The sequence below is a fragment of the Triticum aestivum genome, chromosome 1B (genome assembly GCF_018294505.1).
Source record: "Triticum aestivum cultivar Chinese Spring chromosome 1B, IWGSC CS RefSeq v2.1, whole genome shotgun sequence".
In the NCBI taxonomy this organism is placed as follows: domain Eukaryota; kingdom Viridiplantae; phylum Streptophyta; class Magnoliopsida; order Poales; family Poaceae; genus Triticum; species Triticum aestivum.
The window spans coordinates 543875758-543947846 of NC_057795.1; the positions used below are offsets into that span (position 1 = coordinate 543875758).

General features: G+C 48.1%; 1 protein-coding gene across 1 annotated transcript; it reads left to right on the top strand.

Moving 5' to 3' along the window:
* Positions 1-33810: 33810 nt before the first annotated feature.
* LOC123137190 (cytochrome P450 714D1) lies at positions 33811-42411 on the top strand. Its single transcript, XM_044556820.1, has 2 exons — positions 33811-34228; positions 40946-42411. The coding sequence occupies exons 1-2, from the start codon at positions 33904-33906 to the stop codon at positions 42268-42270; spliced, it is 1650 nt and encodes a 549-aa protein (XP_044412755.1). The 5' UTR covers positions 33811-33903; the 3' UTR covers positions 42271-42411.
* The last annotated feature ends 29678 nt before the right edge of the window (positions 42412-72089 follow it).

A 72089-nucleotide genomic window follows, 5' to 3' on the forward strand; every position in this document is an offset into this window, starting at 1 on the left:
GACCCTACCTTAGGTACATAACATCATCATTAGCCCCCGAATGGATCGAGGTTTGAGTGAGGAAGGAGTTGATGCTTGATACGTCTCCAACGTATCTATAATTTTTGATTGTTCTATGCTATTATATTACCTGTTTTGGATGTATATGGGCTTTATTTTACACATTTATATCATTTTTGGGAATAACCGACTAACCGGAGGCCCAGCCCGTAATGCTGTTTTTTGCCTATTTCAGTATTTCGAAGAAAAGGAATATCAAACAGAGTCCAAACGGAATGAAACCTTCGGGAGCGTGATTTTTTGAACGAACGTGATCCAGAGGACTTGGAGTGCAAGCCAAGCAGCAGCCGAGGCGGCCACGAGGGTGGAGGGCACGCCCACCCCTACAGGGTGCGCCCCGTGTCTCGTGGGCCCCTTGGGCGGCCACCGACCTACTTCTTCCTCCTATATATACCCACGTACCCTGAAAACATCCAGGAAGCCAACAAAAAACAATTTCCACCGCCGTAACCTTCTGTATCCGCGAGATCCCATCTTGGATCCGTCGTCGGTGCTCCCCCGGAGGGGGAATTGACCACGAAGGGCTTCTACATCAACACCATAGCCCCTCCGATGAGTTGTGAGTAGTTTACCACAGACCTTTGGGTCCATAAATAATAGCTAGATGGCTTCTTCTCTCTTTTTGGATCTCAATACCACGTTCTCCCCCTCTCTTGTGGAGATCTATTTGATGTAACTCTTTTTGCGGTGTGTTTGTCGAGATCCGATGAATTGTGGGTTTATGATCAAGTTTATCTATGAGAAATATTTGAATCTCCTCTGAATTCTTTTATGTATGATTGAGTTATCTTTGCAAGTCTCTTCGAATTATCAGTTTGGTTTGGCCTACTAGATTGATCTTTCTTGCAATGGGAGAAGTGCTTAGTTTTGGGTTCAATCTTGCGGTGTCCTTACCTAGTGACAATAGGGGTTGCAAGGCACGTGTTGTATTGTTGCCATCGAGGATAAAAAGATGGGGTTTATATCATACTGCATGAGTTTATCCCTCTACATCATGTCATCTTTCTTAATGTCTTACTCTGTTCTTATGAACTTAATACTCTAGATGCATGTTGGATAGCGGTCGACGTGTGGAGTAATAGTAGTAGATGCAGGCAGGGGTCGGTCTACTTGTCACGGACGTGATGCCTATATACATGATCATGCCTAGATAATCTCCTAATTATTCGCTTTTCTATCAATTGCTCGACGGCAATTTGTTCACCCACTGTAATACTTATGCTATCTTGAGAGAAGCCACTAGTGAAACCTATGGCCCCGGGGTCTATCTCTTATCATATAAGCTTTCAATCTACTTTTATTTGCATCTTTACTTTTCCAATCTATATTTTAAAATACCAAAAATATATTTATCTTATCATACTATCTCTATCAGATCTCACTTTCACAAGTGGCGGTGAAGGGATTGACAACCCCTTTATTGCGTTGGTTCCAAGTTCTTTGTTTGTTTGTGTAGGTGTGTGGGACTTTTGAGGCGCCTCCTACTGGATTGATACCTTGCTTCTCAAAAACTGAGGCAAATACTTACGCTACTATTGCTGCATCACCCTTTCCTCTTCAAGGAAAACCAATGCAAGCTCAAGATGTAGCAGTCGCTAAGACGCTTTTCCCCATGGTGGGTGCCAACTGTCGTGGTATTAAGTCTGGCCGTAAGTATAGGGGGTACGAATGAGGAGGCAAGGTCCGAGCTACGGCAAGATTGTACGCAAGTGTTTACGAGTTCAGGCCCCTCTCAGAGGAGGTAAAAGCCCTACGTCTCGATGCCCAGAGGCGGCCGACTGGAATATATGAGTGTGTGGGGGGTGCGAACCCTTGTATCAGAGGAGGGGGTGGCTTATGTATAGTTCGCCAGGACCCCAGCCATCCCCGTTACAGAGGGTTCAGTGTACATAAAGATTGGGGCGTTACTGGTAACGCCAGCCTTAAGTGCCTTAATTGACCTTAAATACTACGGAGTGAATGCTTGCCCGTTGCTGTTCTGAGTGACTCGTGGACTTCAGTAGGTCGAGTGGTTTCTTGTATGGTCGAGTGGTTGACTGGTCATGTGACTTGATACGTCTCCAATGTAGCTATAATTTTTTATTGTTCCATGCTATTATATTACCCATTTTGGATGTTTATGGATTTACTTTAAAGTTTTATATCATTTTTGGGACTAACCTACTAACCGGAGGCCCAGCCCGAATTGCTGTTTTTTTGCCTATTTCAGTGTTTCGAAGGAAAGGAATATCAAACGGAGTCCAAACGGAATGAAACCTTCGGGAGAGATATTTTTGGAACAAACGTGATCCAAGGGACTTGGAGTGTGTCGTGGTTCTAAGTCTGACAGTAGAATAGGGGGTAGGTATGGAGAGGCAAGATCCTAGCTATGGAGTAGTTGTACACGCGAGTGTTTTACGAGTTCAGGCCCTTCTCTGAGGAAGTAATAGCCCTACGTCTCGGAGCCCGGAGGCGGTCGACTGGTTTATGTGTATATGAGTTACAGGGGTGCGAACCCTTCTACCAGTGGAGGGGGGTGGCTTATATAGAGGACGCCAGGACCCCAGCCTACCCACGTAGCAGAGGGTTAAAGTACATTAAGGCCGGGCATTACTGGTAACGCCCTACATAAAGTGCCATCATGACCATTAAGACTACTTAATTACAGACCGTTTGGATACAGATTAGATCCTGAGCTTCTGACGGTCGAGTGCGTCTTCATGGTCGAGTGTCTTCTAGCCGGTCGAGTGGAGTCTCTCTTGGTCGAGTGGAGCCTCTCTTGGTCGACTGGAAGATAGCTTCGTCTAAGGATGTCCTTGGGTATGGTATCCTAGATAGGTCCATGACCCTACCCTAGGTACATAACATCATCAGAGTGGACGTCAAGCAATAGAGGAGGAGGCCACGAGGGTGCTCGGCGCGCCCCCTAGGGGTGGGTGCGCCCCCCACCCTCGTGGGCCCCTCGAGTATCCACCGACCTACTTCTTCCTCCTATATATATCCACAGACCCCGAAAACATCCAGGAGCACCATGAAAAACTATTTCCACTGCCACAACCTTCTATATCCGCGAGATCCCATCTTGGAGCCTTCGCCGATGCTCCATCAGAGAGGGAATCAACCATGGAAGGCTGTCGGGGGAACTGATCCACGAACACCTATGGGGACCGGTGGACCGAGCCCCTTTCGGTTCGGCGGGGGGCGGAGGTCGCACGAAGAGAAGATCGAGGCAAAGCACACGAGCAGTTTACCCAGCTTCGGAGCTCTCCGGAGAGATAATACTCCTATTGCTGCTTGTCTGATTGTATTGTGTTCTTGCTCGGGAGCGCTGAATGCTACAGTACACTCTAGCTGCTAACAAGACCGAGCGTATATGATTTTCTGGGTTCCAACCCCCTCTACGTTGCGCATGGGCCTCCTTTTATATGCTAAAGGGGTCACCGACAGGTGGCAATGTAGACAAGGGTACAAATGTAAAACGAGAGGTGGTTGGTACAGCTACCTGTACAGTGTATCCTACCTAACCCTGACGGCAGGGGACAAGGGCATTAAATGCCCGTCTCTGTCGCCCAAAACAGTGCAGAAAAGGACCGTCAGGGGCGCCACCGCTTGCCATGATGGCGATCTTGTCAGCATCGCATGCCACCATGCACCGCTGGCTGCACAGCCTCCCGCCACGCGCGCCTGGAAAGGCCCCCAGGGCGACACGTTGGTGGATGTGCTGGAGCGTGGACACAGAGTGGCCGCTTGCCGCGGCAAGTGCCTTGCCACGGTCGTTGTCTTGTCGTGCCCGGAAGCTTGTCGCTTACCGGGCCTTGCCGGGACGCATGGCGCGTCGCGGCAAGTTCCCTGAGATGCCTTGGTTGGCCTTCCCGGCAAGCTCCTCTTGCTGGGGCCTTGTCTCCTTGGCTTGAATACTTTGTTCTTGAATGGCTCCAAAGGAACCACGGAGGACCTTGACGGTCACCCGGCAAGCCTTGCCGCGGGGCGCTGCAACTGCCCGTGCACAAGTTCGGGGTACTAGGGTACCCCTACTCTAGTACACCGATAGGAGCCCCCGGGCCTGAGCCACACACGGTGCCGAGCGCTGTTGGGCCAGGCCCAAAACAGGGCACGGGCACAAGCGGCCTGGGTTACGCCGAATCATGCTCCGTATCCACCGCGCCCTCCCCTAACGGCACGCGTTGAATGTGGCATCGTGGGAGAGATCGTGGGTGGTTTCTTTATTCGGAAGGGTGAAACGTCCGCCCCCTCCCTCTTTATAAGCAGGGGAAACAGGGGCAGTTCGCCCATCTCCCCGTTTGTTGCTCCAACTCCAGAAATCTCTGCCGCTCCCCCCCTTCTTCTCGAAGCAGAAAGAGAGCAGCGCTCCGCCCCACCCCCCCATTGCCACCAGCATCACCAACGCCGTCGACCTCCCTCACCACCTTCGCCATGGCTTCAAAAGCCGACAAGGGGAAGGGCGTGAAGTCGGCCGAGGCGCATCGGCTCGCGGTGCTGCGGAAGGAGCGGGCCCTCTTCCCCCCTCAGCTCAGTGCGCAGGAGCTGAGGGAGTACTACTACCTTTTCTGGTCGACGGAGACGCGAGCGCATCCGCGCACGAGGGTACTCCCGGCCACTGCTTCGAGACTGGCTCCGACCGGGTATCCCTTCTTCGCGATGTTCTTCTACTACGGGCTCTGCTCGCCTTTTTCTGATTTCTTCTGCGACATTATGAACACCTACGGGTTCCGCCTCCTTGACTTCACCCCCAACGCTGTTCTGACCATGGCAGTTTTCGCATATCTGTGCGAAAACTTTGTCGGAGTCCACCCAAACGTAGCCCTCTTCCGCCACTTCTTCATGCCCCGGGTCGAGAGAGGAGAGCCCCTTGCCGGAGGAATCGCTTGGATCTTGAGAACTAGCAAGAAGGACGCCTATCTGGAGGGAGAGCTCCGTAGCAAATGGGAAGAGTGGAGGGCAGAGTGGTGCTGGATCGTTGAGGAGAACCCGCAGCCTTTCATCGCCCTGCGCCAAGCCTCAGTAGTGCGCGGCAATGATTGGAGCAATGTAGCCCCGGAGGACGATAGGCTGAAGATTGCCGTCACCCGGATCCTTCGCCTTAGGCTTGCCGGGCTCACTGTAGGCGCAGTTGGCGCAGACTTTCTTCGCCACCGCATCGCCCCCCTGCAGGAGAGGAGGAGACCCGCCTGGGAGTTCAAGAACTCGGCGGATATCATGAGGCTGCGCCCGGGCCTCAATTTCAACTTCACGGTCTTGGAATTGGACGCGATGCTTCTGGAGCTGTTCAAGCGCGACCCTCAGCACCCTTTTATGTTGCCACGGAATGTCGTTCCACTGTGCAACAATTCTTCGCTTGACCGGATCCACGCGATGATGCCGTTGTGCGACTCGCACGGAATCGCCCCAACTTGGCAAGAACCTGCGGATGACGTCGTGCAGGCGTTCTTCGACGACTTGGTAGAAGTGCCGATCCGCGCTGATGAACAGAAGGCCTCACCCGCGACACCACTGACGCGGAGCTGCAGCGTATCGCCACTAGGATGGAAGAGGCTGCGGCAGCAGCTGCAGCGGGCGAGTTCGGGTTCACCGTGGAGGATGCGGAGGCAGCAGAGGCGGCAAGCCTTGCCGAGCGCGAGGAGCTTGCCGGCGAGGAAGAACCTGTCGGGCCTGAAGCTGAGCCGAGCGAGCCCGGCGAGGAAGAGCCCGAACCTTCAGACAGCTTGCCGCAGGCGGAGCCCCCGGCTGCACCAAGAAGGCGTCTCCATAGGGCCGGGGACGTAGCGGGGCGGCAAACGGGCCAACAGCCGCCAAGCCGCGCGACACGCTCTACCGCGGCAAGCACTGTTGTCGCGGGAGCGCCTCACGCTGCTGCGACAACTGGAGCGGGATCTTCCCAGTCCACCGCCACCGCCCCCGCCAAGCGGGCAAGGGAACCAACTCCTCCGCCTCGCCGCACCGGAGGGGAGCCGGACTTCGATCTCTCCGCGCTCAGCTCCGACGAGGAAGAAGAAGAGTAAGTTTCTTTGGTGTTCTTGTAGTTCTTCAATCTTGCTGCTTTCGTCTTGTATCTGACTTGCTTCAATCTGAACCCATTCTTTTTCAGGACGCTGGCCCAGAGAGCGGCGAAGAGAGCCAAGGCCCCGGTGATTGTCATCGAAGACGATCCCACCATGTCAGTAGGGGGTGTGTCTGAGACCACCTTGACGGACCCGGCAACTACTCCCCAAAGCAGCCCCCAGCGCAGCCCCCAGCGTAAGTTTATAGTTTACTTCCTGCTGTCAGGCGCGCATGGGTGCCCTTTTCTCTACTGATATCTTGACTGTTGATTTGTGTAGGAGCAGAACAGCCTCACCAGGAGTGCCCGGAGGCCGCTCCCGAAGTGCCATCTGCTTCGACTACGCCGCCAAGGGAGGAGTCCCCGGCAAGGGAGCGCTCTCCGGCAAGGGAGAACTCACCGGCAAGGGACAGTTCTCTGGCAAGGGACGGCACCAGTGATCCTCTGGCGGTTGAGACCGCGACCGCAGATCCTAGCACAGGTAACCTTCTTGCCTGAAATCTTCCCTTGGATTCTTCTTCTTCTGATTTTCTCTTTGAGTATTTGCTTGACTCTTCTCCCTTCTTCCATTCGTCAGATCCATCCGCCACAGAGCCGATGGAAACCGAGGCTGCCGAAGGAGAGGCCAGCGTTGATGAACCCGCCGGCGAAGAGGCCGCCAAGGCTGCCGCCGCAGAAGCCGGCGAGGGATCCGGCGATCGCACTGACGGCCCCGAGGCCGCAGGAGCGCCAGGCGCTGCACCGACCGCCGACCCCTCCGCTGTTGCTGCGGCGCCAGGCTCCGAAGAGCCCCAGCCCGGCGCCTACTTGAAGGCCGGCGACGGCATCTTCATCAAGCTTCCCTGGGCGTCAAGCTCCAGGGCGCCGGTCGAGGGAGAAATCCTGGACGGAGAGGTGCTTGCCTCCGCGGGGCTGACGCTGGTCGACGCGCCAAGCAGCAGCAGCGACGAGCCTGAAGAGGAGCGGCTGCTGCGGAAGCTGACGTCGCTCTACCGCGCCCGACAAGCCAAGCTGGCTTCCCGAGAAGCGCTTGCCGCGAGGGCGGGAGTTGATATCGAGAAGCGCGCGGAGGAGCTCCGGGGCCTCAGGCAGGAAGCTCTCCGGAGTCTGGTAGAGGAGAGGGAGCAAGTCGTCGAGGAGAGGAAAGCCTTCCTCCTCGCGAAGGCTGAGGTTGAAGAGCAGCAGCGGCTTGCTGGCGAGAGGCTATCTGCGCGGGAGGGTGATTTGGCGCAGCGTAAGGTCAACCTTGACAGCCACGAGGAAGAGCTTGCCGCGCGCGAGCAATCAATTGGCGGTGCTCTCAAGGAAGCAAGGGATGCTGCCGCAGCTGCTGAGGCCGCCAAGAAAGAGCTGGAGGCGAAGGTGGCGCAGCTGGAGGCCAATCTCAAGATGAGCGGCGAGGAGCTTGCCGTGCTCAAGCGCGAGCGCGAGAAGGATGCTGCCATCCATGGTGAGCTGCAGAGTCTTCTCGCTGAGAGGATCAAGGAGCTCAGCGCCGCCAAGGACTCCAACGCAGATCTCAAGTTGAAGCTGGCTACGCTGACTCAGACGCTGGACGGCGCCAGGGAGCGGGAGGTGACCTTGTCGGAGAAGATCAAGGCCGACGCGGCGCTGCTGGCGAGTATTGCTGTTACCCAGAACTCATTTAGGGAGACTGTGGAGCACTGGACCAAGGGTCTAGTGAATATTGCCGCAATCATCGACAGGGAGCTGGCGCAGCTGGGGATGGAGGACTTCGGTTATCCTTCCGATGAGCATATCCAACCTAGCGCCAAGCTCAGTTTGTTCTTCAAGGGCGTGGCGATGGCCCTCCAGCGGCTCCGGGAGAAGATCCCAAAGCAGCTGGCCGACGAGTCGCGCAAGATCTGCGCGGGAGTTCTTCAGAAGGTGCTGGTGAAGGTGGCCTTTCGCAACCCAGGCCTCAACCTCACCAACGTCCTCAGGTCCTTGCCACCTGACGCTGATCTGGAAGCGCTCAAGGCCCTTGTCGCACCCATTGTGGACAAGGTGAGCGAGATCAAGAGGGTTGAGGGCGATCGCGTAGACTAGGCCGCCCGTTTTCTCTTTCTCCTTGTCGCTGCTGGCCATATTATGAGATCAATCTGTTAGAGCTGCAAAAAGTTATCTTGTAATATAACTCTATTTCTGGTATCGATTGCTACATTATCTCCTTTACTAGATTCCTTCCTTTGTATGTTTTTACCCTACGCTTTTAGGGAACTTGTCGGCGCAGGCACCCGAGCCGCGAGCGCTGAGTGCGGGACGTCAGCAGCCTGCTGGCGGTGCCGCTTCCGACAAGAAACCTTGTCGCGACTAGTTGCAGCACACTTAAGTTGTTGAGCGGACTCGAAACAAAGTAAGGGCGCAACTAGCTACGAGTTGGTTCCTCCGCGCACAGGTTTTCCATACAAAGCACGGTCGTTCGAGGAAGATAACTTAAAAATTAAAACTAATTGCTCAAACTTTGGCAACTTAGCTTTTCTGTCGTTTGCTTCCCGGCAAGGCGAAACTTCCTTAAACGACGCCTGGTCCACACCATTATCTTCTCCTTCCCCCCCGGCAAACTTGTGTGCGAGGGAACCTTCCTTTCCTTTGTTGAGAAAAAGAAAGAAGAGAAAATAAAGATATGGAGCCTTTCGGCTCGTTATTGCTTACCGGGGGTAGGTGCTGCACAAAGTGTCAGATAACGCATGCAAGAAAGAATATAATGCATGAAATTGACAAGATGTGCGGAGCACATGAGCTTTACTTATGCACGGGGTCTGCGCCCGGCTTTGTACAAAGGATTACATGCAACATCGGCAAGACTTGTACAAAAGGTGGTTGTCGGAACAGGTTCCGGCAACCGCGCCCTACGGGTAAAACTTACGAAGATGCTCAATGTTCCAGGAGTTGCTCACCGGAATGCCATCTTCGGTCTCAAGGCGGACAGCGCCGGGCCTAGTGACTCGTTTCACCCGATAAGGGCCTTCCCACTTCGGCGTCAACTTGTTGGAATTCTTGGCGGACTGAACGCGCCGAAGAACAAGGTCGCCTTCCTCGAAACTTCTGGCATTAACCTTGCGGCTATGGTAGCGGCGCAAAGCTTGCTGGTATCGAGCAGCTCGTACAGCAGCCTGAAGACGGTCCCCCTCAAGGAGCAGCGCGTCATCTTGTCGCAGCTGCTCTTGCTCAAGCTCATCATAAGCGAGCACTCGAGGTGACCCGTATACGAGTTCCGTGGGGAGAACTGCCTCTGCTCCATAGACTAGAGCGAAAGGTGTCTGGCCAGTGGCTCGATTTGGCGTCGTCCTGATCGACCAAAGAACCACTAGCAGCTCCTCAATCCAGTTCCTTCCGCACTTGCGCAGCCTGTCGAAAGTTCTGGTCTTGAGCCCGCGCAGCACTTCAGCGTTTGCCCTCTCCGCTTGACCGTTGCTTCTCGGGTGAGCAACAGAAGCGAAGCAGACCTTGGCGCCAAGATCTTGGACGTACTGCATGAAGGTGCGGCTCGTGAATTGCATGCCGTTGTCGGTGATGATCCTGTTAGGGATCCCGAAACGGCAAACAATCGACCTGAAGAACTTGACTGCTGACTGTGCTGTCACCTTCCTCACTGGTTCCACTTCCGGCCACTTTGTGAACTTGTCGATTGCAACGTACAAGTACTCAAAGCCCCCGACAGCTCGGGGAAAGGGGCCGAGGATGTCGAGCCCCCAGACCGAAAATGGCCAGGATAAAGGGATCGTCTGGAGAGCTTGAGCTGGCTGGTGTATCTGCTTGGAATGGAACTGGCACGCTTCACTCTTGGTTACTTGTGCAGTTGCATCCTGGAGGGCTGTCGGCCAAAAGAAACCTTGCCGGAACGCTTTGCCGGCAAGTGCTCTTGCGCCAATGTGGTGACCACATATGCCTCCATGTATCTCTGCCAACAGCTTCTGTCCGTCTTCCCGGCAAATACACTTCAATTTCACACCGTTGAGTCTTCTTCTGTACAGTGTGTCGTCGACAAACTGGTACATACTTGACTGTCGGGCTACTTTTTCCGCTTCCTCTTGCTCTTCGGGAAGTTCTCCTGTCTGAAGGAAATGGACAATCTGTTGTGCCCATGCTGGAGCTTGTGGCTCAACAACAAGGACTAAAGGCACTTCTGCTGCTGCGGGAACATCAGCTTCTACGGCAAGAACCTATGGCTCAGCCGGAGCTTGATGTTCCCCGGCAAGCTTGCCGGGGAAAGCTTGTCGGGAGCGTCTGCTTCAATGGAACAAACACTAAGGTTTGCCGGAGCAGACTGCTCCTCAGCACTCTTGGTGTTGATCTTGGGGACCTTCTTGGCGGCGGCTTCGGGGAGCTCTACCGGAAAATAGTCGCCAGAAATCAACTTCCTCTTCTTGCCCTGTCCAGTTGATGGTGTTACAGATGGTTGAGTCAGCTTGAGCACAAAGATCCCTGGTTCCACAGGTAACTTAAGTGTGGCGCACTTTGACAGGCCATCAGCAATGTCATTTTGAGCTCTTGGAACATGTTCCATCTGTAGGCCGTCAAAGTGCTCTTCTAGCTTTCTCACTTCATCAACATAAGCTTCCATCAACGGACTCTGATAATTCTTGTTCACTTGGCGGACGACAAGCTGTGAGTCACCCCTGACAATGAGCTTCTTGATCCCAAGGTCTGCCGCGATCCTGAGACTGGCAAGCAAACCTTCATACTCTGCAGTATTGTTCGTTGCTTGCTCCTTGGGAAAGTGCATCTGGACTACGTACTTGAGGTGCTCTCCGGTGGGTGCGACAAGTAGCACGCCCGCACCGGCGCCTTGCAGCGAGAAGGCACCATCAAAGTACATTAGCCACTCTTTGCTTGCTTCCTTGACGGGGATGCTCGTTTCTGGAATTTCTTCATCTTGTGTAGGTGTCCATTCTGCTATGAACTCCGCCAATGCCCTGCTTTGGATAGTTGAAGTGCTTTCAAACTTGAGGCCAAAGCTTGGCAGTTCCAGTGCCCACTCAACAATCCTGCCTGTCACTTCTGGATTTTGCAGTATCCTCTTGAGCGGAAAACGAGTGACGACTGTGATCTCATGTGCCTGGAAGTAATGGCGCAGCTTTCTCGAGGCCATGAGAAGGCCGAAAAGCAGTTTTTGCACACCAGAGTACCTTGACCTAGCCCCCTGCAGAAGGGAACTGACAAAGTAAACCGGGCGCTGCACCATTCTTTTCTGTATCTCCTTATGCGTCTGCGCAGATCCATCTTTGTCGGGACCAGAGCTTGCCGGATCAGAGCTTGCCGGGCCAGAGCTTGCTGGACCAGAACTTGCCGGACCAGAGCTTGCCGGACCAGAGCTTGCCGGTGAAGCCCCCTGCTTGTCGCTGGATGCATCTGCCGTGGTTGCTGGCTCATCATCCGCCTCCCTCTCCGCTACTAATGCAGCACTAACCACTTGATTGGTTGCCGCTATATATAACAACAACTTCTCCTGTGGCTTAGGTGCGACAAGTATTGGAGTGGAGGACAGGTATCTCTTTAAATCCTGCAGCGCAGCCTCCGCCTCCGGAGTCCATTTCATTGGACCTGCCTTTTTCAATATTTTGAAAAATGGCAGGGCGCGCTCAGCAGATCTAGAGATAAATCTGCTGAGGGCAGCTACGCAACCGGCAAGTCTTTGTACATCCTTGACGTGCTTTGGTGCTTCAATCTGCTCAATGGCCTTGATCTTGTCGGGATTGGCTTCAATTCCCCGCTGAGACACGAAGAACCCGAGAAGCTTGCCAGAGGGGACTCCAAACACGCACGTCTCGGGGTTAAGCTTGAGGTTGATCTTGCGCAGATTTGCAAATGTTTCATCTAAATCTTGAATCAGGGTCGTCCTGTCTTTGCTCTTGACCACTATGTCATCCATGTAAGCTTCCACATTTCTGTGCATTTGTGGCTCAAAAGCGTGGTGGACTACCCTTGCAAATGTTGAACCAGCATTCTTTAAACCGAAAGGCATCCGTACGAAACAGTACGTGCCACACGGGGTGATGAATGCGGTCTTTTCCTCATCCTCTTCTGCCATGAAGATCTGATGATATCCTGAATATGCATCAAGGAATGAAAGCAAGTCACATCTGGCTGTGGAGTCAACAATCTGGTCAATGCGCGGCAAGGGAAATGGGTCTTTGGGACAAGCTTTATTGACATCGGTAAAGTCGATACAAAGCCTCCATTTCCCGTTAGCCTTGCGCACGACTACAGGATTGGCCAACCACGTAGGATGGAGCACTCCTCTGACAAGGCCTGCTGCTTCCAACTTCTTGATTTCCTCTGCAATGAATTCTTGGCACTCCACTGCTTGCTTCCTGACTTTCTGCTTGACGGGCCGCGCATGAGGACAGATGGCAAGGTGGTTCTCAATTACTTTCCTGGGAACACCAGGGATGTCAGACGGCTGCCACGCAAACACGTCGACATTCTCCCGCAGGAAAGCAACGAGCGCGCTTTCCTATTTAGGGTCGAGAGTGGCACTGATGGTGAAGGTACCACCAGTGTCGTCCTCCTTGGCGGGCACCTTCTTGGTCTCAGGTGGAGCTGCCATTGTCTTCTTACACTTGCCGGTGGAGCTCGAGGGTGCGTCCTCGACGGTAGCGCAGCACTCTGAAGAGGTGCGCTTGCCGGAGTGGGCATCAGAGCTCTTGCCGGACTTGGTCTTCTTCCCCCCGGGAGCTTCAGCGGCAAGTGAGTTGCGATCTGTTGCGGCTGCTGCTTCCCGGTAGATCTTGTCGGCGTAGATAAGAGCATCCTTCTTGTCGCCAGGGACAGAGATGACACTTATCGGGCATGGCATCTTCAGTACTTTGTATGCATAATGAGAGGCTGCCATGAACTTGGCGAGTGCTGGATGGCCAAGTATCCCATTGTAAGGCAATGGAAAGTCAGCAACGTCAAAAGTGACCCTCTCAGTCCTGAAGTTCAGCTCGCTGCCAAATGTCACTGGCAATGTGATCTTTTCCTTCGGTTTGCTCCTTCCCGGATTGATTCCTTGAAATGTGCCGGTCTCTTCGAGCTCGCTATCAGGGATCTGGAGTTTCTGGAGCACCGCGGAGGAGATCAGGTTCAAGCCGGCCCCGCCGTCAACTAGCATCTTAGTGACCTTGAGGTTGCGGATAGTTGGTGAAACCAACATCGGCAAGCACCCGACCGCAGTTATGCGATCAGGGTGGTCCTCAACATCAAAGATGATAGGCGTGTTGGACCATTTCAGAGGCTTGCGTGACTCGACGGGTGGTTCCGCCGCATTGACTTCCCGCACCCACTGCTTGAGCTGGCGGTGTGAAGTATGCAGAGAAGCACCACCGTCAACGCACAGGACCTCTGTGGCATTCTGGAACTCCTGCTCATCGGTCTCATCTTCATCCATATCTTCATCGTCGTCGTCTTCATCCTTGTCGCGGCCGCGGGGAGGTCTGTCTCCTTGCTGCTGCTTGGCCTTGCCGCGGCGTCCTCCTCGGCCGGGACGTTTCTTGCTGGCTCCTCCAGCACCTTCCTGGGCTTTCTCCTTGTCGCGCCGCTCGTATTCAGCCTTTTGCTGCTCAACAAGCTGCTCAACCTTCTTGCAGCTCTGGAGATCATGGCCCTTGGTGCGGTGGATCTTGCAATATTGCTTGTTGGTGCTGTCCTGCTTGTCGGCGACTGCCACAGCTGCGATAACCTCCTTGCCGGAGTTACCAGCTTTGGCTTCCTTGCCGGACTGCTCAACGACTAGCACCTCTTTGCCTTTCTTCTTCCTGTTGTTCCGCCGCCGGTTTTTCTTTGCCGGGACGGCATCCTCACTGTCAGATCCTCCTGCTCCTATATTCTCTCCGGGGAGTCTCCTCCCTTCCTCAGCACGTGCACACTTGTCGGCTAGGGCATATAGCTCACTGACGTCTCTGATCTTGCACATCGCCATCTCCTCCCGCATTCTGCGGTTCCGCATGTTCTGATGGAACGTGCTGATTACCGCGGCAGGGTGGACATCTGGGATGTTGTGATGTACGCTGCTGAATCTCTGAATGTACTTGCGCAAGGGCTCTCCTTCCTTCTGGGCGAGCAGATGAAGATCGCTCTCTTGGCCATGAGGCTTGTGGCCGCCTGTAAAGGCGCCGACAAACTGATGGCACAGATCAGCCCAGGAGGATATGGAGTTGTCCGGCAAGTGCATGAGCCAGGATCTGACATTGGGTTTGAGCACCAGCGGGAAGTAGTTGGCAAGGATCTTGTCGTCTCGCCCCCCAGCAGCTTGCACCGCGATGGTGTAGATGCTGAGGAACTCCGACGGATGCGTCTTGCCGTCGTACTTCTCTGGTACATCTGGCTTAAAATTCTTCGTGTTGGGCCACTAGACCTGCCGCAGCTCACGAGTGAACGCAGGGCAACCTACTGCATACGGTAAGTCGCCTGGTTCCCCTGGTGCATGCATGTCAATAGAGGGCCCAGCGCGCTTGTCGGATTGACGTCGTGCTTCTCTTCGGCGCTGGATGCGAGTACGAGCGTCTTCTTGCTGTCGTTCGTGAAGAACTTGGCGCTGATCGTGACGAGCTCGTGGATCTGACGATGCGGTGGAGTCGCTGTCGAGGTGGATCCGGCGAGTTGGCGATCTTGGCCTTCGGGGTGGAGAGTGCATGGTGGTTTCACCCCCACCGGTTTCGTCACCACCGGCTCATGCCTGGCAGTCCTGCCGCGGCCGCGATGCACTTGGCTGCCGCGGAGTGTCGCCGTTGGCAAAGCCAATGAGACTCTGAATGGTGGCTCTCCATTGGTCGATCTTGTCTTCCGTTGGAGGGTAATCCAGGAGCAGTTGAGCTCGCGCCAAAGCTTCTGCTGGAGTGGTGGGTGGCAGTGGCGAACGGTGCGAGGAGCGGGATATGCTCGGACTTCTAACTATGTTAGAAGGAGCAGTATCCCGTCCAGGCGACCGTGTCTCGCTCGTGCCAGCACGTTGGTGTGCATGTTGGTCTTGAGCACCCCGAGATCCACCAGCTCGATCTTGTCCCTGTTGGAAATATGCCCTAGAGGCAATAATAAATTGATTATTATTATATTTCCTTGTTCATGATAATCGTTTATTATCCATGCTAGAATTGTATTGATAGGAAACTCAGATACATGTGTGGATACATAGACAACACCATGTCCCTAGTAAGCCTCTAGTTGACTAGCTCGTTAATCAATAGATGGTTACGGTTTCCTGACCATGGACATTGGATGTCGTTGATAACGGGATCACATCATTAGGAGAATGATGTGATGGACAAGACCCAATCCTAAGCCTAGCACAAGATCATGTAGTTCGTATGCTAAAGCTTTTCTAATGTCAAGTATCATTTCCTTAGACCATGAGATTGTGCAACTCGCGGATACCGTAGGAGTGCTTTGGGTGTGCCAAACGTCACAACGTAACTGGGTGGCTATAAAGGTACACTACGGGTATCTCTGAAAGTGTCTGTTGGGTTGGCACGAATCGAGATTGGGATTTGTCACTCCGTGTAAACGGAGAGGTATCTCTGGGCCCACTCGGTAGGACATCATCATAATGTGCACAATGTGACCAAGGGGTTGATCACGGGATGATGTGTTACGGAACGAGTAAAGAGACTTGCCGGTAACGAGATTGAACAAGGTATCGGTATACCGACGATCGAATCTCGGGCAAGTACCATACCGCTAGACAAAGGGAATTGTATACGGGATCGATTGAGTCCTTGACATCGTGGTTCATCCGATGAGATCATCGTGGAACATGTGGGAGCCAACATGGGTATCCAGATCCCTCTGTTGGTTATTGACCAGAGAACATCTTGGTCATGTCTGCATGTCTCCCGAACCCGTAGGGTCTACACACTTAAGGTTCGATGACGCTAGGGTTATAAAGGAAGTTTGTATGTGGTTACCGAATGTTGTTCGGAGTCCCGGATGAGATCCCGAACGTCACGAGGAGTTCCGGAATGGTCCGGAGGTAAAGATTTATATATAGGAAGTCCTGTTTCGGCCATCGGGACAAGTTTCGGGGTCATCGGTATTGTACCGGGACCACCGGAAGGGTCCCGGGGGCCCACCGGGTGGGGCCACCTGCCCCGGGGGCCACATGGGCTGTAGGGGGTGCGCCTTGGCCTACATGGGCCAAGGGCACCAGCCCCTAGAGGCCCATGCGCCAAGATATAGGAAAAAGGGGAGAGTCCTAAAGGGGGAAGGCACCTCCGAGGTGCCTTGGGGAGGATGGACTCCTCCCCCTCTCTTAGCCGCACCCCTTCCTTGGAGGAAGGGGCAAGGCTGCGCCTCCCCCCTCTCCCCTGCCCCTATATATAGTGGAGGGAAGGGAGGGCATCCATACCTGAGCCCTTGGCGCCTCCCTCCCTCCCGTGACACCCCCTCCTCTCCCGTAGGTGCTTGGCGAAGCCCTGCAGGATTGCCACGCTCCTCCATCACCACCACGCCGTTGTGCTGCTGCTGGATGGAGTCTTCCTCAACCTCTCCCTCTCTCCTTGCTGGATCAAGGCGTGGGAGACATCGTCGAGCTGTACGTGTGTTGAACGCGGAGGTGCCGTCCGTTCGGCACTAGGATCATCGGTGATCTGAATCACGACGAGTACGACTCCATCAACCCCGTTCACTTGAACGCTTCCGCTTAGCGATCTACAAGGGTATGTAGATGCACTCTCCTTCCCCTCGTTGCTAGTCTCTCCATAGATAGATCTTGGTGACACGTAGGAAAATTTTGAATTTCTGCTACGTTCCCCAACAGTCCCAACGAACGTATGGTACTGCGAATACCATGACGCTGTCGGTCCTGCGCCTCCTGAGGTGGGCGCGGAACATGTGCGGACACCGAGGTCTGCGCAGCCTTATCCTTGGACCTGGCAGCGTCGTGAGCTCCCTCGTTGATGTCCGTCCTCCCGTCGACGTCTGCCCCACCACTCGTTTGCTCCGGTGGTGGTGGGATCGATGTGGACGGAACAGCCGCCTCCGAAGCCTTCTTCTTCAGCGGCATGTCGATGAAGAAGATGAAGATCTAGCTCGTGTGAACGCCGGATCAGGTTCACACAATCTCGACGCCCCCTACCTAGCGCGCCAAAGATGTCGGGGGAACTGATCCACGAACACCTATGGGGACCGGCGGACCGAGCCCCTTTCGGTTCGGCGGGGGGCGGAGGTCGCATGAAGAGCAGATCGAGGCGAAGCACACGAGCAGTTTACCCAGCTTCGGAGCTCTCCGGAGAGATAATACTCCTACTGCTGCCTGTCTGATTGTATTGTGTTCTTGCTCGGGAGCGCTGAATGCTACAGTACACTCTAGCTGCTAACAAGACCGAGCGTATATGATTTTCTGGGTTCCAACCCCCTCTACGTTGCGCATGGGCCTCCTTTTATATGCTAAAGGGGTCACCGACAGGTGGCAACGTAGACAAGGGTACAAATGTAAAAAGAGAGGTGGTTGGTACAGCTACCTGTATAGTGTATCCTACCTAACCCTGACGGCAGGGGACAAGGGCATTAAATGCCCGTCTGTGTCGCCCAAAATAGTGCAGAAAAGGACCGTCAGGGGTGCCACCGCTTGCCACGATGGTGATCTTGTCAGCATCGCATGCCACCGCGCACCGCTGGCTGCACAGCCTCCCGCCACGCGCGCCTGGAAAGGCCCCCAGGGCGACACGTTGGTGGATGTGCTGGAGCGTGGACACAAAGTGGCCGCTTGCCGCGGCAAGTGCCTTGCCACGGTCGTTGTCTTGTCGCGCCCGGAAGCTTGTCGCTCAGCGGGCCTTGCCGGGACGCGTGGCGCGTCGCGGCAAGTTCCCTGAGATGCCTTGGTTGGCCTTCCCGGCAAGCTCCTCTTGCCGGGGCCTTGTCTCCTTGGCTTGAATACTTTGTTCTTGAATGGCTCCAAAGGAACCACGGAGGACCTTGACGTTCACCCGGCAAGCCTTGCCGCGGGGCGCTGCAACTGCCCGTGCACAAGTTCGGGGTACTAGGGTACCCCTACTCTAGTACACCGACAAAGGCCTCTACATCATCTCCAAGGCCTCTCCAATGAGTTGTGAGTAGTTTACCACAGACCTTCGGGTCCATAGTTATTAGCTAGATGGCTTCTTCTCTCTCTTTGAATCTCAATACAAAGTTCTCCTCGATCTTCTTGGAGATCTATTCGATATAACTATTTTTGCAGTGTGTTTCTCGAGATCCGATGAATTCTGGGTTTATCATCAAGTTTATCTATGAGAAATATTTGAATCTCCTCTGAATTCTTTTATGTGTGATTAAGTTATCTTTGCAAGTCTCTTTGAATTATCTATTTGGTTTGGCCTACTAGATTGATCTTTCTTCCAATGGGAGAAGTTCTTAGCTTTGGGTTCAATCTTGCTGTGTCCTTTCCCAGTGACAGCAGGGGCAGCAAGGCATGTATTGTATTGTTGCCATCGAGGATAAAAAGATGGGGTTTATATCATATTGCATGAGTTTATCCCTCTACATCATGTCATCTTGCTTAATGTGTTACTCTGTTCTTATGAACTTAATACTCTAGATGTAGGCAGGAGTCGATCGATGTGTGGAGTAATAGTAGTAGATGCAGAATCGTTTTGATCTACTTGTCACGTACGTGATGCCTATATACATGATCATGCCTAGATAATCCCATAACTATGCGCTTTTCTATCAATTGCTCAGTAGTAATTTCTTCACCCACCGTAATACTTATGCTATCTTGAGAAAAGCCATTAGTGAAACCTATGGCCCCCGGGTCTATCTTTTATCATATAAGTTTTCCATCTACTTTTATTTGCATCTTTTATTTTCCAATCTATATCATAAAAATACCAAAAATATTTATCTTATCATATTATCTCTATCAGATCTAACTTTCGCAAGTGGCCGTGAAGGGATTGACAACCCCTTTATTGCGTTGGTTGCGAGGTTCTTGTTTGTTTGTGTAGGTGCGTGGGACTTTTGAGGAGCCTCCTACTGGATTGATACCTTGGTTCTCAAAAACTAAGGGTAATACTTATGCTACTTTGCTGCATCACCCTTTCCTCTTCAAGGAAAACCAACGCAAGCTCAAGACATAGCAAGAAGGATTTCTGGCGCCGTTGCCAGGGAGGTCTTCGCTCAAGTCAAGACATACCAAGTACCCATCACAAACTCATCTCCCTCGCATTACATTATTTGTCATTTTCCTCTCGTTTTCCTCCCCCCCCCCACTTCACCCTTGTCGTTTTATTCGCCATCTCTTTCCCATTCTCCTCTCTCTTTCGCTTTTTCCTTGCTTTTTCTGCTGTTATGTCTGAAATTGGGGAGATTTTCGTCGATATGGACAATAATGATAACATGGAAAATTCTGATGCTCCTGCTGAAGAACCCCCTATCTTACATACTAAAAAGTTTCGAATCGGTAGTGGTAATATTATTGGAAAAGGGGTTATTCAAGATTTCTTTACTTGTGTCGGTGCTTTACCTTCTATGGGTAGTTCTATTCTGCATAGAACCAGTAGTCTTGCGGATGCTATCGCCATGCTTATAGTTGAACTTGAAAGACAGTTTATGCACATGCACCCTTGCATACAAAGAATTTTCCTAGAATTTTCTAATATTGAGCATTCTTCTGTAAGCGCGCAGCTACTATATTTTTGGCACATGAGTTTAGATTTATAATAAAAGAAGCCAAAGAAATTTTTGCGCATTATAGGGTGGACGCTGGTCGTCCTCCCATAGAGGCGATCCTCTTCAATCAAGAGGAAATAATGCGTTTCCAATCTTTGACTATATCGCTTTTAATGAAAACCTTAGAAAAAAGGTTCCTTCCACTGTTCTAGTTGATAAAATTTCTGAACTCAATAATGATTTTGCTATTCGAAATAATGAGCTAGGATATGCTCTTGAGTGTAGACTTAAGAGGTTCTGTCAAAAAAATGTTTATAATGATGAATTGGTTGTGCAATATGAAGGGCCCAAGGAGGAATCCATACCTCCCGAGATTGATCTTGGAGACTTCTGTCCCATTAAATTTAGCCCTTTTGATTAATTTTGCTTGCCACAAAGAAAACTTGTTGTTAAACGTAGAGAGTATGAAATGAGTTTTCGTGATCTATCTTATTATTATGGCACTACTTAGATCTATCCTAGATAGGGGCGTTAAACAATAGCGCTAGTTGGGAGACAACCCAATTTTATTTTTGTTTCTTGCTTTTTGCTTCTGTTTAGTAATAAATATTTCATCTAGCTTCTATTTAGATGTGTTTTCATGTTTTAATTAGTGTTTGTGCCAAGTAGAACCTATAGCATAACCTACAGTGATAGTTAATTTGATTCTGCTAAAAAACAGAAACTTTGCACGCACGAAAATAATTTTAGTAATTCACAGAAATGTTCTTTTGCGTTGATTCTTTTTATGTAGATCAATAGACAAATTGCCTAGGACTTCCTATTTTGGTACGATTTGTAGAGTTTCAGAAGTATTCGAAGGTTACATATTGCTACAGACTGTTCTGTTTTTGACAGATTCTGTTTTTCGTGTGTTGTTTGCTTATTTTGATGCATCTATGGCTAGTATCGGGGGGTATGAACCATAGAGAAGTTGGAATAAAGTAGCTTTAACACCAATATAAATAAATAATGAGTTCATTACAGTAGCTTATGTGGTGGGTTTTTTTTCTTGCACTAACGGAGCTTATGAGATTTCCTGTTGAGTTTTGTGTTGTGAAGTTTTCAAGTTTTGGGTAAAGATTTGATGGACTATGGAATAAGGAGTGGCAAGAGCCTAAGCTTGGGGATGCCCATGGCACCCCAATATATTCAAGGATAACCAAAAGCCTAATCTTGGGGATGCCTCGGGGCATCCCTCTTTCGTCTTCGTCTATCGGTAACTTTACTTGGAGCTATATTTTTATTCGCCACATGATATATGTTTTGCTTGGAGCGTCATGTATGATATGAGTTTTTGCTTTTTAGATTTCCACAATCATCCTTGTTGTACACACCTTTGGGAGAAACCCACATGATTTAAAATTTATTAGAATACTCTATGTGCTTCACTTATATCTTTTGAGCTAGATAGTTTTGCTCTATGTGCTTCACATATATTTTTAAGAAATTGTTGATCTCTCATGCTTCACTTATATTATTTTGAGAGTCTTTTAGAACAGCATGGTATTTTCTATGGTTATAAATTTGGTCCTAGAATGATGAGCATCCAAGTTGGGTATAATAAAAACTGTCATAGAAAGTGCGTTAAACACTAGGATCAATTTGATGCTTGATAATTGTTTTGAGATATAAAGGTGGTAATGTTAGAGTCATGCTAGTTGGGTAATTATGAAATTGAGAAATACTTGTGTTGAAGTTGGCAAGTCCTGTAGCATGCACGTATAGTAAAAGTTGCGTGACAAATTTGTTGCATGGGGTGCTCTTTTAATTGTCTTCCTTATGAGTGGAGGTCGGGATTGCACGCTGGTTAAATCCTACCAACCCTTACCCTAGGAGCATGCGTAGTAGTACTTTGCTTCGAGGGCAAGTAGACTTTTGCAATAAGTATATGAGTTCTTTATGACTAATGTGAGTCCATGGACATACGCACACTCACCCTTCCACTTTGCTAGCCTTTATTATGTCGCGCAACCTTCGCCGATATCATGCACCCATTATTTACCTTCCTCAAAACAGCCACCATACCTACCTATTATGGCATTTCCATAGCCATTCTGAGATATATTGCCATGCAACTCTCCACCATTCTGTTTATTATGACACACTCCATCATTGTCATATTGCTCTTTGCATGATCATGTAGTTGACATCGTATTTGTGGCAAGGCCACCTTCATAATTTTTCATACATGTCACTCTTGATTCATTGCATATCCCGGTAAACCGCCGGAGGCATACACATAGAGTCATATTTTGTTCTAAGTATTGAGTTGTAATTCTTGAGTTGTAAATCAATAAAAGTGTGATGATCTTCATTATTAGAGCATTGTCCCAAGTGAGGAAAGGATGATGGAGACTATGATTCCCCCACAAGTCGGGATGAGACTTCGGACTTAAAAAAAGAGGCCAAAGAGCCCACCAAATAAAAAAAAGAGGCCAAAGAGCCCACCAAATAAAAAATGAGAGAAAAGAGAGAAGGGACAATGCTACTATCTCTTTCCACACTTGTGCTTCAAAATAGCACCATGATCTTCATGATAGAGAGTCTCCTATGTTGTCACTTTCATATACTAGTGGGAATTTTTCATTATAGAACTTGGCTTGTATATTCCACTGATGAGCTTCCTCAAAGTGCCCTAGGTCTTCATGAGCAAGCAAGTTGGATGCACACCCACTTAGTTTCTTTTGTTGATCTTTCATATATTTATAGCTCTAGTGCATCCGTTGCATGGCAATCCCTACTCACTCACATTGATATCTATTAATGGTCATCTCCATAGCCCGTTGATACGTCTAGTTGATGTGAGACTATCTTCTCCCTTTTTGTCTTCACAACCACCATATACCACATATAGTGCTATGTCCATGGCTTGCGCTCATGTATTGCGTAAGAGTTGAAAAAGCTGAAGCGCGTTAAAAAGAATGAACCAATTGCTTGGATAAAACCGGGGTTGTGCATGATGGGAGTATTTTGTGTAATGAAAATGAAGCATGGCCTAACTATATGATTTTGTAGGGATAAGCTTTCTTTGGCTATGCTATTTTGATAAGACATGATTATTTGTTAGTATGCTTCAAGTATTACTATTTTTATGTTTTGTAAGCTTTTATCTTGAATCATTTGGATCTGATTAATCATGCCACAATAAATAAAATTACATTGAGAAATATGCTAGGTAGCATTCCACATCAAAAATTCTGTTTTTATCACTTACCTACTCGAGGACGAGCAGGAATTAAGCTTAGGGATGCTTGATACGTCTCCAACGTATCTATAATTTTTGATTTTTCCATGCTATTATATTACCCGTTTTGGATGTTTATGGGCTTTACTTTACACCTTTATATCATTTTTGGGACTAACCTACTAACCGGAGGCCCAGCCCGAGTTGCTGTTTTTTTTTTGCCTATTTCAGTGTTTCGAAGGAAAGGAATATCAAACGGAGTCCAAACGGAATGAAACCTTTGGGAGCGATCTTTTTGGAATAAACGTGATCCAGGGGACTTGGAGTGGACGTCAAGCAACAGAGGAGGTGGCCACGAGGGTGCCCGGCGTGCCCCCACCCTCGTGGGCCCCTCGAGCGTCCACCGACCTACTTCTTCCTCCTATATATATCCACGGACCCCGAAAACATCCAGGAGCACCATGAAAAACTATTTCCACCTCCGCAACCTTCTGTATCCGTGAGATCCCATCTTGGAGCCTTCGACGGCGCTCAGCCGGAGGGGGAATCAACCATGGAGGGCCTCTACATCAGCTCCAAGGCCTCTCTGATGAGTTGTGAGTAGTTTACCACAGACCTTTGGGTCCATAGTTATTAGCTAGATGGCTTCTTCTCTCTCTTTAAATCTCAATACAAAGTTCTCCTCGATCTTCTTGGAGATCTATTCGATGTAACTCTTTTTGCGGTGTGTTTTTCGAGATCCGATGAATTGTGGGTTTATGATCAAGTTTATCTATGAGAAATATTTGAATCTCCTCTGAATTTTTTTATGTGTGATTAAGTTATCTTTGCAAGTCTCTTCGAATTATCAGTTTGGTTTGGCCTACTAGATTGATCTTTCTTGCAATGGGAGAAGTGCTTAGCTTTGGGTTCAATCTTGCTGTGTCCTTTCCCAGTGACAGCAGGGGCAGCAAGGCACGTATTGTATTGTTGCCATCGAGGATAAAAAAATGAGGTTTATATCATATTGCATGATTTTATCCCTCTACATCATGTCATCTTGCTTAATGAGTTACTCTGTTATTGTGAACTTAATACTCTAGATGCAGGCAGGAGTCGGTCGATGTGTGGAGTAATGGTAGTAGATGCAGAATTGTTTCGATCTACTTGTCGCGGATGTGCCTATATACATGATCATGCCTAGATAATCTCATAACTTTGCGCTTTTCTATCAATTGTTCAATAGTAATTTGTTCACCCACCGTAGTACTTATGCTATCTTGAGAGAAGCCATTAGTGAAACCTATGGCCCCTGGGTCTATCTTTTATCATATAAATTTTCCATCTACTTTTATTTGCATCTTTTATTTTCCAATCTATATCATAAAAATACCAAAAATATTTATCTTATCATATTATCTCTATCAGATCTCACTTTCGCAGGTGGCCGTGAAGGGATTGACAACCCCTTTATTGCGTTGGTTGCGAGGTTCTTGTTTGTTTGTGTAGGTGCGTGGGACTTTTGAGGAGCCTCCTACTGGATTGATACCTTGGTTCTCAAAAACTGAGGGAAATACTTACGCTACTTTGCTGCATCACCATTTCCTCTTGAAGGAAAACCAACGCAAGCTCAAGACGTAGCATGACTTTGGGAAGGAGGGGTACCCGAGTGGTTGATTGGTCGAATGGATCGCACTCAACGCTTTGCTGTGTACTCCCTACTGTCTCTTGAGCTTCTTTGCTTCTAAGGCAGTGACCTTGGGTAGGGCGTATAGGTCAGGCCTATGACCCTACCCTACGTCTATATCATCATCAGTATGTGCCTTGTTACCTTCCTAGTCACGGGAACGCCACAATCTGCGCTGGTCTTCGTCATGCTGCCGGGTTCTTCCTCGCCTATTTCAAGCACCATCACCGTGCTCCTAACCTAGCCACCACCGCCTCCTCAGCCCGCCGCCGCCGCTCTTCCTCCCGGTCCACGGCGACTACCTTGACACTGGCCATCCCGACTCGACATCGACCACGACGTCCCTCGCACGGCTACCTCGTCCATGACTACACCATCCTATGCTCTCGGCTACATCGACATCGGCACAAAGGGCTATCACCTCAATTGAGAAACTCGTCGGCTTCCTCTACAGTCCACATGTCCGCGATACCGTCCACGACGCTCCCGCTGCGACTGCGGGGGGGTGTCAGCCCGTCGGCTGCTACTCTCTCCAGTCTGACCATCCGCGGCGCTCCTGTTGACTGTGACGCTACCGCTCAGGGGAATGTTAGAGTATACATGCATATCTTTGTATATGATACACTATGATTTGTAATCATCTCATGGCTTGTCTCTAGAAGAGGGTTCTTGCCCGCCAAGCCTTGTACTCTATATAAACCGCCCGAGAGGCTAAATAAAATAATCAATGATTCCACCAACCCCCCCCCCCTCTATCCCTTCTAACAGTTGGCAACGACAATGCCTACGGGTGTCATCCCTTTCTTGAAGGCGCTGCCATGGGCTTCTTTTTGTGCCCCTGTTCGAGCACTGGGGAAAAACCTAGGTCCAATTCTTTGATTCGGATGGCGACAACGTCGCAACATTGTTCCCCTTCATGAATGCGTCATCTTGGTGGCTCGCGGTGTCCACGGTGTTGGATTTGGAGTTTTGGGGCTTCTCGTTGTGTTGCATCCCCCGCTACATCCCATGTTTCTCTTCTCCGCGCATCATACTCACACCATCTTGCGATTGTTTTCTATATTCTGCCCCCCCCCCCCTATATGCTCATTCTCACCTCTTTTATAAATGAACCACAAGCTTTGCATATTTGTGAAAAAGATTACTCCATCCGTCCAAAAATTATCTCCATCCGTCCAAAAATATACTCCCGCCGTCCGTGAATAAGTGTACATTTAGATTTTATCCTAAGTCAAAATTTAGAACTTTGACCAACTTTATAGGGAAATGTAGCAGCATTTATGGCATTAAATTAGTATCACTAGATCCATTTTAAAATGTACATTCATAATATACCAATTTGATGTCATATATGTTGCAAGTCTTTACTATATAGTTGGTAAAAATTTAAAACTTTCACTTATGACAAAACATAGAAGTACACTTATTCGCGGACGGAGGGAGTAGGGCACACACGTTCTCCGTGATATGTCTTATGATAAAAAATGTTTGTCTGAATAATGTGTTGATTATGTCGCATAAAGTGTATACCATGGTATTCTTATAAAAAAACGCATTCTTCATTTTGTATCAGATAATCAACATGGACACATGGTTGGACCAATCCTTGGTTAAAGTTAGTTTTCCCGAGATTTCTAAAGAAAGAGTCAAGAAATATGTGTATTTTATTTTACTTTTTTATACTCATGGGCGAAGCGTGCACGGTGAATCGAGCTGATTTTTCAGTTGATCCCTCACTGACGACTTCGACAACAATGGATAAGAAGAGGGCCGGAGCTATGCAGGTTCAGTAAGGTCAAACTGTCAGGACGACTTATTGCAAATCATTTTTTATAGATATAATTACCGAAGGCTAGTAATTGCTTGGAAACAACGCTGACAGCAACACGCTGGAGGTGAGCTCGTGCTCTCTTCTCGGATAAGCTGCGTGCGTTGCGTTAAAGAACGACTGACCCTGGGCCTGAAGATATATGGCGAGATCTGTCGCAAGAGGAAGAACGGCTCCTCTTTTTCTTCTCCCGCGCGCTTTAGTCGGTAAGAAATTCAGATACATTTTCTCCACACGGTTCGTACGTATGCAACAATGACCTCATGGCAGGATCAGGGAGACCGGAGACGGACGGATGCTATCTTGGTCGCGAGCACGGGAGGCAAATTCAAAGGCGAAGAGGCCTATCTCGCTGGCTAGCTAGGCGAGTACAACTACGACCACGCGGGGCGGCGACGAGCCGACGACGACGACGACGGGACGCCGATCCATTCTTCTCATCAAAAGAAAAAGAAAAAGACGAGACGCCGATCCAAGAACACACACACGGAGACCAAGCAGCACACTCAAACCGCAGGTGAGGTCGCGCTCGCGCGCGCATCACGCGTAGCACACACGTATGTACGAGCTCCGCGAGCAATATGAATGCGGCCGTTGCCGTGGGGGAGCCGCGCCCGGGGCGCGCGCGCGTGCCCGGTCGTGCGCGCCCGTGGCATTGCCACGTAGTGCGGCTGCATGCAGACCGATGGACCGCGCGCACGACGCCGGCGCCCGACACGTTGGAACGCGGCCACGATCGATTCGATCCCGGCATGCATGATCGTGGGGGTATAGCTAGGTGCGGCAAAGGGCTACCAGCTACGCTACGCCCTAGCTAGAATGGTCCTGCTCCTGCGTGGCCTCGATCGATCGGCATGCATGCATGCAGATGCAGGCGCACGGCACCACGCCACCCCCGGCCCAGATCCGGTTGCCTGTAGATTTCGCATAATAGAGACAGCTCGACCGGAACCCAGGGAATGCATGCATGATGATCGATCCACCTACCTTGTACCGCCGGCGGTGCTGGCCCGGCCCGGTCGATCCTCCTCCTCCATCCACCGACCCACCTATTAAGCTACAGCTAACCTAGCCGGCCGGCCGAGTAGTACGTAATAACTAGCTCATCACTGTTCCGTCCCATGCATCGATCGCCATCGCACGGAGGAACACAACTATTGGGGAAATCGTGAAAGCCGTCCGTCCGTCCGTCTGCCACGGTGTCGCCTCCGCATCGCCATAACAATTTCTCCCTCTACAGTACTCTTGCATACTGCATCAAACACCTACTACATCGGGGAACGGTCTTTTGTCCCGCTTTATAGCTAAAATAATCAGCGAGCCCATACAATAATGCAAATAATAAATTTCCGTCGGGACAACTACACAAATGTCCAAATAAAAATAAGGCCTCCAACTGGCCGGTAGATCAGATACTCTGAGACGAGGCAAGGCGGCGCTGCTACAATCATCGCGTCCATCATCCTGCCTAGATAGTGGGTGTCAATGCTGAGTCCAGAAATTCGAAAAGAGTCAGAGGTCCGTCGTAAAAGAACTCGCTCAAATAATCATCTTCTCGCGCGTCGTCCACAGGACCCCAGCCAACACCACCAACACAGATCGGAAGAGGCGTCTTGTCCTAGTTTTTTTGGCTCGGGTTTGAAGAAACCCAGCAAGCAGGGTCCAGGGCCTCCTAGTCGAGACTCATGGACAAAGCATCGAAGAAAACCGCGCCGTCGGGTATAAATAGAGTATATTATAGGGATAATTAGACTTATGCCTCTAGTTGTGTCCCACTCGTCTGTTTTACCCCTAATTACCAAAAGTCACTGATTCTGTCCAAGTCACTTTGCTCCTCTTATGCTTTTGCCATTTGACCGTTTGACCGTCAGTTTAAAAACTTCATAACTAATTCATACTAAATCAGAAAAATGCAAATAAGACACCAAAATGTTCAGAAAAACATCACCTATATGTCAGCATCATTTGCATTCATGAAAAAAGTGTTGGAAAGTGCACATTCGATTTTTAGGTCTTTTGATACCACCATGAATAGTAAACTCTAAAAAATTCCAATAAACTCAAGAAAAATATGGTGGCAAAGAACGACAAATGTTCTAAGTGTTTGCCAAGTTTCATTAGGGAATGACATTCGTGGAAGTCGTGGCAAAAAAAATAATCTATTTTGAAGTGTTGATTGTTTTTTTTTTGCCGGCACCCACGAATGTTATTCGCTGATGAAACTTGGCATGCACTTAAAATATTTGTCATTCTTTGCCACCAATTTTTTTTTGAATTTTTTTGAATTTTTTTAGATTTTACTATTCATGGTGGTAGCATAAGAGCTAAAACTCGGATGGGCACTTTCCAACACTTTTTTCATGAATACAAATGACACTGACATATAGGTGATGTTTTTCTGAACATTTTGATATCTTATTTACATTTTTTTGATTTAGTATGAATTAGTTATGAAGTTTTCAAACTGACGGTCAAACGGCAAAAGGCAAAAGCATAAGAGGAGCAAAGTGACTTGGACAGAACCGGCGATTTTTGGAAATTAGGGGTAAAACAGACGAGTGGGACACAACTAGGGGCATAAATCTAATTATCCCATTATTATATTCTCCTAGTGAGTGTATCATTTGGTGCATCACAAAAAGAGGTGTTTTTCCTTTTTGACAAACTCAACTTACTAGCAAAACCTACACAGCTACGTGCAGGAATTTGCATCAAAGACAGCATATAATCTCAGCGAAATTCTGAAAGTTCAGGGTTTCCAAACACGGCCCAAAACAGTGAGATCGAGCACATGAATCTAAGGGAGTACTTTTTGCCGGGTATTGAATGTGCCCGACTGCCCGGTACCCCTTTTCCCTGCGTCGAATAAGTGTACTGGCGTACTTGAAAACGATGACGATGGAGCGAGACACCTCTAGGGGCGCAGTAGCTGTGGCACCAGCTGCTAGCCGCTACTACTAGGTTGGGCCTGGGTACGCTTAACTCGGGCGCGCCCAGGAGTTCGTTCATGACCGGCCCCTACGCACGCACGCACGTGTAGTGCTCGGATGGGAGGCAAGGACACGCGGTGACACGGTCCATGCGTCCGTCCGAGACAGCCCACCCCACTACACCTCACCATCGACTCACCACCGACCTCTCGATCAGCCAGAATGTATGGATGTGTGCATGTATGTATGTATGCCACTTCGTTTTGCCTTTGCCTTGCCTTGCATTTCATGCGTGATACTTTGTGCCTGCACGCTTATCCTGATATGCATGCACACAGAAGAGCCAGGCATGACCAGCTGCCACGAGTCCATGACCAATTTCGCTGCAAACGTGAGAGAGGTGTGCATGCACTCTAGAATGTGGGAGCATATGTCACATGCGCAACCTCATCTCACAAAAGCAGGAATCTTATGGCGTCCAACAGGAAGGAAAACAAACGGTTTCCACCCCAAAATGCCCAACAAAAAGGATGGAAGAAGCAGCGGTGCATGTGCTGCATCATCGTCGCCCATGCATATCATATCTTCCAAATTGAGACAAGATGATCGACCATTCCTTCAACGTTGGACAACTAGCATGCCTGCATGCATGAATATGGAAGGCTCTGGGCTGGTAGGATCATGCACGTCTTACCACTTTTATATAAGCTCTAAGGGCATCCTCAAAGTGGAACCTTCAGCAACCGTCCGGACTGCGGGGCCCACACGTATTTATCCATTCAATGCGGGCCTATATTAGTCCGCATAGCTGACATATTTTCTCGAGCAAATCCGAGACAAACTGAAGGGGAGGGGGGCTTTGCGGAAGTTCGGACAGTAGCCACGTAGGACTCCGACACCCCGGCCCACCCAAAACCCCTCCTAGACCCTGTGCCTCCATCCTCCCATTTTCTGTCCTTTAGTTTTCTCTCTCTTGCCTTCGCCGCCGATCCACCACCCCAGTCGGCACATCACACCTCTATCGGAACTCGACAAGTCCGTCACCTCTAACACTACACCTAGGCTCCACGCCACTTCTCCTCCATCATCGTTTCACACCTCTCCTCCGACCGCCGCGCACGTACCATCCACTCATACGATTCTCACCATGCACGACAACTGTTTGATGAATTGCCTGAGCTAAATTTGTTTGTTCCTTCTTCTTTGAAGCAATGGATTCGAATATGGAGTACATATACGAGCACTATGTTGAGTCGTCCGACGATTCGTTTGACGAGGAGGATTACACGGATGACACGACGATGATGCATGCGGTGCTTGGAGAAGCGAAGAGTGCAGAGGAACATGTCCATAATTTCAAGGGATCGATCAAGGGTCATCGAGTGCTAAAATGCAACAGGGCGCACGGCTAATTGACACTGATGGACGACTACTTTGCCCCCGATGCCCTCTTCGCCGACAATTTTCGTTGGCGCTTTTAAATGCGCAAAAATGTCTTCGATCGTATCTACCATGGCGTCGGTTCTTTTGATGACTACTTCATCTTGAAGAAGGACGCCGTGGGAAGGATTGGGTTCTATGGTTACTAGAAGTGCACGACCGCACTGCGGATGCTTGCATATGGCACGACCGCTGATTTGTGGGACAAATACCTATGGATGTCGAAGAGTACATGCAGACATGTTGATGGAGCGAAATCCCATCAGATCCCTTAGTAGGGGTCCAAGCGCAGCTGGAAGTCATGGATCGGAGGTCACACGAGGGGTTTATCTAGGTTCAGATCTCCAGAGAGTACTACCCTAGATCCTGCTGATTTTGATGATTCATAATGGAGGGATACCTCGTACGAGGGGTTACAATGGTGTATGAGATTGCTACCGAGAGTTTTCCTATCTGTAGATAGATGATTGATTAGTACCCTAGACCTCCATTTATATAGGCAGGAGAGGTCAGGGTTTACATGGCAGATACGATCTGGGGCGTTGCCGCCCTCTAGTCTTGGGGACCATGGAGATCGTCTTCACCTCCTAGGGTTTGCTCCATGCTTTGGGCCTAGTGGGCCCCTTGAAGTAGACGAGGCCGGGCTCCTTGGCATTAGCTACCCCCGGGTACCTGACCCGTCACTAGCCTGCGATGGTGGCGGAGGTCGCAGGAAGTGATTGCGGGACCTCTGGCGGGCTCCCGCACCTTGCCCGGAATTGTCTTGAGTTCGACTTGGCTGGGAGGCCAGATGATGGCCTGCCTGAGCCCCTGGTCTGTCTGGAGAGCATCTCGGTGCAGGCAGGCGGGTTCTTGTTAAGTTTCTCACGGATCCTGGGCGGTGATACCGCCGTGACTGTCGCACTAATTTCTCAGCAAAAAAGGAAATTTTCGGAACGGAGATAAACACCCATTCCACGGTGGTGGCATGGCGTTTGTATGCATCCATGGCGTAGTGAATATTTTGTTCACTTCATCTAGATGTAAATTGGTGAATTATTTGCAAATTTGTGAGCGTATGAACTAATGTAAAATTTTCCGCTACAAAATCACGCAATTTGTGGTGAAAATTAGCCGTAACATATGCTTGTGGATTTGTGGAAATTTAGGATGAATTTTGTTAGGGCATGTACAATGGTTGATAAGATAGTCTTATCTTAAATCTTGCATGTAATTTAGAGATGACAAAAAACAATGTCTACAATGGGTCATCTCTTAGTCTTATCTTCAATCACTAGCCATTCCTAAAAATGTGATGAGACATATTGTGCTAAGAGATCATCTCTTATCTTCTCTTAAATAAGAGAAGACAAGCCTTTTTTTATGAGTTCTCTCTCCTCCACCTCATTATTTATCCTACATGACACTCCTAAGATAGCACCATTGTACACGCCCTTATCTGCGTATGATGAAGACGTACTTAACGTATCGCACATGGTTTATAGTCGAAAATCGTGTGCGATGAAAGATCATGGGTATAATCATGAAGAATACACGTAATGTCCTAAATATCAAATGATGCGAAAAAATGCCCAAAAAGTGGCATATAGCTTAATATGTTAAGGGCTAACTGAAGAAAAAGTTTCAAGGCCGCCCAACGAAGGGGCCGTTAGATCGCCTTTAAACTTGACTCGTCCCCTCTCGTAACCCTCAGTCTTCCTCCAAGATGTCCCGATTTTAAGCACGTGACATGACTGTGAATTGTTTTACTACGGCCTATCCAGGGCATTTTTTTTTGCGAGTACCTATCCAGGGCATTGCCATGATTCCATGCCAAGTTTCAGGTTCTTCAAAACAGATCTCAATTTATGTAAATTTAAAATAAATAACTATGATTTCGTGGTTAACCGCCGCCACGGCACCACCTGAATGTTATTTTTTCTATAAATTTGATCAAAATAGAGAGGGGTACTAAAGAGGACGACTGCCTTCAAACTTGCTGCTGTTCACCAGTAAAAGTGAACATAATTATCAAATGTCCGGCTCGATGGATCGATCGCTAGCTGGTCATCGATCCACATATATGACCCGAATTATCAAATGGAGCCATCGACCTTTGCAACCTAAGCACGCTACGTACACACTTGAATAGTATAATAGATAACATGTCCATAATATTCCGCATCCCCTCCCCCCTCTCGATTTTCAACGACATAGCCCAAATAAGCTGCTGACTGATTGCCTGCCAGCTGCATTATTTTGTGTACCCCTAATTTTTTATATAAACCACCACCCCTAATTAACTATATCTTCAAGCACAATAATGACATCATCTTGAGCCCTAACTTTGTTTACTTGGATGGGGAGTCAATAGAGTAGTCGCGGCCTGCCGTGCAATCATGTTAGTGACCCCCCGTAGAGCATACAGGAGGAATTAGATTTAAGGCCAGGCTCACTACCTACAGGGAAGCACTAGCTGAGTCGTTTTAACGTGGGGCCTACCTGTCTGTCCTGGAACAGCGGGGTCGAAAAGCCATCTCTTGTTTGTGGTGCTGTTAACGCGTGCATGGGAAATGGTAGCACCCCGTCCTGCAGCTCACCACAACTAAACCAGCCAGGATGGCCTGTGCCCTGTGCTGTGCTGTGTGTTGGCCACCACATGTGAACGTATGGCACTGTCCATCCATCCCTCGATCGGTAATCCACCAGCTCCAGCACAAATAAATCAGCTTCAGGGCGTACGACCTTAATTAACCCTTCTGGCTAATTAGGTTAGGGTTTGTCTAGGGCATATCTATTGCACATATGAGTAACTCAATCAAGCATAAAAATAAAAAAATAAAAAAATACTCACACGAATCTTCACGTAAAATCAATGGCATATGACTTAGATGTGCAATACTTATGATACATACAGATGTGCTTTAGCAAAATTGATTAGCGTACACCTCAGCCCAGGCTTATACACACCGATCTACAGGTGTAGCACCGCTCGCTCCCACGTAGCGCGTCTATATAACCGTCCCCCGCGGGAGACAGAGGGGGGATATACACAGGGCAACGCAACTGTCTGCGCGTCTGTGTGTGTGGGGAGAGACAGAGAAGCCAAGGAAAGAAAGGTAGGGAGAGAGGGAGGAAGGGAGGATCTGTATGGTCCAGGAGAGCATGGTGACCATGGAGAGCTTCTCGTTGTCTCTGGTGGCCGTGGGGTCGGCGGTCGCGGTGGTCTACCTGTGCGTGGCCGCGTGGGTGAGCTGGCCGCGCCGCGTCGGGGAGATCTTCCGGCGGCAGGGGATCGACGGGCCGCCGCCGTCCTCCTTCCTCATGGGAAACCTCTCGGAGATGCAGGCGCGGGTGCAGCAGCACGCCGTCGCGTCGGCTGAGGACGGCGCCGGCGACCTCCACAAGGGCGACGGCTTCGACGACTACTGCAAGCGGATCTTCCCCTACTTCGACAAGTGGAGGAAAGCCTACGGTATGTACTATGCCATCTCTTCTACTACTTGGTTTAATTAATCGCGCGGGAATTATACTATGCCAGCTCTGATTTGCATCGACATGCTTGCTTGATCGGTACTACTACAGTCGTGTTCATGTGTGTGCTGGTATGAACGTATTTTTTCTTGCTAGTTCGATCTGTTCGTGTACAAGTCGATCGAGCATGCGTGGAGGAAACTACCTCTCTCTCTCTCTCCGTCATGGAAGTCATGGATGGATGCATGAAACTGCACTGCTACAGGCGCATGCTTGCCCTAGCTAACTAGCAAGTTGACTTGTTGTACTGTAGAGTAAAAAATGCCGCTGGATGTTGATAAGTTGCATACATACATACATACTACTCCCTCCGTTCCTAAATATTTGTTTTTCTAGAAATTTAAACAAATGGCTACATACAAAACAAAATGAGCGAATCTACACTATAAAATATGTCTATATACATCTGTATGTGATAGTTCATTTGAAATCTCTAAAAAGACAAATATTTATGAACGAATGGAGTACATACAAAACTGACACAGGCACATATGTGGGAGGAAACAATACAAGAAATTAAATACAGCAGGAGAGTTTGCCTAGTCAACATCAGAAATAGGAGCGAAATTATAAAAGAGCATAAAAAAATGATGCGCGATAGAAGCGGTGCCTAGGAAATGAGAAGTATCGCAGTCAACAAAGGTAGCCCTGGATCGATCGATGGAAGCCTTGGAATAGAAATAGTCAGTGCGGCCGTAGCACAGCTAGCTCAACAGAGTACAAATAGACAACTCTTTTTTATTTTTTGCGGGTGAACAGAGTACACAACTCGGCCGGAGGTAGTGCCGATTTCCCTCTTTTCCTGTTCAAACGGCGTCGACTTCTTAACCTGCTGAATAAGCAAGCTAGCATGCACATGTGTTGGGTGAATATAGCATGCACACGCCATGCCTTTTTTGGGACCGTTTAACCCATGGTTAAGCTACCTAGCATAATGGACTGGTCCAACCCTCTCCATGTGCTACGTGCTGATTATTGACCAGTGTTTCATACTACTTACTAGTACAACTAAGCGCGAAAACTATAATGATATGGTCACCTTTTTTGCATTCTTACCCTTTAAACTTTTGGAAGGACCAAAGTATGTTAACGAGGGTAGTATGTTAACGAGGGTAGCTCGTGCCAGTCAGCGAAAACAACCAGACAAAAATTTCTTGTTCGTACATGAATGGACCGTTGATCAAAACGTGTTACATAGATGCACGATCTTTTGCCATTTGGCTTGTTTGTTTGGTTGGCTGCACCAACTAGCAGGGACCTGTTCGGTAATCCACCAGCTCCACGAAATATCCATAATCTGCGGAGCACCTATTTCCCCGCTCTGTAAATTTGAATTGCAGCCTGCTCCGCTCCGAAGCAGAGTTGTGGAGTGAAGGGACTCCGAACAGGCACTAAAGCAACCAGGCTTAGCTCATGCAAAAAGTGCATCCATAGCTATAGCTTAAAGGAGGAACGTGGGATTTCTCCGTTTCTGTTCATGCATGTTGCGTTAATGACAATATTAATTAAGTTGTGATTAATCAGCGCATATTGGGTCTCAAGATAAAACGAAATCAAGATAGGTTTAAACTCATAGCAGCATATATTTATTTTCAAACATTTCTTGCATCTATACATCTAGATGCAGCATCTCCAAAATACTCTATAAACTGTCCCATACAACAACCAAACACCGTCTCTCTTGCATGAGGTTCATACAGCTGTGTCCTAGTAAGTCCCAACTCATTCGGATCATAGACCCTTTTGTAGCCAGGCTAGAATTTCCTGTCCAACTTAATCAATTACACTCTTGGCTATGTCGCAGATGTGCATCATATAGGAGTATGTGCCATCAAAAGGTGCAGGTGATTTGGATTCGAGAATACTGGCTTATTTAGTTATAGTCAAAACTGCCAAATCAATACAAAGAAAGAATCCACATATATAATACCCTTTTTTATATAAAATTATAAGAGAACCTTTCCTGAATTATGTCAAGCAAACATGCCAGCATATTCTAGCTAAGCTGGTGGTACACATATATAGTACTACTACTTATCTGAGACCGCCCCCCAAGTCCCCAACCATGCATGCATGCACCTAGCTTAGCGAATTGTGCCTGTCATAAAATATCCCAGATTAAATTATCTCATTGTGTCTGTCATAAACTATTCCTGATTAAATTAAGTGATTGGCATTTGACCCCTGAATAGGTAGTTAAGACACTGAGGTAGTCAGCTAGGCTTTCCGGAAACGGCCATGTGCGTAGCCGTCCGGCGCACCGATCAAGCTAGCTAGAGAGCTCTCTCGATGGATGCTTATCCATTTTGTAAGGAGCTTTGCAGTTGTATTATGTCCCTATAATTCATCCCTAAACCAAGAGAGTAGGAGCCTACAAAAAACCAAGAGAGTAGGGAAAATCCTAAGCAAAAGCTAGCTAGTTTTCTTACGATATCGCTTCAGCTTGCGAGAAGTAATTATTTATTGTCTTCCTATATGTTTTGTTGAGTTCATGCATCCTGATAGAAACTTTGGAACAATATTTATGTCTACGCGAAGACTTCATTGCATCTTACATGGTAGTTGCTGCATAGGAATATTCTTGATTCCTCCTTGATGATGGAAATATTAAAAGCAATATTTTCATTTTGAGTGATCATACACAACGCAGGTAGACACCGACTAGAGCATTTTATAATGCAGGATATGGCAACACTACTTAACCATTCTTGTAAAGAAAAACACTACTTAACCCTCAGTTTCGTATTAGTGCCATTTGATTAGCTTGTGTGTCTTCCCATAATTTAAGTCAATGCTGCTTTTGACAAACATAAACTATAATCAATCTGATCTTCCACCCATTCGTATTAGACTATTTTTCCCCTGATAAGACCTGGCTAGTGGTACTATCAATTAATTATTCTACTCCCACCCTTTCCAAAATGTAAATCCCCCACGCGTTCACCGTTTACTTTCCCCCCAATACGACCAAGCAAGTACTCCCAATGCAAAAGTTGAAACGTCACACATTTTTACAAAAACGCCTTTGTTATGTATAAATATTTTGTACTTTGTACCGGTATCACTTTGCAATTGCACACATCCTGGCCTCCGGTTCCAACCTTTATCGATTTCAAAATAGATATAATTTGTTGTGTGATAAATTTCTCAGTGGCCAAACCGGCACCAAAAATGAACCAACGAGAAACAAACCATGTTAATGATTATTCGAAAAAGGTTTACTTCAAATAATGAATTCCAGTTAGGAGCTGGCCCAGTGCCCGCCGGATCGCCCCCACCCTACGTCAAAGTAGCATGTCAAGCCCACATGGCGCCTATCTCCCCATCGACTAGCTAGGTCGTTATAGTTAGGTGGAATTTCCCAACCTAGCAAAAGCTAGAGCTAGCTAGGGCTCGTGCAATGGATGGCAACAGAGGAGACAGGGTCGTGCATGCATGCATGTATGCTCCTGTACACTGTACTAGTACTAGTACTCCAACCATTAATTATTGATTTTTCTCTTGAACCTCTCATGCTAGGGTTCCACATGCACGGAGATGGATGCATGCCTCCCCTAAAATTAGCAGCTAGCGGATAGCCATGCCCAGTTCTATGCGTGATGCAGTTTCGATCTAGTGAAAAACAAATCTGTTTTGCTTCGTTTGACAAGTCGCTTGCTGCGATATGTATATGTATACATGGCTGGCTCTCGCTCGCACATGCGCTCGATGGCTGCATCCTCGATCTAGCACATGCCCAATGGGTGTAGACGTACGTTCGTGGTGGTTGCTGCCTACCTGGCCAAAAGTGGCTGCCTAGCTGTGCTAGCTGCTTCTCCATCATCGATCGGTCGGCCGTACAGGCGTCGATTCCATATGCAGCATGACCAGCTAGCGCATAGCTAGCTTGGAAGACGTACGTGTGGTGTGAACTTTCCTATAACCCTCATCGGGGGCTAATTACAAAACGTTCAAGCTAGGCCAAGGGAACAGTGGTAGTTTACGGTTAAGATGAGCGAGGTTTACGTGGACCATCCACATGCATGAACCTGCAAATCAAGTCAACTACTAGTAAGTACTAACTGGCTTGTAGGGCGTGCAGATGGATGTTGTGATCAAGAAATTAAGTAGGAGTAGCTAGTACGGCGCATCGTGGATGGAACACAACTGACCGACCGCCCGCGGTGTTGTTAGAATGGCAATGGCCGGCCTGGTCAAGATTCTAATCTACTTTGATTGAGGCTACTAGTGGTGGTTAGGAAGCTACTCTGACCGACTAATCTGCTTTGATTGAAGAATCTTCGCCTTTTGGGGAGAGTGGGGGAATCTCACTGCCATGATACTACGCACGTACGTCCGGGACACTTCACTTCGATCGGACAATTAAGTAATTGCATCGAGGACGGACCTGTAGCTTTGACCGGAATTTTTATGAGGTGAGTCAGTTAGCTGGTTGTCTGCCACTATTCTGAAGATAAGCGCACCCTCACATCACATGCACGCAATGGGCTCCTCCCTTTCGAAAACATATGCCATTTTTTTCGGGCTACTCTGTATAATATAATGGGAAACGTTTGGGGCCGGGGCACTGGCGGAACGATTCGGCTGGTCTCCCTCTTCCTCGCGCAGCGCACGTACAGGAGGGCACCAGCGCCGGCAGGCACCACGCGTCGGTCAGGCGACCAGCGCGCTCCTTCGACCGCCGCTGCCAGAGAAGAGCGCCTTGTCGTCCGCGTGCGGCCGCCCCTCACCGGATGTCGTTCGCGTGCGGCCGCCCCTCGCCGGATCTCGTTCGCCTGCGGCCGCCCCTCGCCGGATCTCGTGCGCCTGCGGCCGCCCCTCGCCGGACTACTACCCCTCTGCCTCTTCCCAGAATCCGCCCCTCTGCCTCTCCCTGGAATCCGCCCCGGCCGCCCCTCGCCAGACCTTGCAGCGCTCGAGCCTCCCCAGCCATGGCAGACTACACCCCACGGTGATTTTTTTGTTAGAACCGGTTGTAGCAAATTCAATCGCCGGTGGTAGCAAAAATCTACTACTGTTGCAGCAAGACGCTACATCTAGTAAATAAAAAAAGCTTCAAACCAGACTCGGAACACATGAAGAGTTGCAACCGTTTTAACAAAAGCTTCATCCCGCAGATGAAAAAGTTTCAACCCAGAGATTGAAAATCTTCAACCAGACACTACAAAAGTTGCAACCGTTTTAAAAAAAGCTTCATCCCGCAGATGAAAAAGCTTCATTCCGCAGATGAAAAAGCTTCTACAAGAGATCGAGAAAGCTTCAACCAAAATGTTGAAACCTGCGACGATGTCATTTTTGCTGGAACCAGCGGCATCGTTTGCTACAACCAGCGACTCACTTTGTTGCGACCCTTCACGGCGAGCTACAACTGGCGACGACGACGGCGACGCGTTTTTGCTATAACCGCACTGGATTTTTCTGCTGGAAGCGGCTTCATTTTTTGCTGGAACCGGCGGATTTTTTTGCTTCAAACGGTGACATCCGCAGAATTTTTGCTGGAACCGGCCATTAGATTTGCTGGAAAACGGTGACGGCGAGGACGGCGACCGGCGACCAGGAGCGGCAAAGACGGCGACCGGGGGCGACGAGGACGGCGACCGGAGGCGAGGACGGCGACCGGGCGGCAACAAGGACGGAGATCGGCAATCGGGGGCAAGGACGGTGACCTGGCGGCAACAAGGACGGCGACCGGGGGCGAGGGCCGCGAGCCGGCGACGAGGACAGAGACCGGCGACGAGGACGGCCACCAGAGGGGACTGGAGGCGCGGCGACGAGGGCACCGAGCAGGAGCTACAGATCTAACCCGAGGTAGAAGAAGCCCAGGACGAATCGTTTTTTTTTGCTGCATCCAGTGGCCACGCGGGCTCGCATCCAAGGGCTGGGGCTGGACCGGCCGAAACTTTCGGCCGGTGCGCCGGCGCCTAGCATCGCCCTAATATAATACGTTACTACTCCCTTACATAAATATAAGAGCGTTTAGTGATCTATAAATGCTTTTATATTTTTTTATAGAGGGAGTACTTTTTTTGATGGAATTATAAGACGCTACTTAAAACAACTTTTTTGCATATATTTTTCTTATCGAGTTTTATTTGACTGTGGACTTTCCAAAAGGACCAAGAACTGATGTACTCACCAAATGTACACAATATTCCCCTGATTTTTTTTTCTAAAATACACAATATTTTATATCACATGGTATGTAATGTGGAGTAATTCTTTGAGCAAAACTCATCCATTATAGAATGAACCTCTACACAATATTTCATTGCACATGCTATGAATTTTGCGGAGCCATGAACCTCCACATAAATTTCGCATTGGAACACCTGTGCTAACTGGCTGACAGTTTTTTTTTCTTTCTATATAAGAGAACGTGCACTACTTCTGGTGTGTACGGTTTTTTCTTTTGGAGACAAGCTTCTGGTGTGTACGTCTAATGGCAAATGTATTTTGCATTACACCGAATTTCTTTTTTGAGACACACCGATATATAGTTCCACCAGGAAATAACAACCTGGCTCAACATCTGAACCTCGAAAAAAGGCCACTAAATGATGGCCCAGTAGGCCCAAAGCACTTGAGCATTCAGATCAATTTTGTTTTGTGCTTGTAGGGAGACTCACAATTTTGCCGTGTCGTGTCGTGTGTCGTGCAGGGGACACGTATCTGTACTGGCTCCGGCAGCGGCCGGCGCTGTACGTGACGGACCCGGAGCTGATCCGGGAGATCGGCCGGTGCGTGTCGCTGGACATGGGCAAGCCGACGTACCTGCAGAAGGGCCAAGAGCCCATCTTCGGAGCCGGCGTCCTCAAGACCAACGGCGCCTGCTGGGCGCGCCAGCGCAAGGTCATCGCGCCTGAGTTCTACATGGCCAAGGTTAGGAGCATGGTGGGGCTCATGGTCGCCGCGGCGCAACCGCTACTGCGTTCGTGGGAGGACTCCGTCGACGGCGCCAAGGGTGGCGTTGCGGCGGTGGACGTCGACGCCGACATCCGGAGCTTTTCCTTCGACGTCATCTCCCGGGCCTGTTTCGGAGATGACCACTCCAGGGGGAGGGAGATCTTCCTCCGGCTCAGGGCGCTGTCCGGGTTCATGTCCGAGCCCAGCGTCATCTTCACCATCCCGTCGCTGAGGTATCTGCCGACGGCGAAGAACCGGAGGATCTGGAGGCTCACGCAGGAGATCCGGTCACTGATCCTGGAGATCGCGAGGGGGCGCCGAGCAGCGATGGGGGATTCCCCGGGGCCTGACTTCCTGGGGTCCATCATCGACAACAGCGGCGACCAGCCACGGCCGGACGACTTCGTGGTGGACAACTGCAAGAACATCTACTTCGCGGGGCACGAGACGACCGCGGTCACCGCCACCTGGTGCCTCATGCTGCTCGCCGCCCATCCGGAGTGGCAGGACCGCGCGCGCGCCGAGGTGCTCGACGTCTGCGGCGGCGCCGCCGGTGCCGCAGACCCGGACTTCGACATGATCTCCAGGATGAAAACGGTGGGTATGGTTGTGCAGGAGACGCTGCGGCTGTTCCCGCCGTCGTCGTTCGTGGTGCGGGAGACGTTCCGCGACATTCGGCTGGGCCAGCTGCTCGCGCCCAAGGGCACCTACCTCTTCGTGCCGGTATCCACCATGCACCACGACGCCGCTTCTTGGGGCCCGACGGTTGACCGGTTCGACCCGGACCGGTTCAAGAACGGGGTGGCGGCGGCGTGCAAGAACCCGCAGGCGGCGTTCATGCCGTTCGGCCTCGGCGCGCGCACCTGCCTCGGTCAGAACCTCGCGATCGTCGAGGTCAAGACGCTCCTCGCCGTTATACTCGCGCGGTTTGCCATCGCGCTCTCGCCGGACTACAGGCACTCCCCGGCGTTCCGGCTAATCATCGAGCCGGAGTTCGGGCTGCGCCTCCACATTCGCCGTATTGATGGTACTGCTACTCACGGTGGCTTTGTGAAGTCCAACGATGGACTAGTTAGCTAGCACATGAAAGAAAAGGAAAAAGGATGAAAAACAACGACCGGAAATCAAAATGTGGCGTGACTCTACTCATATGAGTTATGATAACCCCGAAGCAACATTTGTCAGCAACAACTGAATTAGTTGATGAGTTTCATTGTTACATTTTGGGAAAACATACTAGGTTTTAAAATGGGAAGGGAGACAATAGAGCGAAAATAATTCTAGAATTATCATGGAAAAATATGCTTATTATTCAGTACATACGAAGAAAAAAACCCTCCCTGAGGCGCTCCTGCGGGCGCCCCCGGGAGGAACCCTAGCGTCGCCCCCTTCGCCTCAACCCCCTCCCCCGCCGCCGCCTGGGGCGTCGCCGGTCAAAGGCCGTGTGGCGTTGGCGGCGGCGGGGCGGCTCTCTCCCGCATGCAGTTGGGGACTCCGCGGGGCATTCCCATCTGCCTGGTGGTGTCGGGCGTCGGGCTGGCCTTGCCTCGGCTCTTTCTCCCCCTCCCGGCGTCCTGGCGCCGCCTCCTCGCCTCCGTGGTGGATCCCTGCCCAGATCCGGTGGATGGTGGGGTTGGTGTTGGCAGCGGTGGCCGGCGGCCCAGGCATGGTGGCAGCGAGTCTCGCGGCCTTTGGGCATCGTGGAAGTGCCGGCGACGGCGAGTGCTTAGCCTGGTGGTGGCGGCGGCCGTGCACGGGAGTTGGATACCTTCGAAAGATCTGGGTGAAAACTTGTTTTCGGCTATTGCTAAGGCCGGCGGTGGCGGCGGCGCTATCTGCATCTTTTCCTTCTTGAAGGCATCACCGTGGAGAAGTTCAAGGCCACTCTCTGCTACCTTCGAGGGAAACCCTAAATCGGATGATCGGATGCGGCGGCGCTCTAGTGCCTCTCCCTCCTTTGGGGCGTCATTCTTGAAGGTACACACGTGATCGAAAGACTAGAGGACGGATTCTTTGGTGGAGCGGTGCTTCATCTCACTCATTGATGGCGGCGGATCTCAGCGGCATGACGCTGTGGTGACTCGGTGTCCGATGCACCGGAGATGGATTCGCGCAGGAGGGTTACGCGGTCTGGCGTCGTGGTGGCGTCGACGACAGCTAGACCAGGCAAGGTAGATGCAACAATACAGTTCTGAAGATGGATTGGTGGCAGGTGGTTGCGGCGGCCTCATACCTGGCAGGCGTCCTGGTTGAGGAGTGCGCCGGACCGGTGGGTTCCCCATACCCGACAGGCGTCCTGGATGGGACCTCAAGTCTTAGATGGTAGGTTTAGCTGCGAGTCTGTTTGATATTAGGCTCAGACTATCAGCATCCTTTCATCAATTGGATAGGAGCAGCGACAGATGTTGCCTCGACGGTGGCTTTAGTCTTACTATTGTATTACTTTGTAAGATCTTGTGTAAACAATTAATAAAATGGTTGCATGCATCGTCCAGATGCAGAGGGCGGAGGTCTTCCTCCATTTCTAAAAAAAAATCAATACATTATGCAGATTATGCGTGTGTGTTTTCTCTGATGCTTCATTTTTCTAAGTTCATTTATTTCCTGTTTTGTTAATTTTCTGAACCCCTTTCATTTGCATAGTTCCTGGATTGAGATTCCAAACGATTTTAAAAAGAGACTATCTAAGTCTCATTTGGATGTGATATAATTATGTCACATCTAAATGATTCTGTAGGCAAATTCATTGTCTCTGTTGTGGCTGGGCTTTGTTTGTTGTTGCACAAAACAAAAGCTGTTCACAGGCTGGAGTTTGGACCACTAGTAAAAGGTTTGTAGTGATAAAAAAAAACTAGCTAAAGTCTTGTAAAAGGTCTGAACATTTTTTTTTGGTAGTTGTACGTTGGCCCTTTTTGAGCTGCTCGTTGTTTTCTTTTCATAGCACATCATGATGTTGTTAACTTGTTATCCTATAAAAAAAGAGACATCGAACACGTGTGTTGTGTACGGGATAAAAAAATCATACATTATAATATTCATGAAAGTAAAAAAGGTTTGCAAATTTAAAAATTGCTCCGCTAACTTAATCTGCATTATGTATTTAAAAAATATTCATCATGACACTAAAAAATTGCTCAAGATTATTGCTAATTAAATGTGCACCATGTATTTAAAAAGTATTCATCATGATATTAAAAATTGCTCAAGATATCTAGAAAATGTGCATCGTGTATTTCAAAATGTCAACTTGTATTTTCAATTCTTCACCGAATATTTAAAAATGTCCTCACACATTTACAAGTTTTAATGTTATTTAAAACATGTTTATCGCTTACTTTGAAAATGTTGAACAAGCATTTAAATTGTTTATCATTGTTGAAAAGTCATCACTTACTTAAAAATGTTTTACACGTATTAATAACTGCCAGCATGTATTAAAAATTACATTTGGCAAGCATTTAAAATATGGTCAATGTTGTTTAATAAAGTTTATCATGTATCAAAAAACAGTTGAATTGACCGCATTAGCAGATGCAGTCGCATTGTATCCCTTGCAACTATATATTATGTGTGTCGTGTTGTAATTTTAGGCGGGGTGCGACCCTTGCAGTTGCATGTGGAAGGGTGGGCATGCAACTTAGACATGGTGTTTTTTACAGAAATGCCCTAAAAAAAGACCTTTTTCCTGTGGCGTCATCTTAGTATGTTAATCTCCTGCGGCAAAAAAAAGGACAAGGAAATGGCAAACAAAAGGCACCACCTCCACCCTCCCCTATGGGCTATCACTGTCTAACTCAAACTCGTTTGCACACACCCACCCCCTAGTTGGGACCGCGTCGTATCCTTTAACTGTTGAAGAATTTTTAAAAAAGTGGAAAAAGGAAATCGAAATAAACAACAAGAGAGAAAAGGTGCTATCTGTTAAAAAAATTACTGCTGATAGTGTTTTTTTCCAACAAAAGTACCAAAAAGATGAAATGGTGCTGGTAGTTCGCAAAAAACGCGTTAGCATTGTCGTTCAAAACTGTTTTTTTTGTAGCCCCCCTCCCCAAAAATGAAAAACAAACTAATCTCAATTCCTGTCAATGGTGGGCATGCAACTGGGTCGAGGCGGGGAACATTCGTGTCGAGGTTGGACATGCAACTATGTTGGGGTGAGCGGCAAGTTGCTTGTCAAGGGTCAACATGCAACTATGCACGCGGTTCTCACCCTGACCCGACTCTGGGAAAACGAGCGATTAGGCAGTTCCCACTCAGCCTTGGCCCAAACTGCGTTGAGGTTCGTGCGAGCCAGGATTTGGGTGCAGCCCAAGCAACCAAACGGCCTGAAACTGCACCCCACAGGCTTGGCTGAGTGAAATGCAGCTAACCAAATAGGCCATAGGGTTCACTAGGTTTCCTTTGCCAAGTTTTTTCTATTTTTTCTATTTTTTCCAAATTTCTTTGTTTCCTCACTATTTTCTCCACTTTTCTGTTTTAATTTATTTTCACGAGATGTCTTCGTTTCTTTCTTAGTTTTCACTAGTTTTTTTCCTTTGTTTTTTTCGCAGTTCTTTTGTTTCTTCCTTGGTTTTCACTAGTTTTTTTCTTGCATTTTTCAGTTTTGTTCATTTTTCTTTTTTGTTTCTTTGTTTACTTTATATGTTTTAGTGCAGGTCTACTTTTCAGTACACAATGTACCTTTTCAGTGTGCACGTGGAATATTTTATTGATACACATTAAACATTTTTCAAATACATGATATACTCCCTCCGTTCCTAAATGTAAGTCTTTGTAGAGATTCCACTGGATGAACTATATACAGAGCAAAATGAATGAATACACTTAAAATGCATCTATATACATCCGTATGTAGTTCATAGTAGAATCTCTACAAAGACTTACATTTAGGAATGGAGGGAGTACATTTTTTCATACATGTTTTAAACATTTTTTTGATTACATAGTCAACATTTTTTTAAATACATGCTTAATATTTCTGATGGTGTTAAATATTTTTTAAAGTACATGAAAATCATTTACATTGTATAAATTTTTTTTTAATGCTACAGACATTTTTCAGAAATTTTAGAATAAGATGTCAAGCGAACTTTTTATTGGTACTAACATTTTTATACTACAAAAACATTTTCTTACAATCTACAGTTTGTTTTTCAAAATAATTATATTCATTTTTTATGAAACCCGGGAATATTTTTCATATCTGTAACATTTTTTAAGGTACCATCATTTTTCAGTTGTGCTAAAGTTTTTGTACCGTGTTAACCTTTTTCAAATTCACGGTTTTATAGACTATTATTTCAACTGAAGTTTTAAAAATATATTCATTAAAAAGAAAAAAAAATGGCATGACATCATGGCAATATCCGCATGGCCAACCCACCTCTCGCGCACGGATGGATGAAGGCGACAGAGTTCGGGAGTGCTCCTGAACTGGGATGGCCCATGTACGGAATCGCTTGAGACGATGCTGCAGTTTGTTTTGCGTCAAGCGAGACATAGATGTGCCGTGTGTATTTCAGTGCGTGCCTGTGTCTCGCTAATAGCGAGACATAGTTTAGCCTCGCCAGGGAGAGCTCGAGATTGGGCCAGCCCGGCGTGGGTGAGTCCACAGGCCATAACCCCAAGTTTTTTTCACATATTTTTTGGTTTATTATTTTAACTTCTGTTTATACTTCCAACTATTCGAAATATATCTATTACAAAAACACTTTACATAAAACATTTAGAAAAATTAATGAAGTATTTCAAAATTGTTAAATGTGTATAGAAAAAATGTTTCTCTTTTATACGAAAAATATAAAATGTGTATGAAAAGAGTTGATCATGTATTTCAAATTGTTAAACACGTATTTTTATGTATGAAAATTTTAATTCAATTTTTTAGAAGTTAAATGTGTATAGAAAAAAATATTTATCATGTATATGAAAATGTATAAAAATAAAATACAATGTGTATTGAAAAAATGTTGATCATGTATATATAAAATATTAAACATGTACCAAAAATATTTTTGATGTATAAGATAAATATACATTGTGTATGCAAAAAAGGAGACATAAATATGTATTAAAAGATGTTGATGATCTATTAAAAATAAATAAATTTGTGTATAAATTTCCTGGTGTTTGCAAAATTGGTAGAATGTCTATGAAAAAAATTTGAACAAAAAATATAAATTTTAAAAGAAATCAGATCTTTCTTAAGAAAGATATTCAGCATGTACAAAAAAATGTTTCATGTACTTGAAGAAATGTTAAATGTGCATAAAAATGTTGTTGTTTTGTAAAAAAATAGAATGAAAAAACCTAACAAAAACAAAAAGGTGAAAACAAAGAAAATTAATGAGACCCGAGAAAGAACAAAGGAAATGAAAGAAATGGAATACCAGAGAAAATCGAGAAAGAAACAGAATACTCGAAGTATAGCAAAAACAAACAAAGAAAAGAAAAAATAGTGAAAATCAAGAATGAAACAAAGAAACCGAAGAAATCATAAAAAAGTAGTAAAACAGGAGAAAGAAACGAAGAAAACCAATGAAAAAGAACGAGAACAAAAAACCAAATAATATTGTGAAGAAACCAAGAAAGCAAAAGAAAAAAAAGAAAAAAGAACAAGCAAAAAGAAAAAACCAAAAGAAAACTGGACTTGACCATCAATATCCTACAAGCCGAGCAAGGCGAGTGAGTGGTTGAGCCTATAGCGCGAGCGGGGTAGGGATGAGAAGAACTGGGTCAGCCCTGTTAAAACTCAAAGCGAAAACTCTTCAGGCGAGCGTACGATATGTCTCGCTATAAGCGGGATATAGTCGCAGTGCATGTTGGTAGGCATGGGCAAGCCAACGTACCTGCAGAAGGGCCAGGATCCCATTTTCGGTGTCGGAGTGCTCAAGGCCAACAATGCTTGCTAGGTGCGGCAACGTAAGGCCATAACACCCAAATTTACATTGCCGAATTCAGGGGCATGGTGGTGCTCATAGTCACCACAGTGCAGCTGATGTTGTGCTCCTGGGGCCTTAGGTGGATGTAAATGCTGACATCCATAGCTTCTTCTTCGACGTCATCTCCCGGGTCTGTTTCGGAGAAAACCACTCTAGGGAAGGAAGATCTTCCTCCAGCTCAGGGTGCCATCCGAGCCTAGCATCATCTTCACCATCCCTCGCTGAGGTATCTGCCGACGATGAAGAACTAGAGGATCTGTAGGATCACGCAGGAGATGCAGTCCCTGAGATTGCGAGGGGGCGTCGGGCAATGATGGGGCATTCGTTAGGGTCCGACTTCCCGGGGTCCATCATCGACAACAGTGGCTAAATAGAAAAATAGATGCAATGTGGTGAAGTGGGGGGTGGTAGTGTTGACGCTATGTTCTGCATATCACAAATTTGTAATTTATTTAGGTATGCAAATTTAGTGAGACCTTATTTAAGATGGGTTCTAGGCCACCGCACCTATTGCCATGGCCTAGGGCAGGCCCTAAGGGGACGCTACAGTTATTCTGGTCGTCCCTGTTTGTGGTGCGGGAGAAATTCCATGACATTCATCTGGGCGAGCTGCTCGTGCCCAAGGGCACCTACCTCTTTGTGCCAGTGTCCACCATGCACCACGATGTCTCTTCTTGGGGCCCAACGGTGAACCGGTTTGACCCAGTCCGGTTCAAGAATAGCGAGGCGGCGGCGTGCAAGAATGTGCAGGCGGTGTCCATGTCGTTCGGCCTCGTCCCGCGATCCTGCCTTGGCTAGAACCTTGCGATCTTCAAGGTTAAGACTGTGACGCCCGGATAGTTACGCTACAGTAATCCCCACTAATGATGCCACGTCACCTCGGTTACTGTGGATAAACTCGCGTTAGTTCGGAACCTAGTTCGAATTTCAAATTCAAAATCGAGCAAACAATAAAAGTTTTCAAATATTAAAACTAAAATGTTCGGAGTGAACCAAATAATGCATAGGTAATTATGGTGGAGGAACCACACTTTTATAAAATGTTTAATTAATCTAAAATGAATAAAACAGTAGCAAAACCGATATTTAAATGTTTTTATAAATAAATAAAATACTAAACTAAATTGTTTTGGGATAAAACCTTTTGTGGCAGTGGTTTCATGGTATTACTAATTTAGGGATCATTTTAATATTAAGTAAAAAGTAAACTTAAAAGAAAGTAAAATAAAAACAAAAAGAAAATAAATAAAAAGAAAAGAAAACTAACAAAAAAAAAGGGAAAAGAAAACCCCCCCAGGCCAACTGGGCCTGGTCCCAACCAGTGGCCTGCCAGGCCGGCCCACTCCCTCCCCTGGCCTATAAGCCCCTAGGGGCACCAAACCCTAACCTACCCACTCCCCGATCCCCACTCCCCCCACTCTCCCCTCACTCCCCCGATCTGGATCGAGATCGGGGCGACCACGCCACCGCCCCGGATCGCCGTCGCCTCCTCGCCCCCCCCCACCTCGCCGGCGGCCCCCGCCGCCCCACCGCCGCCCGGACCCCCCCCCTCATCCTCCTCTCCACCGTCCGGGGTCCCCTCCTCCCCTCCCTCGCCCCCAAGCACGAGCAACCGCCGCCGCGGGTCGATCCCGACCCCCTCCGCCTCCCCGACGCCGGCGAGCTCGCCCCCGCCCGCCTCCTCGCCGGTCGTCACCGCCCTCCACCAAGCCCGCTCGCATAGACCCGGCGCGCCCCGATGTGAGCTCGCCCCCTCCCCCTCCGTCGTTCCCCTCTCTCCCCCCTCCCGAACGACGCCGCGCCCGGAGCCCCGTCGCCGGCTCCGCCCCGGCTCCGGCCACCCGCGGCCATGCCGCCTTCCCCCCGTGCCCTCTCCTTCCTCCCTCGCCGAACGGCGCCCTCGTTCCCCCCCTCCCGGCTCACCGCGCCCCGGTTTTCCCCCTCCCCTGCATGTTCTTCCCCGGCCACGCCCGGTACGTGCTCGCCGCGCACTGGCCGTGCGCGCGCACGCGCCTGCGCCCCGGCCACCGTCGCCGTTGGTCACTACGCCCGGCTCCATGGCGCCCCTGTTCTCCCCGCTCCGCCCTGTGCGTCGTCTCCGGCCGCCACACACGGCCTCGGCAAGCCCCGACCCTCCTCCTGTCATGCTGCCGCGGCTCCGCCGCCCCCAACCGCGCTGCTGGCCCGCGCCGCGGCCAACCCCTCTCCGTCGACGCCCTGGCTCCGGCCACTCCGGCCGCCGCGGCCGGCGACTCCCCTGGCCGGCGACCTGCGGCGCTGGGTCAGGGGCTCGACCCGCTAACGGGCGCCCCGTAGCCCCCTGCACCCGCGCGCCCATGCGCCCGCACCCGTTAAGGCCCCCCAGGGCCACTGACATGGGGGCCCACGCCCCAGAACTTTAAAAAAAAAGAGGAATTAAAATAAAAATAAAATAATATTTATTAAATAAATAAATAATAATTAAATTAATTAATTAATTAAGGAATTAATTAAGTTAATTAATCATAATTAGATTAACCTAATTCACTAATTAGTTAAATTAAACTGTAATTAGATTAACCTAAACCCTAATTAATTTAAATAGAGAATGACAGGTGGGTCCCACTGGACCCACATGTCAGGGTTGACTCAGTCAACCCCTGTTGACTGCTGACGTCAGCATGACATCATGCTGACGTCATAAATACATTTTTTTGAATTAATTAAATAAATAATTAAATTCCAAAATTGTTAAAATCTTTTAAAAATCATATCTTTTAATCCGTAACTCGGATTAAAATATTTTCAACATGAAAGTTGCTCAAAACGACGAGACGATTCCGGATACGCAGTCCGTTCGTCCGCCACACACCCCTAACCTATCGAACTCGCAACTTTTCCCCTCCGGTTCATCAGTCCAAAAACGCGAAACACCGGGAATACTTTCCCGGATGTTTCCCCCTTTCGTCGGTATCACCTACTACCGCGATTGGGCACACCTAGCATCGTTACTTGTCATGTCATGCATCGATATGCATTTGTTTGCATGGTATTCATTGTTTCTTCCCCCTCTTCTCTCCGGTAGACTACGAGACCGACGCTGCTGCTGCCCAGTTCGACTACGGAGTTGACGACCCCTCTCTCTTGCCAGAGCAACCAGGCAAGCCCCCCCCTTGATCACCAGATATCGCCTATTCTACTCTATACTGCTTGCATTAGAGTAGTGTAGCATGTTACTGCTTTCCGTTGATCCTATCCTGATGCATAGCCTGACATTGTTGCTACACCTGTTGATACCTTACCTGCAATCCTAAATGCTTAGTATAGGATGCTAGTTTATCATCATTGGCCCTACATTCTTGTCAGTCTGCCTTGCTATACTATTGGGCTGTGATCACTCGGGAGGTGATCATGGGTATATACTATACATACATACATACTATACAGATGGTGACTAAAGTCGGGTCCGCTCGAAGAGTACCCGCGAGTGATTCACGGATTGGGGGCTGAAAGGACCTTTGTCCCGACGGCCCTCTGTGTGGATCTTTGTGGCGGAGCGACAGGGCAGGTTGAGACCGCCTAGGAGAGAGGTGGGCCTGGCCCTGGTCGGCGTCCGCGGTTGCTTCATAATAACACGCTTAACGAGATCTTGATATTTGATCTGAGTCTGGCTACGAGCCTATACACACTAACCATCTACGTGGGAGTAGTTATGGGTATCCCGACGTCGTGGTATCAGCCGAAGCACTTCAGACGTCAGCGACGGAGCGGCGCGCGCCGAATTGGACTGGAACGCCACTAGGCTAGGTCTGCTTTCGGCCGCGTACGCAACGTGCAGGTGTGCTATGGGCGATGGGCCCAGACCCCTGTGCGCTTAGGTTTAGACCGGCGTGCTGGCCTCTCTGTTTTGCCTAGGTGGGGCTGCGACGTGTTGATCTTCCGCGGCCGGGCATGACCCAGGAAAGTGTGTCCGGCCAAATGGGATCGAGCGTGTTGGGCTATGTGGTGCACCCCTGCAGGGAAGTTAATCTATTCGAATAGCCGTGATCTTCGGTAACAGGACGACTTGGAGTTGTACCTCGACCTTATGACAACTAGAACCAGATACTTAATAAAACACACCCTTCCCAGTGCCAGATACAACCGGTGGTCGCTCTACCTCAGGGATATGAGGAGGGGATCGCCGGGTAGGATTATGCTATGAGATGTTACTTGGAGATGCTACTTGGAGGACTTCAATCTACTCTCTTATACTTGATGCAAGACGAAGGTGACCAGAAGCGTAGTCTTCGACAGGATTAGTTATCCCCCTCTTATTCTGGCATTCTGCAGTTCAGTCCACTGATATGGCCTCCTTACACATATACCCATGCATATGTAGTGTAGTTCCTTGCTTGCGAGTACTTTGGATGAGTACTCACGGTTGCTTTCTCCCCCCTTTTTCCCCTTTTCCTTCTTCCTGGTTGTCGCAACCAGATGCTGGAGTCCAGGAGCCAGACGCCACCATCGACGACGACCCCTACTACACTGGAGGTGCCTACTACTACGTGCTGCCCGCTGATGACGACCTGGAGTAGTTTAGGAGGATCCCAGGCAGGAGGCCTGCGCCTCTTTCGATCTGTATCCCAGTTTGTGCTAGCCTTCTTAAGGCAAACTTGTTTAACTTATGTCTGTACTCAGATATTGTTGCTTCCGCTGACTCGTCTATGATCGAGCACTTGTATTCGAGCCCTCGAGGCCCCTGGCTTGTATTATGATGCTTGTATGACTTATTTTATTTGTAGAGTTGTGTTGTGATATCTTCCCGTGAGTCCCTGATCTTGATCGTACACATTTGCGTGCATGATTAGTGTACGATTGAATCGGGGGCGTCACAAGTTGGTATCAGAGCCGACTGCCTGTAGGAATCCCCCTTCCACACTCCTTGGCCGAAGTCGAGTCTAGTCGTTGAAAAACTTTTACTAACATGGCTGTGTGGCCCATGGGCCCACGTCGCCATCGGGAGGTATTAGGATCTTTTACTCCTCGACCTTTACTCTGGGACTCTGAACTCTCTTCTACTCGGGTTAAATGATTTCTACTAAAATCTGACTTTAGGTTCTCGAAAATACTTTCTCCCGGAGAGCCCCTTCAGTCCAGGTGATCGCCGACTGCACCAGAAGATTTCGAAGTTACTCGCCGAAACTCTTTTGAGACCTTGTGTCCGTTGCTTTTGCAATTCCCTACCATCGAAATATCCCTATGGATAAATACGTACACTTGACGTTCTTACTTTTATTCCCAGTTGATCTTGTTATTACAAGATACCCCGAAATTCTCTCTATTGATCCGAGAATATCTTGTGCCTACTGTCTTGCAATTCCTTGTCACCTGAATACCCCTATGGATAATTCTCGCACTTGTCGAGTATCCGCTTATCCCCAGTTGTTCATGTGTTTCACAAAAGTCTTCAAAATAATATTCGATCTTCCGAAAATCCTCTAGAGCCTTTGGCTCTTGAGATTCTTGTTTGCTCGCATTATGGTTAATCCCATAAGTCTCGTAGTCTTAATGACATTCCTTGTCATTATCATTTTGAGTCTGTTGACTCAATATGTTTGCGAATGCACGCAATCATCATTGATCCTTATAAATTACTTCTCCGGCTAAGCTGCCATTCTTTTAACTGGAATTGGTTCTCGACCAATCCAATTGTCATTGATTGTACCCTAAGGCTATTCAACTTATCCATCCCTACTCAGAGCATTGCTTCTGATCCCTTGATTTGGAAATCATAATTCCCTTTGCAGTTGACAATTGAGTTAGTCAGTTGTTTCTATAATCTGATCTCCTTGCAATCTTCTTCCTCTAGTTGAGTACCGATGCTCATGTCAGATCCCTTGTGGACCATCGGTTCCTTTGTTGGATTTTGGCCGACAGTGTCCTTCATATTGAATAACCTTGAGAGCCTTTCCATGGGTATATAATGCCTTGGTAAATTGTATCATCTGCTTTTGAACAATGCTCTACTTTCGAGCTTGTATTATTTACCCCGAAGTTTGTGGTATATGTTCGTAAGATGCCCTGATGGGTTGAACCTATGCCTTCCTTACTATGTGTGAACTCGGAAGTTTTCACGGGTCAAACTTACCTGGTATTGCACCAGGTAAAACTTTCAACAACTAATGTCATCTTCGAAATACGAGAGGTGAATGAAAGATTATGCATTGAGGAAGTGGGAGTCGACCTCGAACCTTGTGTTCATGCCCATGGACGCGATGTATATCCTATCATGGAAGCTTCTTGTAATAATAACTAATTCCTTGATAACTAACATATGGTATCTGTGAATTGATCCCTTGCAACCGTGGTTCCGACCATGATTGTTCTTCCTTGATTCCATTTCTCGGACAAGTTAAAACAATTGTCTTCTATGGATTAATACACCCGTCCAATCTTTACTTTGATCTTGTGTCGAGTATTACCCCCTGGTATCTCAAGATTATCAGGGAACTGCATAACTTCTTATGAGTTCTTCATCGAGTGCTACCTTTCCACTGATTCCAATTTTTCATGGGCTCTGAGTTATTATACACTCAAAGACACCGATAACTGAATCGAGTTCGCATTGCGATTCAACAAGTATTTGAACCCATCACTGCTTACAAATTTATTAATCCTTCAAGTCATTCCTAGCCTGATCGGCTATATCGTTATCGAGCTAATTTTAACTGTGCTACCCGGTCCTTCTTCCCAGAGCACAATTTTCGACGATGAACTAACCTTACGTCGATCATCATTGTCATATCATTTCGCCTTGAACAACAAGCTTGGTTTCGAGTTTGTGTCGTACCCTTGGTTCCAATAACCTTTCACTTTATCATTACTTTGACTTAATGTCATCGTCGATCGATTACATCTTCATGAAATCTCTCGACACATGTGTCATGATCATCGTTAGCATTCTGAGCTCTTACAGGATATCAATCGAATTCATGATGAGAAATACCATCCTTGCCCCTCGATGATTGTGTTATCATCGACGACATTCTTGCCTTCCCCCAACACAAACTTGTTCATGTTTCGTGTTATACCTTAAGTTCCTTGCTACCCAGCATTGTTCTTCTTTACCTTGGAGTATTACCACCTTTTTTGTCAAGAATGCCGTGGGAGTTTCACCACCTCTTAAGGATTCTTGGTATATTGATACTTCTCACCATCACCATTCTTTCTTGGTCCTCGTGTTGATTCCAACCGGTGTACCAACAAGTGAATGGTGCTGTTTGAATTCTGCCCTTCTAGCAACCCTATTGCTTTGAAGTTAATGGTCGGCCGTTCATTCTTAGACTATTGATTATTGAATCACCATCCTGACATTGGTCGTGCAACCCAACCCATATTTCGGGCGCACCTTTCGACCAGTGTTTAGTTGTGTATGTTCTCCTCGAGCATACTTCCTTATATCATTTGGTCTGAAAAATGTTATCCCCTTGTTCACTTAATTGTGGAAATCCATCTTTTAGAAATCTCGATGAATTGTCGTTGAGTTCATCAGCCACCTCCTTGACCTCTCCTTGGGTTAATGATGGACTCTTGATAATGGAAATCACTTCATAGTTCATTTCCCCGAGAATCTTACAATGTCATCTCGTCAATTTGCGTTGCACCTTTTCTTCTCAGGTATCCTAAGTCTGAGGTATCCTGACACCAACCGGATCTGAATCTCGGTCAGATATGATGGTTGGGACATATCTCCAAGAGTTGTAACATTGATCTCTACGTGACCCGGTAACATGATGTCATGTCTAGCACCCCCCCCCCCCTGGGTGAAGGACCTATCGTTATAATTTCTTTTGCAAGGACAACCATTCTTCCTGAAGGAAATTGTAAGACTTATTCTACAAGTTATTCCTGATAGATCCTTCGTGTTTCCAAAGTCTGATCTTCACCTGAAGACCATGTCAATGCTATCTCGAAGCATGTCAATGGTACTCCGATTTTCAACAGGGACATTTGAAACACGATGCTAAATTTTATTTATCATTTATCCTAACACCGTTGTATGGGTAATATCATGAGATTCCTCCCCCCTTACCTAAAGAGTTGTCTACATTATATCCTGCCACGGATATCATGCTCTGCTTGTCCTTGGGAAGGATATGTCCCTGAAATATGTGTTTAGACACATTTTCCTTTCCATTGTTCTGTTTAATATGATAATCATATTTTACCTTCCATTGGTTGTTTGAACCTTTCTTGTGATCTATATGATCTAAGCAGCAATATTCTACTGCTTATGTAAACTCCTCGGTGTGCAATTCTGTCAGTAAGACCCTGTTACTATTGTTGATGACATTCCGGTAGCCACCGATGGACGAGAACCTTGCCTATTGGTCCGCCTCGTTCAACGAGCAGGAAAGTGGTTCTCTTCGTCCCTCGCCCTTGGTACCAACGTTGATGCCGACATAACTGACTTGGTATTCTCTGACATGCCTTGCTATCATGACCGTGAAAAATGTCACTGCTCCTATTAAAAAAAAACCACATGGTGGGCCCATAACCCACAGTTCCACAGGATCGAAACCTGACTGTCCTGTACACCCCCTATTCCCAAAGTTATTCCTCGCGTGTGGACTCGTATGTAATCCACAGGCCACTGTCCTAGTGGTCTATTCTGGTATCAGACGCAATACTTACTCTCGCTACTCTGAACCCCTTTCTCACTCTGGTTCAGGCTTCGAGCAACTATCTATCCGCTTGGAGCCTATTATGGTACCTTCGTACCTTACTCTCGAGGTATTTCATATGTTCAACTCGAGAGATAATCTTATACTAATTCATGGATTAACCCCAAATTGTTTCCCTCAAAAGCATTATGTCGTAGTGAGCTGCCCCTTATCTTTAGTAAGTACGATGGAGCTCCCGAAGAAATGATGACAAGTTTATCATGATGCTTTGGAATAAAGAAATAAAGACATCAACGAAAGGGATCAACCTCTTCGAAAGGGCAGCCAAGACCGAGAAGGCTCGTTAGGTTTTTCGCTACCAACACCTTCCCCCCCCCCTTACTCCACCGCTTAAATCTCGGGACGAGATTTCTTGTAGTGGAGGAGAATTGTGACGCCCGGATAGTTACGCTACAGTAATCCCCACTAATGATGCCACGTCACCTCGGTTACTGTGGATAAACTCGCGTTAGTTCGGAACCTAGTTCGAATTTCAAATTCAAAATCGAGCAAACAATAAAAGTTTTCAAATATTAAAACTAAAATGTTCGGAGTGAACCAAATAATGCATAGGTAATTATGGTGGAGGAACCACACTTTTATAAAATGTTTAATTAATCTAAAATGAATAAAACAGTAGCAAAACCGATATTTAAATGCTTTTATAAATAAATAAAATACTAAACTAAATTGTTTTGGGATAAAACCTTTTGTGGCAGTGGTTTCATGGTATTACTAATTTAGGGATCATTTTAATATTAAGTAAAAAGTAAACTTAAAAGAAAGTAAAATAAAAACAAAAAGAAAATAAATAAAAAGAAAAGAAAACTAACAAAAAAAAGGGAAAAGAAAACCCCCCCAGGCCAACTGGGCCTGGTCCCAACCAGTGGCCTGCCAGGCCGGCCCACTCCCTCCCCTGGCCTATAAGCCCCTAGGGGCACCAAACCCTAACCTACCCACTCCCCGATCCCCACTCCCCCCACTCTCCCCTCACTCCCCCGATCTGGATCGAGATCGGGGCGACCACGCCACCGCCCCGGATCGCCGTCGCCTCCTCGCCCCCCCCACCTCGCCGGCGGCCCCCGCCGCCCCACCGCCGCCCGGACCCCCCCTCATCCTCCTCTCCACCGTCCGGGGTCCCCTCCTCCCCTCCCTCGCCCCCAAGCACGAGCAACCGCCGCCGCGGGTCGATCCCGACCCCCTCCGCCTCCCCGACGCCGGCGAGCTCGCCCCCGCCCGCCTCCTCGCCGGTCGTCACCGCCCTCCACCAAGCCCGCTCGCATAGACCCGGCGCGCCCCGATGTGAGCTCGCCCCCCTCCCCCTCCGTCGTTCCCCTCTCTCCCCCCTCCCGAACGACGCCGCGCCCGGAGCCCCGTCGCCGGCTCCGCCCCGGCTCCGGCCACCCGCGGCCATGCCGCCTTCCCCCCCGTGCCCTCTCCTTCCTCCCTCGCCGAACGGCGCCCTCGTTCCCCCCTCCCGGCTCACCGCGCCCCGGTTTTCCCCCTCCCCTGCATGTTCTTCCCCGGCCACGCCCGGTACGTGCTCGCCGCGCACTGGCCGTGCGCGCGCACGCGCCTGCGCCCCGGCCACCGTCGCCGTTGGTCACTGTGCCCGACTCCATGGCGCCCCTGTTCTCCCCGCTCCGCCCTGTGCGTCGTCTCCGGCCGCCACACACGGCCTCGGCAAGCCCCGACCCTCCTCCTGTCATGCTGCCGCGGCTCCGCCGCCCCCAACCGCGCTGCTGGCCCGCGCCGCGGCCAACCCCTCTCCGTCGACGCCCTGGCTCCGGCCACTCCGGCCGCCGCGGCCGGCGACTCCCCTGGCCGGCGACCTGCGGCGCTGGGTCAGGGGCTCGACCCGCTAACGGGCGCCCCGTAGCCCCCTGCACCCGCGCGCCCATGCGCCCGCACCCGTTAAGGCCCCCCAGGGCCACTGACATGGGGGCCCACGCCCCAGAACTTAAAAAAAAAGAGGAATGAAAATAAAAATAAAATAATATTTATTAAATAAATAAATAATAATTAAATTAATTAATTAATTAAGGAATTAATTAAGTTAATTAATCATAATTAGATTAACCTAATTCACTAATTAGTTAAATTAAACTGTAATTAGATTAACCTAAACCCTAATTAATTTAAATAGAGAATGACAGGTGGGTCCCACTGGACCCACATGTCAGGGTTGACTCAGTCAACCCCTGTTGACTGCTGACGTCAGCATGACATCATGCTGACGTCATAAATACATTTTTTTGAATTAATTAAATAAATAATTAAATTCCAAATTTGTTAAAATCTTTTAAAAATTATATCTTTTAATCCGTAACTCGGATTAAAATATTTTCAACATGAAAGTTGCTCAGAACGACGAGACGATTCCAGATACGCAGTCCGTTCGTCCGCCACACACCCCTAACCTATCGAACTCGCAACTTTTCCCCTCCGGTTCATCAGTCCGAAAACGCGAAACACCGGGAATACTTTCCCGGATGTTTCCCCCTTTCGTCGGTATCACCTACTACCGCGATTGGGCACACCTAGCATCGTTACTTGTCATGTCATGCATCGATATGCATTTGTTTGCATGGTATTCATTGTTTCTTCCCCCTCTTCTCTCCGGTAGACTACGAGACCGACGCTGCTGCTGCCCAGTTCGACTACGGAGTTGACGACCCCTCTCTCTTGCCAGAGCAACCAGGCAAGCCCCCCCCTTGATCACCAGATATCGCCTATTCTACTCTATACTGCTTGCATTAGAGTAGTGTAGCATGTTACTGCTTTCCGTTGATCCTATCCTGATGCATAGCCTGACATTGTTGCTACACCTGTTGATACCTTACCTGCAATCCTAAATGCTTAGTATAGGATGCTAGTTTATCATCATTGGCCCTACATTCTTGTCAGTCTGCCTTGCTATACTATTGGGCCGTGATCACTCGGGAGGTGATCATGGGTATATACTATACATACATACATACTATACAGATGGTGACTAAAGTCGGGTCCGCTCGAAGAGTACCCGCGAGTGATTCACGGATTGGGGGCTGAAAGGACCTTTGTCCCGACGGCCCTCTATGTGGATCTTTGTGGCGGAGCGACAGGGCAGGTTGAGACCGCCTAGGAGAGAGGTGGGCCTGGCCCTGGTCGGCGTCCGCGGTTGCTTCATAATAACACGCTTAACGAGATCTTGGTATTTGATCTGAGTCTGGCTACGAGCCTATACGCACTAACCATCTACGTGGGAGTAGTTATGGGTATCCCGACGTCGTGGTATCAGCCGAAGCACTTCAGATGTCAGCGACGGAGCGGCGCGCGCCGAATTGGACTGGAACGCCACTAGGCTAGGTCTGCTTTCGGCCGCGTACGCAACGTGCAGGTGTGCTATGGGCGATGGGCCCAGACCCCTGTGCGCTTAGGTTTAGACCGGCGTGCTGGCCTCTCTATTTTGCCTAGGTGGGGCTGCGACGTGTTGATCTTCCGCGGCCGGGCATGACCCAGGAAAGTGTGTCCGGCCAAATGGGATCGAGCGTGTTGGGCTATGTGGTGCACCCCTGCAGGGAAGTTAATCTATTCGAATAGCCGTGATCTTCGGTAACAGGACGACTTGGAGTTGTACCTCGACCTTATGACAACTAGAACCAGATACTTAATAAAACACACCCTTCCCAGTGCCAGATACAACCGGTGGTCGCTCTACCTCAGGGATATGAGGAGGGGATCGCCGGGTAGGATTATGCTATGAGATGTTACTTGGAGATGCTACTTGGAGGACTTCAATCTACTCTCTTATACTTGATGCAAGACGAAGGTGACCAGAAGCGTAGTCTTCGACAGGATTAGTTATCCCCCTCTTATTCTGGCATTCTGCAGTTCAGTCCACTGATATGGCCTCCTTACACATATACCCATGCATATGTAGTGTAGTTCCTTGCTTGCGAGTACTTTGGATGAGTACTCACGGTTGCTTTCTCCCCCCTTTTTCCCCTTTTCCTTCTTCCTGGTTGTCGCAACCAGATGCTGGAGTCCAGGAGCCAGACGCCACCGTCGACGACGACCCCTACTACACTGGAGGTGCCTACTACTACGTGCTGCCCGCTGATGACGACCTGGAGTAGTTTAGGAGGATCCCAGGCAGGAGGCCTGCGCCTCTTTCGATCTGTATCCCAGTTTGTGCTAGCCTTCTTAAGGCAAACTTGTTTAACTTATGTCTGTACTCAGATATTGTTGCTTCCGCTGACTCGTCTATGATCGAGCACTTGTATTCGAGCCCTCGAGGCCCCTGGCTTGTATTATGATGCTTGTATGACTTATTTTATTTGTAGAGTTGTGTTGTGATATCTTCCCGTGAGTCCCTGATCTTGATCGTACACATTTGCGTGCATGATTAGTGTACGATTGAATCGGGGGCGTCACAAAGACGTTCCTTGCAGACATCCTCACACAGTTTGCCTTTGCGCTCTCCTCGGACTACATGCATTCCCCGATCTTCCAGCACATCATTGAGCTGGAGTTGGGGTTGCACCTCCTTTTAAACCGTGTCGATGGTACTACTCAGGACGACTACGATTCATACATACATCTTCATGGACATCCAGACCGAATAGGGCTTTGTTAAGTCCAAGGACCCCAGTATTGACCGGACCTCTGATTGGGGATTTTTTGTCCAAAAAAACCCCCTGCCGAACGCTATTGCCAAAAAGGACTACCTGCGAACAAAATTGTCAAAAAAGACCCCCTCACTAGTGGCGGCTGATACGTCTCCGTCGTATCTATATTTTTTGATTGTTCCATGCCAATATTATTCAACTTTCATATACTTTTGGAAACTTTTTATATTATTTTTGGGACTAACATATTGATCTAGTGCCCAGTGCCAGTTCCTGTTTGTTGCATGTTTTATGTTTTGCGGAAAACGCATATCAAATGGAGTCCAAATGGGATAAAAATGGACGGAGAATTATTTTGGAATATTTGTGATTTTTGGAAAGTAAATTCAACGCGAGATGGTGCCCGAGGGGGCCAGGAGATAGGGGGCGCGCCCCAGGGAGGGAGGCGCGCCCTGGACTCTCCTAGGCCCCCGTAAGGCGGTTGACGTTCTTCTTTTGCCGCAAGAAAGCTAGTTTTATGAGAAAAATCTGGGCGAAGGATTCACCCCAATCGGAGTTACGGATCTCCGGATATAAAAGAAACGGTGAAGGGGCATAATCTGGGGAACGCAGAAACAGAAAGAGACAGAGAGATAGATCCAATCTCGGAGGGGCTCTTGCCCCTCCCAAGCCATGGGAGCCAAGGACCAGAGGGGAAACCCTTCTCCCATCTAGGGAGAAGGTCAAGGAAGAAGAAGAAGAAGGGGGGCTCTCTCCCCCTTGCTTCCAGTGGCGACGGAACGCCGCTGGGGGCCATCATCATCACCGCGATCTTCACCAACACCACCGCCATCTTCACCAACATCTCCATCACCTTCCCCCATCTATATTCAGCGGCCCACTCTCCCGCAACCCGCTGTACCCTCTACTTGAACATGTGTCACGCCCAATATGCGACCCTATCCAAAAGGAACTCGAAGGTCCCACCAAGGATAGACCCGCATATTGAAACGCTTTTGCAAGGTGGATATCATTACATCAACATTACATAATAGATGGGGATACATACATAAGGCATACAATGCTACACGAATACAACATTACAATACATAAGAGCATCATCCGTTTACGGATGAATCACAAACAGAAACTCAAACGACATCCACCCTGCTAGCCCAGCCTGCCGACCTGGAACCTATCCCCTGATCGAAGAAGAAGCAGAAGAAGAACTCCAAGACAAGCAAACATCGCTCTCGCGTCATGATAATCGCATAAACCTGTACCTGCAACTGTTGTTGTAGTAATCTGTGAGCCACGAGGACTCAGCAATCCCATTACCATGGGTATCAAGACTACCAAAGCTTAAAGGGAAAGGAAGGGGTAAAGTGGTGAGGCTGCAACAGCGACTAAGCATATATGGTGGCTAACATACGCAAATAAGAGCGAGAAGAGAGCAAGCAGAACGGTCGTCAACTAGTAATGATCAAGAAGTGATCCTGAACTCCTACTTACGTCAAACATAACCCAGAAACTGTGTTCACTTCCCGGACTCCGCCGAGAAGAGACCATCACGGCTACACACGCGGTTGATGCGTTTTAATTCGGATATGGTGTCAAGTTATCTACAACCGGACATTAACAAATTCCCATCTGCCTATAACCGCAGGCACGGCTTTCGAAAGATTATACCCTGCAGGGGTGTCCCAACTTAGCCCATGACAAGCTCTCGCGATCAACGAAGGAATAGACCTTCTCCCAGGAAGACCCGATCAGACTCGGAATCCCGGTTTACAAGACATTTCGACAATGGTAAAACAAGACCAGCAAAGCCGCCTGATGCGCCGACAATCCCGATAGGAGCTGCACATATCTCGTTCTCAGGGCAACACCGGATGAGCAATCCGTACAACTAAAACCAGACCTCAAGTTTCCCTGAGGGGGCGCTGCAAAGGGCTCTAGTTCGGACCAACACTTAGACAAGCACTAGCCCGGGGGGGGGCTGTAATAAAGATGACCCTTGGGTTAATTACTCCCAAGGGAAATATAGGTGGTGGTGAGGCAAATGGTAAAACCAATGTTGGGCCTTGCTGGAGGAGTTTTATTCAAAGCGAACTATCAAAGGGGTCCCATAAATCACCCGACCGCGTAAGGAACGCAAAATCCGGGAACATAACACTGGTATGACGGAAACTAGGGCGGAAAGAGTGGAACAAAACACCAGGCATAAGGCCGAGCCTTCCACCCTTTACCAAATATATAGATGCATTAATAATAATATAAGAGATATTGTGATATCCCAACCAAAATCCTGTCCACCATGGAGAGATCTTCAACTTCACCTACAACTAGCAACACTATAAGAGGGGCTGAGCAAAAGCGGTAACATAGCCAAGCAACGGTTTGCTAGGAAGGGTGTCAAAGGTTAGAGGTTCATGGCAATTTGGGAGGCTTGAAGAGCAACAGATAGGTAACACGGCATAGCGATAGAACGAAGCAACTAGCATAGCAATGATAGTAGTGAGATCCAGGGTAGCGGTCATCTTGCCTGAGATCCCGCACGGAAGAAGAACGAGTCCATGAAGAAGACAAGCGGACGTAGTCGAACGAATCCTCACAATCGCAACATTACCGGAACTAAGAAGCAACACCGTAAAGAAACAAACAACAGGTAAACACACAAGCATAATCATGGCATGATGCACAATCAAGTATGATGCATGTCCGGTTTAAAGAGGCATGGCATGGCAAATGCAACCAAACAATAATACAAGTTAAGTGGAGATCAATATGCAACGAGTTGCATATTAACAAAACACCACATCAAATATTTAGTTCTCTCTCGTTTAAGCTACCAAACAATATTAAATGTTGTTAAACATGGCAAGAGGTGAGGCATAATGAAACTACCTATCTAGGCAAGTTTAAATGAGGCCGAAAACAACAAACAATAATTTCGGAAAATCCCCATGTGCATATTTTAGATTTGGTCCTGTTCTGCCCTAAACACAATTTTAGAGTTGTTAAACAGGAAAATAAAGTGCACCATGTTAAACTAGGCATTTTTCCACCCCATTTACATATAAAGTTTATTTAAAACCGAGCTACGGTTATTTAGTTATGAATTAAAGCATTTTAGCATGGCATATTAGCAAATTTAAATAAACAGCAAGTTAAACATTTTTAACATAGATGAAAGTGGCATATTATTAATCTACACAATTTCCTGAGCATTTTACATATATAAAACATTTTAATATGAAGCATGGTTGAGGAGTTATTAAATGCATGAACATGAGGGACTTTTCTGTAAAACTGTAAATCCTCGGATAATGTTAAAATCGTAGCAGCAGGGAAAAAAACAAAACTAGCTGGCCCGACAGGTGGAAAAAAAACAAGAGGGGCGCTGGGGGGCTGCTCACCCATGGGCTAGGCCCAGTCGGTGGAAGAGGCAGGGCAGGCGGAGCTAGCTGGGCCGAGGCGAAGCCGGCCCAGGCGCGACCCTCGCGTTGGCGCTGGTCAACGCGCGCAGGGAGCGTCGTCCTCCCGAACCAGAGGACGAGCGAGGCGGCGGTCTTGGCGACGAGCGGGGCGGCGTCCAGAGGGCCGGCGGACGACGGGGATAGGGGGATCCGGGCGCTCCTGCCCGGATCTGGCCGGAGGCGGGGCCGGACGACGAACTACGGCGACGGGTGGCGGCGCGAGGCGCTGTGGGAGAGAGAGAGTTGGTGAGGGAAGACGAGGACCATGGCGGCGGCGACATTCGAGGATGGGGCGGAAGATCCACAGCAGCGGAGGATGGAGGGATCCGGCGGAGGCGGCTCCCGGACGGCGGCGGCGACGGCCGACGAGGAGGAGGTCGGGGCACAGGGGCGAGCGAGCTCAGGCGCGAGGCGAAGGGAGCCAGGGCGAGCGGGGGACGACAACGGGAGCTCGAGCCCTATTCGGCCCGGGGTGGGCCTGGTGTGGGCCGGGAGGGCCGCGGGGAGGTGGAAGGAGGCCAGGGTGACGTGTCACATGGGGGTTGGCTGGAGGCGGCGCTCGGGGACAGGTGGCGCACTGTGGTTCGCCGTGGCGCGTGGCGGCGGCGGCGACAAGTGGCGGAGCTGGAGCGGGTGGCGCGGAAATGGAGGTGGGAGGCGGCGGAGATCCCGAGGAGGATGGGGGATTGCTGCGGCTGGGGTTAGGAAAGGGGTAGGTTGTCCAAAAATGGAGAGGGGGGTCTTTATATAGCAAAAGAGGCTAGGGTTGGGGGTTTTGGGGGGCTTTTCGGACCCTCAGATCGCGTTCGTGCGCTCCGGACAGAGAGGGGGACTAGGTGGCTGCAGGTGGGCTGTGGTTAGAAGGCCTTGGGCTGAGAGGAGAGAGAAGAGGTGCGGCCCTGTGGCAGTTTCGGAGACCGAAACGTCCGACGAATAAATCGACTATATCGCGGTTACATATCTAACGGTTGGGCAGTCAAACGAACTCCAAACGCGACGAAACTTGGCAGGCGGCCTGTCTACACTATAATAAGACCGCACGACAACTTGCAACCCATTCCGAGAACATTTTTATGCCACTTATAAAATAATATTCGGAGGTGCCGCGGGCGCGTGCGAGTGTGGTCGGGCTCAGAACGGACAACAGAGAGAACCGGGGAAACCCGAACGGACGCAAGTTTTATGAAAACGATGTCGATGCAATGCGCATGATGCTATGAGATGAGATGCATAACAAGAACAACATGCAAACAACAGACAAAACCCAACCACGGAGGAAATAATAAATCACATAACCGGAAATGGCAAGAGTCGGAGTTACGAATGTGGAAAGTTGTATCCGGGGCGTTACAACACTCCACCACTACGAGAGGATCTCGTCTCGAGATCTAGGATGGCACTGGAGGGAAAAGGAAGAGGAAGATAAGCGGTAAAACTAAGTTGCTTCTTAGACCAATGAGTGAAACCACGAACCTTGAGAGGTTGAGCAATTAGAGATGAACGAGATTGCAAACAATCCGTTAGAAAAGAGGAACAAGGAACATTACGAGAACTTGAAGGTTGCAAAGACATGAATCAAGAGTTTAATGGACAAGATAGAATTTGAAACCACTCCGGTTAAAACAAGATGAGAGAGGAAGAATTTGGGCAGCACTCCGGTTGAACATGGAAGGAATATAACATGAACTTGAGAAGGGATGATACTTGATGAAATCAACAACACACTACCTCCGGAACTATTGAAAGAATGGCACAATGGTTAAGAAGGATTTCAGACAGCACTCATGTTGAAAAGAGAGGCAAAACTTGATAATATGAAAAGAACTTGAAGAGGTGACACCACACTCCGGTTAAATGGAGAAGCAAGGAGAAGAACATGATCTTGACAAAACAAGATGATGAGTGAAAAGAGCAACATCACAATGCCTTCAGAAGAAAGAATAGAAGATAGATTGTTGGGATAAAAGGGATAGAGAAGAAAATGAAATCTTCTGCCACGAATGAACTTGGAAAGCATCCTTGCAAAGAGGATTGAACGAAGTTGTTGGAAAATCAACAACGAAAAACACAAGTTTGTAGTGGGTTTATGGAAAACATCCCAAAATTATGAGGTGACAACCGGCCACTAACGGAAACAATTGCTTGCTTGAGAACAATGAAGAGATGAAAAACCTCTTTCACCGAGAAGGATATGGAGAAAGCTTGGATCATTGATAAGCACCACAAATAGCAACATTCCTTAGGAAAGGCTTTAGGTGAAATCTATACCAAGATAACTCCAAAGAAGAAGTTGATTGGTCGAAAAGATCTCTTGAACAAAGAGAAAATGATGGATTTAAAATACCTCATTCTTGACAACATATGAATCATGAAACATGAAGGAAATTGTCAAGAGTGACATAACACCACCTGAAAAGATAAGGTAGAAATAATTGCACTTTGGAATGCAAGAAGAAGAAACACTTGAACTCCTCAAAACAAGACATGTGTTGAGCACCATGTTTATTTTGAAGTATGGCTTGGCGGATCATAACTTCGAGAGAAATCTTGAAGAACAATTGAAGAATGAATAGAATCCTTGACGAACCACCATGTAGAGCCTCAATGAAGAACTCCGGTAATAAAAGAATGATAGAAAGAAAGAGAAGTTGAAAACACAAGGTGAAGCCTTGCGATGATTTAGATGGAGCTTTGCGACGATATAACCGAGAAAACTTGGAACTCCGGAAAGAAAAGATGAATATTAGAACCGAGAATTACTTCATCATGAACAATCTCTGGAAGATGGAATTAATCACTTGGATGAAACAATAATAAGAATTATGTCATGCCTATCCTTCACCAATTTAAATTGATGACAAGCAACGGATTTGGCATACTACTTATTCTCATAGAAAGAATTAAGAGAGATATAGCATAAACTTGAGAAGGTATTCAACGAACCACCGGTAGGATTGAAGGAACGAATGGATTAAAATGATAACGAAGGAAGAGAAATCTTGAAGGAACCACCGTAAGAATTGAAAATGAAAGAAGTAAAGGGGTGAATCACCGGTAAGAATTAGAGAACGAATGAAGATACTTGAGGGAATTTGATACAAGAGAACGAAGAGATCACGAGCTGATTAGAGAATACTTGAGCAATGCACCAGTAAGATTTGGATAACGAGAGCTGGAGGCTGAGAATGAAGAATTATGACATGATGGCCTTCGAAGGAAAGAAATGAAAACAACTCATGAAATGCTCCGGATGGGTGAAAAGAATTCTCATAATCAAAAACAATTATGAGAGGATGGCATCAAGCTAGAACCATGAATCTTGAGAGAACGGATAAGATTTAGAGGAAAACTCTTCTTCAATCTTCAACCGACGACGGGAAACACCACCAAAATTATTGAGATACTCCGGTAGAATGGAAAGCGAAGGGGTTGAGCCAACAATGAGAAGAATTTGAAAGCGATCTTGGAGAAGGCATGTGACTGATGGAATCTATTCTTACGTCACACTTGGAAATGAATTTGAGAATCGCTCTTGATAATTCGAAGAGTCAGGTAAGATCCTGGGAAAGACCTGTGGGTTAGGGCCCACTCAAAAGAAACACCATTGAAATAATTTTGAAGAGAGATTGCACCGGTAGAATTAAATAGCTTGAATGAGATAACAACCTCGAAATATCTTGAACAGATTGAGAATGGAAACACTAGTCTTCTGAGATATCTTGAGCACTCCAGAACAAATGAATAGCAAGAGGTGAGTGATTGAGAGGTGCACCGACATGAGAAAGCATTTTACACGAGGAAAGGAATATGATCAACACTGAAAGCTTGAATTGGATCCACTGGACAAGAAAAAGAGAACGAAGAATGATAAACGTGAAGCTTCCTTTAGTGTCTTCCTGAGAATCACCGGATAAGAGCATTGACGGAAAAGAATGGAGAGACTTCCCATCAATAAAAGGATACTTGATTAAGAAATCTGAGTCCTTGAAGAAAAGGGGTGGGAGGGCGGGAAAACAAAGGCAACTTGGAGAAGATGGAACAAACACCATTGAGAAAACATAGAATTGATCTCACAAATGTTGAAATGATCGGATCCACTTGAAGAGAAGCACACTGGTTGAAAAGAATTGACATGACCATCTCGATGATCAAAAGGATTACTACTCCCATAGAAATATGAGAACACCATTTAGAAAAGGTATGGAATCAACACCTGACATTGAAGCAACTCAAATACCACAACTCAAAACAAAACAAAGGATTGGCTTGCAGAATAAGCCGGAACAAACATATGATAGAGATTTCATCCGAAGTTTTCATGGTGGGGCCCACACGGGCTCGAGTGTACAGCACCATCATGTACAAGGCAGTGCACATGACATACGAAGTGTCCCCGAACCAGCATAGCCAAGGGTTCTTTAAGACACAACGAGACCACTGTAAAAAAGACCGTGGAAAGGCGGACCACTAGACGTCGAACCCCAATCTCATATCATGCATCTGTCGAAAAGATATTCTAGGAACTACTTGAATTCCCACCTATAAGACTCCCGAAACTTTCTGGTTATGCAATCTGGTGTTGGGGATACAGGGGAAGCAATATATCTCACCCAAACTAACAATACCTACATCCAGCTGTATCCATCCGTCAACACATAACCAAGAAAACTCCGAAAATCGTGTACCTCAACCTTCGAAAAGCATCCATTATACGAGTTATGGAAATACTCCCGAGCTCGCCCCAGTACTGGGTTATCGGGGTTGTCTCACCAACAACTGCATAAAAGAGATTTTCGATGTCGGCAAATCTCAGGTATTCCAGAACTGCAACGATAAAATTGTGACGACAACATCTCAGAGCTCGACTCCCTGGGTCAAAGCCACATAAATAGACAGGAGGCACCAAGAACAATGTTCTCGTCACAAAACCATCGGAACGATTCCAAGATACCCGCGTGATCCTAAAAAAAATTTGAGTGAAATTTGAGGAGAGGAAAGTCAAAACATCTACGTCAAGAGTCCTCACCAGAGCGACGAAGGGGGCTGAGGAGTAAAAAGAATCCTACTCTCCGATATATATAATCCTAAGACTCAAAATAGTTTTTCTTCTAGACTCAACAACGGCCAACAATCAAGGGGGCTCCTATGGTCGGTCGAGGCTCTGATTACCAACTTGTCATGCCCAATATGCGACCCTATCCAAAAGGAACTCGAAGGTCCCACCAAGGATAGACCCACATATTGAAACGCTTTTGCAAGGTGGATATCATTACATCAACATTACATAATAGATGGGGATACATACATAAGGCATACAATGCCACACGAATACAACATTACAATACATAAGAGCATCATCCGTTTACGGATGAATCACAAACAGAAACTCAAACGACATCCACCCTGCTAGCCCAGGCTGCCGACCTGGAACCTATCCCCTGATCGAAGAAGAAGCAGAAGAAGAACTCCAAGACAAGCAAACATCGCTCTCGCGTCATGATCATCGCATAAACCTGTACCTGCAACTGTTGTTGTAGTAATCTGTGAGCCATGAGGACTCAGCAATCCCATTACCATGGGTATCAAGACTAGCAAAGCTTAAAGGGAAAGGAAGGGGTAAAGTGGTGAGGCTGCAGCAGCGACTAAGCATATATGGTGGCTAACATACGCAAATAAGAGCGAGAAGAGAGCAAGCAGAACGGTCGTCAACTAGTAATGATCAAGGAGTGATCCTGAACTCCTACTTACGTCAAACATAACCCAAAAACCGTGTTCACTTCCCGGCCTTCGCCGAGAAGAGACCATCACGGCTACACACGCGGTTGATGCGTTTTAATTCGGATCTGGTGTCAAGTTATCTACAACCAGACATTAACAAATTCCCATCTGCCTATAACCGCAGGCACGACTTTTGAAAGATTATACCCTGCAGGGGTGTCCCAACTTAGCCCATGACAAGCTCTCGTGATCAACGAAGGAATAGACCTTCTCCCAGGAAGACCCGATCAGACTCGGAATCCCGGTTTACAAGACATTTCGACAATGGTAAAACAAGACCAGCAAAGCCGCTCGATGTGCCGACAATCCCGATAGGAGCTGCACATATCTCGTTCTCAGGGCAACACCGGATGAGCAATCCGTACAACTAAAACCAGACCTCAAGTTTCCCTGAGGGGGCGCTGCAAAGGGCTCTAGTTCGGACCAACACTTAGACAAGCACTGGCCTGGGGGGGGGGCTGTAATAAAGATGACCCTTGGGTTAATTACTCCCAAGGGAAATATAGGTGGTGGTGAGGCAAATGGTAAAACCAAGGTTGGGCCTTGCTGGAGGAGTTTTATTCAAAGCGAACTGTCAAAGGGGTCCCATAAATCACCCGACCGCGTAAGGAACACAAAATCCGGGAACATAACACCGGTATGACGGAAACTAGGGCGGCAAGAGTGGAACAAAACACCAGGCATAAGGCCGAGCCTTCCACCCTTTACCAAATATATAGATGCATTAATAATAATATAAGAGATATTGTGATATCCCAACCAAAATCCTATCCACCATGGAGAGATCTTCAACTTCACCTGCAACTAGCAACGCTATAAGAGGGGCTGAGCAAAAGCGGTAACATAGCCAAGCAACGGTTTGCTAGGAAGGGTGTCAAAGGTTAGAGGTTCATGGCAATTTGGGAGGCTTGAAGAGCAACAGATAGGTAACGCGGCATAGCGATAGAACGAAGCAACTAGCATAGCAATGATAGTAGTGAGATCCAGGGTAGCGGTCATCTTGCCTGAGATCCCGCACGGAAGAAGAACGAGTCCATGAAGAAGACAAGCGGACGTAGTCGAACGAATCCTCACAATCGCAACATTACTGGAACTAAGAAGCAACACCGGAAAGAAACAAACAACATGGTAAACACACAAGCATAATCATGACATGATGCACAATCAAGTATGATGCATGTCCAGTTTAAAGAGGCATGGCATGGCAAATGCAACCAAACAATACTACAAGTTAAGTGGAGATCAATATGCAACGAGTTGCATATTAACAAAACACCACATCAAATATTTAGTTCTCTCTCGTTTAAGCTACCAAACAATATTAAATGTTGTTAAACATGGCAAGAGGTGAGGCATAATGAAACTACCTATCTAGGCAAGTTTAAATGAGGCCGGAAACAACAAACAATAATTCCGGAAAATCCCCAT

What these genes read in the sequence shown, in the direction of transcription:
- LOC123137190 (XM_044556820.1), top strand. Translation starts at nt 33,904, where the DNA reads ATGGTCCAGGAGAGCATGGTGACCATGGAGAGCTTCTCGTTGTCTCTG. An exon ending in CAAGTGGAGGAAAGCCTACG is followed by an intron (nt 34,229 to 40,945) that starts GTATGTACTATG and finishes TGTGTCGTGCAG; the next exon opens with GGGACACGTATCTGTACTGG.